General features: G+C 38.3%; 2 protein-coding genes across 2 annotated transcripts; both read right to left on the reverse strand.

Moving 5' to 3' along the window:
• Positions 1-41199: 41199 nt before the first annotated feature.
• LOC133881129 (uncharacterized) lies at positions 41200-41827 on the reverse strand. The gene is made up of 3 exons (XM_062320086.1): positions 41638-41827; positions 41354-41593; positions 41200-41285 (listed from the first exon to the last, which is right to left on the reverse strand). Exons 1-3 carry the CDS (start codon positions 41825-41827, stop codon positions 41200-41202), a joined length of 516 nt encoding a protein of 171 aa, XP_062176070.1.
• A 9943-nt stretch (positions 41828-51770) lies between these two features.
• LOC133882438 (vacuolar iron transporter homolog 1-like) lies at positions 51771-52726 on the reverse strand. The gene has a single exon (XM_062321619.1). It carries the CDS (start codon positions 52666-52668, stop codon positions 52033-52035), a length of 636 nt encoding a protein of 211 aa, XP_062177603.1. The 5' UTR covers positions 52669-52726; the 3' UTR covers positions 51771-52032.
• Positions 52727-72089: the final 19363 nt, after the last annotated feature.

The raw sequence follows: 72089 nt of genomic DNA on the forward strand, positions 1-72089 counted from the left end.
ACCTAACCTTGTTCTTTTCTCTTGTTTTAGTTTTTGTTATGAATTTTCTATTATACTCTGTTTACCCGTTGTCCTTTTGTGACAAAAAGGGGGAGTATTTTTTGTTTTGGACCGGGAATGTATTTCCAAACTGGTCAAATGTTTTTTGTCCCAAAATGGCCAAAGAGGGGAGTTTGTTAGTATTTTATGTTGGCTACATTCTGGATGACAAAAACACTTTATGTAATGGTTGCTATTTAAACAGGGTTATCGGTCTTATTCAGAATCTTCAAGTTTTATGGATAGTGTTTATTTCAAGCCATGTGCCTTGACACAAGTTTCTAGAAGATGTTCATGAAGATTCCATGCAAATTCCAAGTCAGCTAGCCAGTTCTTGTGCAACCGTCCGGACGGGCCTTTGAAGGCGTCCGGCTGCCTCGCAGTGTCTAGAAGCTTCAGCGTTGAAGACGTTCGGACGTTAGGGCAACACCGTCTGGATGCTAGGTCAAGCGTCTCCGATTTCTACTCGGACTTGGATTTAGTCGACACTTATTTGGGAAGTTTCTGCAAGACGAGTGTGGAAAGGAGTTACAACGAAGACCGTCCGGATGCTCGGCCAAGCCGTCTGGGCGTGGTCTTGTTTTGGGAAGAATCGCGCTATTCTAGAAAGATGGTCACAGAAGACCGTCCAGACGAGGCTATCTTCTGTCCGAACGCTCCACAGCCAGAGTCTGAATTTGTCTAGAATTAAGTTTTCTGAAGCCTATATAAAGAGGGCTCTAGGCTTGTTATTTGTAAGAATTCAGTGTAGAATTCCATAGTGCTTGGAGAGGGTGTTTAGGGAGAATTGTAGATCCGCTAGCTCTCTAGCCGTTGCCAGTGTGTGTTATCTTTGTTCGTGTGAAATCTATCTTAAGGGTCGACCCTAAGGTAAAGGAATTCATCAATGACCCCTTCAAGTAGGAGACTTGGTTGGGAAGCGTTCACGATGGGCTTCGTGTTATAGTTAAAGGTATTTCTATTGCAATAGTTTTTGTGGGTATGAGTGCTTTGTAACTTGCTTTGTCTTTGGATTGTGAATTTCTTGGGTTTGGCTGCCATAGAGTGTTTTTTCTCTTCACAGAGTTTCCACTTCGTCAACAAATATCTTGTCTCTTTTATTTTTTGCACTTTAGATATTTTGTTGCACGCGAACACACACTTGATTGTTTACAAGTCATAATTTAATTTCAATTGGTATCAGAGCTTGGTACACTTTGGTTAAGATTTATTTCTTGAGTGTGATCTCTTGACTTCTACTTCTTTTCTTTTTATTATTTTTATCATGTCTCAAATTCTTAATTTTGTTCTGCCCTTTGATGGGATCAACTATGGCTATTGGAAAGCCCCCATGCGCTTCTTTTTAAAATCAATTGACGTCTGGAAAATTGTTGAAACTGGTTGGATTAAACCAGAGGAAACAGACGAAATTACAATTAACCAAACAAACGCGCGACTTTCCAATGATAAAGCCCTCCATGCTCTATGTCAAGCACTTTCACTATCTGAATTGGCAAGAATTTCAAATTGTGAATTTGCTAAAGATGCATGACAAATTCTAGAAACAACATATGAAGGCACTAAACTGGTTAAATCTGCCAGGCTTCAAATGTTGATTTCTAAATTTGAAGAAATTAAGATGCTCGAAGAAGAGATCTTCGGAGAGTTTTACACCAAGATTAGTGACCTAAGAAACTCAATGGTGAATCTTGGGAAGTCAATCTCGGATGTAAAACTCATCCAAAAAATACTAAGATCTTTGCCTGAACGTTTCAGGATTAAGGTGACAATTTCATGCATTATTTATCTCATCGAAAATATTCCAAAATAATCTTTATATTGAAACAATTAAGAAACATTGAAAAGAATATAAAAGAGCTAATAAAGTACCTGGAATTGAGAGAAAAAGCAGAAAATGACAAAATAGGCTAAGAACTCGTGAGAAAGCACGAGAAAATGCAAGCAAAACCGTACAAAAAGGAAGAAAAAACACGGTGCATAGGAGAAAAAGATGTGGACTTAAACCTGTAGGGTATTCGTTCGAATGCATAACTTACCCGTCTGGACGGCTACTGCCGTACTGCACTTGACAAGACCGTGTGTGTCTAGACTTGTAACTGAACATTCTGGATGTCTGAGCCACACGTGTCCAGACACAAGAGTAGGTCCGTCCTGACGCTTCACACTGAAAAACTGAAACAAGAGGAAAATTTGCATAAAAAATATTTTTCCTAAAATTAGCTTTAGAACACGCATGTATAATCAACTAATAAAGCAGTGAAATAGCGTTTCAAAAAAATGCAAAGATATAATTGAGAGTTAAGTATTCAATAAGTACAAATTTCCTTGCAGATAGAAAATTTAAATAGATTACTCAACTCATGCAATACGTGTGTATGTGAAAGCTTTCTCAATAAGGTATGAAGTTTGCTGATATGATTTAAAGCAACTGAATTTTCTAAACAAGATAGAAAATTAATGATAGATGAGTCAAAAGTCAAACCTTATTTTGCTATGGCCTAGCCACCCTTATTTGATACACTCCCCATAAAATGCAACACTTTTCTTTTACGTTGTCCTTTACTGACCGTCTATTTCCGCAATGATTTGGTTACTGACTGTTTCTTTTGGGACAAGTTTAAGAACAGATTTATAGCACAATAAGTAGTGGATCTTTTCAAATATCCATATATACTAAAATTTAAATGTTTTTTATCACTTGGTGCTGTAGGTTCAACTAGCGAGTTGGTCAATTTGACCATCTTAGCAAAAAAATATCTCTCATCATAATTTCAAGAAGCTAAAAATCAGAGAGTAAAAAAAATGTACCTTAGGGAAGCTTTGGATAGTGCACAATTTTTTATCGCATGAGAAAAGTAACTATTTAACATTAAGATGCACAAAAAAACTTAGCAGATATTAGTCATAAACTCTTAATCATATATAAGCATATTCAATCAATGTACAATGAATTGAGATATCAGACAAAAATATATACAATATCTGAAAAGCTATCAAAAGAAAAATAAAAATTTTGCATCTTCACCCCCAATTTTTTTATTTTTTTTATTTTTGTAAAAACAATAAAAACATGCTTGACGGTAAAGAAATAGAAACTAAACCGAGCATGTGTGGTAAGATTAAACCTGTCCTCAAGAAGAGAGGTTCAGAATTACCAAGACAGAAAAGCAGCCGCCTGACGTACTTTTTCTGTCATCCCCAAATAGTACCTGCAAAAGTTTCTCAAGACAATACGAGAAAACGAATGGGGATAAAACAATGATGGTTCCTAGATTGCAAGGCAAAAATATGTCAGGGAGAAAACAATGCTATGCAATCAAACCTAATATGCTAGAAGGATGAGAAACCAAATCCTAGGCATTTGAAAGCTCACCATCTAGGTGAGTCCACTCCCCCTCAAGGGGTGAATGGCTTCATCCTTTCTAACCCATACCTACCTTCCTGGTGGTGGTTGTTGATAGGCCTTCACCTGGTTGTCCATCCATCTTATCATGCTCTGCATCAACATAGGCAACTTCTTATAAAATTGGTCTCTTTTAGGCTTCTGCGGCTTCTTCATGTAGTGCCTTGATTTGCTTGTCTTGGGTTTTTCATTCTGATTGGCAGGAACAAATCGCTGCTATTGCCGTTGATGTTGGGGAGCTTGATGCCATGGAGCTTGATGCCGGGCTAAAGGTCTAGTGCGGGATGTAGCTTGTCTTGGCAGCTCCTTCTTGAGCTTTGATCTCTAAGCTTTGAGAAGTGAACACTGAGGTTGGATGAGACCACTTAAACCACAGTGGTGGCATATATGAGGCCTTCTAATGGTGGGAGGCTTTTAAGTGGCCTTTGCAACCGCCGGAACATCTCCACCAATGACTTCCTTTCCTTTATCCACACAGTTGGTCAGAGGCTCGGGGACAGTGGGCTTGACAAACACTGTCTTGGAAGTAGAGGGGATAGCAGAGGTAGAAGCTACATACCTGAGTTCGGTCCTGTCATTTGGGCTCTTCTAGATTGATAGCATCTGGGTAAGCTTCTCATCAGTGACCCTCTCCAACTGTAGCTGTGTCTCCAACAACTTCTCCTTTAGGTCTTGAATTTTGAGCAGTAAGGAACTCTTCTCAGTTTGTAGATTGTTCAGCTTATGCACGTGTTGTTGGCGTGTCTCCCTCAACTTCAAGTACTCTACATAGAGGACTTTATAGGCCACTTTGAGTTCTTCCCCGTCTTCATCATTACGCTCAAAGTAGTAGGATTGGGAATCCTCCTGGTCTTCATGTGGAGCCACAAAGGCTAGAAATTTCTGATCTTGAGCTGGAGTTTCTTCTTCTTCTTCTTTTGACTCATCACTGAGAGTCGCATTGTAGGCCTTCCCTTTACCCTGCTTGAGATTCCCACAGTCAGCTTGAATATGCCCAAAGCCTGAGCATTCAAAACATCTAGGACCTTTTGGATCCTTCTTCTCAGCTTTTTCTGGCTCAGATTCTTTCGGGGCCTTCTTCAGTCTCTCGGTGAACTTCTTATTGAATTTATCATTCTTCATCAGTCTCCCGAAGTTCTTGGCTATAATTGCCACTGCATCTTCTTCATTATCAGAGTCTTCCTTAGATGAGACTCTTGCCATCTTCTTAGATGCCTTGAGGGCAATTGTCTTTGCCTTCTTGACTGGAGGCAGGGAATACTCGTAAGTTTGAAGAGATCCCACCAACTCTTCAATCTTCATCTCATCTAGATCCTTGCTTTCTTCAATGGTAGTTACTTTTATTCTGAAAAACTCAGGAAAAGATCTTAAAATTTTTGGATGAATTTTACATCCAAGATTGTCTTCCCGAGACTCACCATTGAGTTTCTCAGGTCGCTGATCTTAGTGTAAAACTCCCCGAATGTCTCTTCTTCAAGCATCTTAATTGCTTCAAATCTAGAAATCAACATCTGGGGCTTGGCAGATTTAACAAGTTTTGTGCTCTCATATGTTGTTTCTAAGATTTGCCATGCTTCTTGAGTGGATTCACAATTTGAAATTCTAGTGAATTCAAATGGTGAAAGGGCTTGACATAGAGCATGGAGGGCTTTATCGCTTGCAAGTCGTACGTTTTTTTGAGTAATCAATCCGGCAGTTGTAGCCTCTGGCTTGGTCCAACCAGATTCTACAATCCACCAAACATCATTGGAATTTAAAAAGAAACGCATACGAGCTTTCCAATAGCCATATGAAATTAATCTAAACAGAGTGTACCAAGCTCTGATATCAAATAAAAAAATAAAAGACTTGTAAATTATGGTGTGTGTGTGTGTGTGTGTGCGTGAATGTGTAACAAAATATTAAAAGTGCGGAATTTGAATGAGACAAATATTTTGTTAACGAGGTGGAAACTCAATTAAGAGAAAAACCACTCCAGGGGAGCCAAACCCAAGAACTCCACTATTTAGAAGACAAAGCTAGTCCAAAGACAGTAACACTCACATACCCTTATGCAGCGATCGTATCTTGCACTTTGACACATAACCCAAGGTGAATACCTCCCCACGAAGTCACCTACTTGAAGGGGTTTCAATGGATTCCTTTGCCTTAGGGATCCTCCCTAAGATAGACTTCACACAAAACAATAACAACACACCGGCAACAGCTTGAGAGCTAGCAGATCTTCACAATATCTCCCCAAACACCCTTTCTAAGCTATAGAGAATTCAATACCGAATTCTATAAAGACTTCATGGCTAGAGGCCTCTATTTATAGGCTAAGAAGTCCTAGAACGAGTGTCTCTGATTTCTCTAGGTGGCTTCCGAACAAAAACATAAAGCGTCCAAATGGTCAGCTGTGCAACGACCTTTGCGTAACGTGTTTCACGCGTTTCCATATTAAGGCCACATTCAAACGGTGTTGCCCTAGAGTCCGGATAGTTGCAACTTGTTTGCACGCAATTGCCTTATCAAGGACCGCGTCCGGACAATGTTGCCCTAGAGTCCAGACATTTGCAATATGTCTGCATGTATTTTCCTTATCAAGGACTTGGCGTCCGGACGGTGTTGCCTTGTTGTCAGGACGGATGCAGACTGTCTTCCCAATCCATGTCTACAAAGGAAGCTGGAATCTTCTCGAACTCTGAAGAGCGTTTGGACGTGTTGCCATAATGTCTAGACGGATGCAACCTTGAACTGTTCAGAAGGTTCTCGACACTGATGGGCATCCGGACCCATGACTGGGCTGTCTGGACAGAAACAAAGGATCTGACTTTTCTGAGTTGGAATCCGCACAGAATCTTCCTTGAACATTGAAATAGTCTTTTCTAAATACTTTGAAGATTCTGAAATATACGGCATCCCTAATTATGACAGCAGCATTACATGATAGTAATTTTGTCAACAGAATGCAGCCAACAAAACTAACACTATGAGTGGTGCAACCCCCTATTCTTTCTCTCATCACTACAATCTTTATTTTTATGTCTTTAGTTTAATGCATTTAACTTAGTTACCAAAAAAATCAAATCAAACTTGTTTTAATTAAGTTATATTTAATCTTGAAAAACTTGATAGCAATTCCTACACAGTCCTTGAGGTTCGACACCCTCAATATAGGTCTATCCTACAAGGATTCGTCCTATTGCGAGTGGTTTTTTTATTATTGATATATTTTGGTAAACAAAAGACCACATCAACAAGCATACAGGTACGTCTAAGCAGAAAATGAGTAGCATTTTAACCCAGCTATGCAGACATACGAGCATTTCCAAACCTTTAAGAAATACCTATATCTAAGCACAATTAAGCTCAATGCCATATAAAAAATCGTATCACTCTAGCCGTAACTATATACATATGTTCTGTTCCATTCAAATTCATAGGCATATTGGTATGTCTAGTATTGAAATTCCTTTTAAATCATCTATGCAATCTAGTTGTAACTATATACATATGTTATGTTCCATTCAAACTCATAGGCATACTAGTACATCTAGCTATGAAAGCATTATAGAACGTAAATCATGTCAGACATCATGAGCTTGCCATAACTATATACATATGTTTTCTTGGTTTTATGTTGCCGATGCCACGGGGCTTTATACCCACTGGTCTTACACTTGCACTAATTGCTATTTGTCGTTGGATTTGAACTCCCTGTCCTGTTTCTGATGTCGTGGGGCTTTATACCCACTGGTCTTATGCTTGCTATACCATGGTGATCTTTCAACCATGGTCTTACCATTCAGCGTTAATGATTTCATTTTATGCTCATGCTCACTCTTTCAAAATTGTCCAAGAAGGTAAAACACAGATTTACTAGGGGCAACGATTGAAGCCCTACATCGAAGGCATTGCACGGAACACCGGTGTGGAATCCATCGATTTAACGAATCCCCTATACTTGGACTTCATGAGTCTTTCTCACCATTTCCCCGTATTGTTTTTGATTTCTTGTTTCTCGGGCATGTCTGGCTGAAGACGTTAAACTTAGCACTCGTGGGAGGGAATCCATCTTGTAACATTTTTTTCTTGTAGTTTCTGGTTTCAGATTAGAGTTACTCGCTGGGCTCGAGCGCACCTTTATTTGAGCTCGAGAGCATCTAGCATAGGAACAGGGGATCGAGCTCACTTCCATATTAGCTCGAGCGCACCATTGAGCTTGAGCGCCTTTCCAATTGAGGATCGAGCATAGGAGTGAGCTTGAGCGCATTAACATTTAGGCTCGAGCGCATGTGTACGGAGCAGGGCACGTGGCTCTTTTTATAAGAGCATTCAGCCTTATTTTTTTCCAATTCATCTCAACCTGCTCGAATTCTCTCAGATGAATGTGGCAGCTCTTCTCCACTAAGCACTTCAAATCTGGCCCATTTCCACCTTGGTACCTCAGTCTTCAACCCTGGTAAGCTTCAGAATCTCTCCTTGGTGACATTTAGGGTTTGTCGTACTACAGTGGCCTAAGCCCAACAAGTGCTCAACAAATTGCCCCAGCCAAATTACAACATGCATACCACTCGGGCTTCCACCTCTTACTCCTCCAACAGTCGCAGCACCTTCACTAGTGGTGAGTGGTGACACCGGGTCCTCAATCTTAAGACCCACTTCATGATAAAGGAAGAATTCATGCAACTTGAAGCTATAAGGTGGGCTGTCCGAGAATTCAAGCGACGGGCCTTGACTTCATTGCTCCACCCGGCACCCAACATGGCTTACTAGTGCCACGTCAGATTATTCTACCAAAACTTGTCCTATGATTGTGAACGGACGAGTTTTCTCTCTACTTTCCTAGATGGGGTTGATATTAAGGTGACTCCAAGTGCAATTTCCCTTGCTCTTGTGTTCCCTCATGAATGTCTACCTGAATTGGTTAAATCGGATGGCACTCCTTGATATGGTAACACCCCTTCTGGCCTCACAATGCAAACCATAGTCGATGATATGTGTGTCGGCCGCTACACAAATGAGCATCGGAATTGCACGACCAAAACCATGTTGACACCGGACCTTTGGTTTGTGGATACAGTATTACAAAAAAATGTTTGTCCTTTGGGGCACAAAGCACAGAGACGCGGCTCCTTTGTGTGGCGTTGTATGCCATCCATAGCGGTTATTGGTTCTCCCCCCCCCCCCCCCCCCCCCCCAGCCTTCATCTAGGATCAAATCCATAATTGTTGGGAAGGGCTGATTGCCAAAAGAACAAAAGCTACAAAGACTTGGGCCCTACCATTCCCATTCCTTATCACTCCAACTCTTGCATGTAAAGAGGGTGGCATTCCTGGATGAAGATTTCACTATCATAGACTTTCTGAGGTTCGGCCTGCAGCAATGGAACCAAAGCACTTCACACATACTCCAACAAGCCCTCGCCGTAGAAAAGGCGAAAAATGTTGAGGAGATGGATTCTCCAAAGGTCACGGAGGAGGATTAACTTGGGGAAGATGTAACTCCTTCTAGGGAGGATGAACCTCAATATGAGGATGACACCGTTGCCAATTTGTACGAGCCCATCACACAAGCTGAGTATATACATCTTTGTGATGAGGTAGCTTGGTTACAAATCGAGATAGCCGATCATCGTTGTGAATACTAGGAAGATCAACTGAGGAATGAGCATGCAGATTCAGCGGCTGCTGCAATCTCTTCTAGAGAACTTTCCACCAACTCCATGATCCTTTGAGCGTTTTTGGCTCACACACCTCCAGGAATACTTTTGTGTTTATTTGTTTGCAATTTTGTTTAGATTTTTTTTCTTTCGGTTTTTCTGTTTTCTGTCTTTGTAATAGTCGGCTCGAGCAGCACACACTTTATTGAGCTCGAGAGCATCTTTTCTACAGAGAAGGGCTCGAGTGCATATTCTTTAAGGTTGAGCGCACCAAGTTTTTCTATCTTTGTGCTTTTCTTGTTTTCTGTTGTTTTTCTTAAAAAAATTAAAAATAAAAAATAAATAAATTTGCATCATGTTATTTTTTAAAACAAAGTTGAACTTGAACCTTGATTTACAATTCATTGGCAGGCTTAAAAATATGAACACATGATCATCTCAGTAGTACCCTAAGTCTTGGCATTTACCTTTGACAAATAAGATTTAACTTGTTTCAATTTGAAAAACTTACACAAGCACATTAGCATATGGTTGTGAGGTATGATATGAGAATCAATAGTGTTGGTTTTAAATATCTTGAAATAAAGTAGGTGACTTATTAGATAAATGACCTTGGCATGAGGGAAAAAAAAAGAAAATAAAGAAAAGAATTTTCATTGAGTAACTGGACTGTTAGTTTGTAATTGGCTTCATTCTGTTGGACAAAATCACTTCCTTGTAATGTTGCTTTTAAATAGGGATGCTGTTTATATTCAGAGTCTACATGTCAGTTATGTGCTTCAAGAAGATTCTATGCGGATTTCCAAACAGAGAAGTTGAATCCCTTGAATCCGTCTGGACGTCCCTGTCAACTGTCCGGACGCTCATCAGTCAAACAATATCCGTCCGGACGACGTGGTTATTCCGTCCGGACTCCCATCAGTGTCCAGAAGCTTCGAACTATTCAAGGTTGCATCCATTCGTACGTCTCAGCAACACGTCTAGATGCCATTCAGTGTTTGACAAGTAAAAGGATTTCCTTCGCAGACACAGATATTGAAAGACAATTATAACCGTCTCGACGACAGGTCTACACAGTCCAGACGTTATCCTTGAGAAGGCAAGATGTGGAGCAGATTTGCAAACGTATAGACGTCAAGGCAACACTGTCTGGATGCCAGCCCTTATTATGGAAATTGCATGCAATAGAAGTGCAGCCATTTGGACGCGGCCTTATTCAGGAAAGAATATCAGTGATTTTGGAAAGCCAATTGCACAATTGGCCGTTCGGACTCTCTCAGCTACCATCCGGACGCCACCTAGAGAAAATCATTCTAGACTCAATTTATGTATTCTGTAGCCTATATATAGAGGCCTCTGGGCATGTAATTTGCAAGAATTCGGTATTGAATTCCTTAGAGCTTAGAGAGTATATAGGAGTTCTGTAGCCTATATATAGGAGCTTGAATTCCTATGCTCGTGTTGAAGTAAATCTTAGGGAGGAGCCCTAAGGTAAAGGATTCCATTGAAGACCCCTCCAAGTAGGAGACTTGGTTGGGAGGCATTCGCGTTGGGTTATGCGATAGAGTTTGAGGTACGACCACTGCATCAGGGGTATGTGAGTGCTATTGCTTTGTAACTAGCTTTATCTTCTGAATAGTGGAAATCCAGGGTTTGGCTGCACCGGAGTGGTTTTTCTCTTAATTGAGTTTCCACTTCGTTAACAAAATATCTGTCTCATTTAAATTCCGCATTTTGATATTTTGTTACACGTTACACACACATAGAATTAAATTAGAAGTCTTTTTATTTTTAATGGACCTCTTGTCTCATTAAGTATTTAGTGTTCACGTCAAAAGATGTGAAATTTGGATTGCTTGATAAAAAGGCTAAGTTTAGCTTCGTAGCCTTTTTGCCTTGAGTTAGTAAGTCTTTACACCTAGTGACCTAAAACCATCTGGTTTGGGAGTCATTGACCTAACACTCGATACATGAGTCAATTAGAAATCTTAAGGAAGGTAAACATTGTACGGCCTGATAAATGAGAATAAAAAGTATCTTCATGCCTTGGTTAATTCATCTAATGGGGATCCTAATGAATTTTGAGGCATTAAGTCATGCACATTGAAATCAATTTGAAACCTCATAAATGTGTGTTAGTTCATTTCACACCAACTTGAACTTGGGTTATCTCTGCCATCCATTGGTAAATATAGACTTTTGAATTCTTAAATGATTTAAAGTTGATCTTTATCTTGCTAAGCTTGCTAATGAATAGAAAATCATTATTCTTATGACACTTCATTTTTAGGTAAAGCATCATCTTGCATAATGTTTGTTGGTATCATTCCTGTTAAACCCTCACGAGACTTCACTTGTAACGCCCCAAATTTGAACCAGCAAACTGGTAAGCAGAAACCTTCGATTTTCACATGACATTACTACAACAGAGATAAAACTCTCGCAGCGTAATATAGTTTTTTTCTAAAGCCTTAGGAATTGATAGCATAAAACATCAGAGCTGACTGAAATACCTCAAAACATATATTAGTTGTTACATAGTTTTTCAATACATGTTTATGCAACACTAGGTGCATCAAAATTAGTGTCACAGACTGCACATGCATACATAATAAAGCACACCAAATATAAACATCATTCTAAACATTTCACATACAATAAGGAAAATAAATACAAATAGATATAAATAAATACAACTAGCTATTTAAAGGCTAGCACATAATAGTCCGTAGATGGTATTAAAACCCATCAAAGCTAGCAAAGGGATCCATACCTTCATTTTCCTGATCTGCATCAATAACTATGCAAATATGATGTCATCATATTTTCTCTTAACTAAGTTTCCACTTCGTCAACAAAATATTTGTCTCCTTTAAATTTTTCATTTAATATTTTGTTGCGCACTATTCACTCACACACGGTTAATTAGAAGTCTCTTTATTTTTCAATTGGTATCAGAGCAGGTACACTTCGTTTTAAGGATTTAATTCTTGAGTGTGATCCTTATCTTTTTGTGACTTCTATTTTTGTTAACACCTTTTATCATGAATTTTTCTCAGTTATCTGAAGAGAATTCTAATATTGAGCTCGCTAAAGTTTTTGGTTTTAAAAAAGAGGAAAAATTCTAAAGTTTCTCATAAAGAGCTAAAAAAGGTGAAGCAAGAAAAAGAGTCATTGATTATTCAATTATCTGAATCACATGTTTTGATTGACTCTTTGAAATCTGAGAATACCATGTTGCTTAATACCAACGATGCACTTGAGAATAAATTGGAAAAATTCTCTAGTGATAATTTGAAAAGCATGCTTTATATTCATACAGATATTTCTAACCAGCCTGATTTAATTATTGATGATTTGAGTACTTCTACTTCACATGCTTCTGATTCTGAATTAGATTCTATTGTTATTAAGCCTGTGATAGTAGATACAGCTTGTTTAGAAAATTCTTGCTTAAATAATCATGATGCCAAACTCCAAGGAATCAGCAACACAAAGTAAGTTTGTTCTTACTTGTCATAATTGTGGAAAGATTGGTCATATTAGACCAAATTGTTATTTTTTGAAATCCCACAGGCCTTGGATTAAGCAGGATGCTCCGACGAAAGGTAACGTTGAAAATTCTTCCTCATCTAAATATGTCCCTCTGCATAGCTGACATATAAAAGGTAAGGGCAATATTATTTGTGAGAATGCTAACCTTAAAACTACAGAGACTGTCAAGAAGTATTCAAACAAAAGAAGCCTGCCTGCCTGTCATCACTGCGGCATCACCGGTCACATCCGACCCAAATGTCCACAACTCCAGGCTCAGAAGTCAAAGGTTCAGAGGGAGTTGCCAACAAGAGTCACATCTTAGCAAAAAAAAAAAATATCTCTCATTAGAATTTCCAGAAGCTAAAAAGTCAGAGAGAAAAAAAAAATGTATCTTAGGGGAGCCTTGGATAGCGCATAAAAACATCACATGAGAAAATCAACTATCTAGCACAAAGAGGCAACAGGAAAACTTAGCAAATCTCAGACTGATGATCTCAAACATATGTAAGCATAATTCATCAAAGCACAATGAACTGAGATATCAGGTTAAGAAACATGAGATAGCTAACAAACTTGTAAAAGGAACAACCTGCAATCTTACTCCCCAATTTTTATTTTTTATTTTTAATGAAAAACACAACATGCTTTTAGAGGAAAAGAGTTAGGAACACAAAGAAGTCTAATCCTAGCATGAAAATACATGTCTAGGACATGTCACAAACACCAATGGCTTTTCTAAGAAACTCAAACCTGCTTCCATCAAGAGGTTTGGTAAGATTGCCAGCAAATTGGTTGTCAGTGGGTTTAAAAGAAATAGATTACCTATGATTCCACAAGATCACAAATGAAGTAATGTCTAATGTCTATGTGCTTGGTACGAGAGTGCTGGATAGGATTCTTGGAAATGTTGATGGCACTTGTATTGTCACAGTTGATAATCATGGTATCCCGAGTGAATCCATAATCATATAATAGCTTCTTCACCCATAACAATTGAGTGCAACAGCTTCCAGCAGCAATGTATTCAGCCTTAGCAGTTGAGAGGGAAATCGAAGATTGTTTCCTACTCATCAAAGCCACAAGATTATTCCCCACATAAAAGCATCCTCCCAAGGTACTTTTTCAGTCATCCGCATTGCCAGCCCAATCTGCATCAGAGTATCCTGCAACCATAAGATTTGCTTCCCTAGAATACCAAATGCCATGAAGAAGAGTATCATTTACATACATGATGATACGCTTGACTGTAGTGAGGTGAGATTCTTTAAGATTTGCCTGAAATCGAGCACAAACTCCAACACTGAAAGCAATACCTAGTCGGCTAGCTGTGAGGTAGAGAAGACTCCTGATCATACTTCTGTAGAGAGTAGGATCAACATGCTTGCCTGTAAGATCATCACTTATCTTGACACTAGTGCTCATGGGAGTATGAGCATGACTCTTCCCATCTAGACCCAACTGCTTGACCAGATCTTTAGCATACTTGGTGAAAAATAATATGGACTTCTAAATTTAACAGTGTGTGTGAACAGTGTGCAACAAAATATTAAATGCGAAACTTAAAGGAGACAAATATTTTGTTGACGAAATGGAAACTCAATTAAGAGAAAAACCACTCCGGGGCAGCCAAACCCAGGATATCCACTATTCAGAAGACAAAGTTAGATACAAAGTAGTAACACTCACATACCCCTAATGTAGTGGTCGTACCTTGCTCTCTAACGTGTAACCCAACACGAACGCTTCTCAACCAGGTCTCCTACCTGAAGGGGTCTTCAATGGAATCCTTTACCTTAGGGCCAACCCCTAAGATAGACTTCACAGCTGATCAAATCACACACTTGGCAAGGCTTTAAAGGAAATATCACGACTCTAAGCATGCCTCAAGCCTTTTATTTATAGGCTTAGGAAACCCTATTCTGAGTCAAAAATAGATTCTGTGGTACGCGCGTCCGGACGGGAGTCAGGGCCGTCCGGACGGGTCAAGTTTTTCTTGTCCGGAAAGTAATTCTGGAATTTTCTGAAGGGTCATCCGGATGGGAAATATTTCCATCCGGACAGAGGCCGTCCGGACGTTTCTAGGATCCTTCCAGGGACTCAAATTACATTATTTTTTCTAAGCTTTCCAATGAAGCCAATTTCGTCCCAATCCGATATTTGAGTAAAAAGTTATGACCAAAATACTCGAGGGTGTCCGGACGGCTTGACCGAGCGTCCGGACGGTCAACTGCAATTGCCTCTCCAAGATAGCACTGAAAGCTTCCATAACAAGGCAGCGTCTGGACGGTGTTGCCCTAGCGTCTGGACGGTTGCACTTCGACTACAAGAAATTACCATAACAAGGCTAGGAGCGTCCGTACCTTGAAGGCTAACGTCCGGACGGTTGCACTGGTGCACGCAATTTCCATATATGAAGCTTGATCGTCCAGACCATGAAGGCTGACATCCGGACGGTTGAACTTGGTATACACGTTCTTACCTTATAGAGGACATCGTCCGGACGGTAGCAGCCATCTTCCCATAACTGTGTCTTGAGGCAGAAACCCTAATTCTTGTCAAACACTGAATGGCGTCCGGACAGTATAACCACGTCGTCCGGACGGATGCACTGAAACACTGGGATTTTCTTGAACTCTGAAGAGCGTCCGAACGATTTGCCATTATGTCCGGACGGATGCAATCTTGAACTGTTCGAAGCTTCTAGACACTGATGGGCGTCTGGACGGAAAGATCTTGTCGTCCGGACGGATGTTGCTGACTGATGAGCGTCTGGATGGAATACCACGTCTTCCGGACGGCTGACAGGGAATGAAATAAATCCTTGAAAACTTCACAGAATCTTCTCGAAGAACATAGCTGAAGAGTAGACTCTGGATAAAGCAGCATCACTATGAAAGCAGCAACATTACATAGAAGTGATTTTGTCCAACAGAATGCAGCCAACACAAAAACTAATAAACACTCCCTTTGGCCATTTTGGGACAAAATCATTTGACCGGTTAAAAATACATTCCCAGTCCAAATCAAAAATTACTCCCCCTTTTTGTCAAAAAGGGACAAAGGGTAAAACAGAGAAATGAGAAAAACCACACAACAATTACTCCCCCTCAATGTCTCAGAAGTACAAGGGTAAATAGAGTAATAATATCCACAGACAAAAACTTTCTAAAATCCAAAACAATAGGAGAATAGAGAAAAGTCTGCAAGTGGCCCAAAAGAGAGGAACAGAAATCCTCCAAGTATCAAATCCCAAGACTTTTGGAAATTGAACATCCGACTTCAACAATAGTCAGTTTTCCAAAGGATGCATCTGTCAAACATTGTGCTGGGTGCCGCTGGATGTCATATTCCTGAATCAAAACCAACCAGAAATACTTCCAAAAATACCATTAGATCCTGTTAGTTCCAAAAATAATGTGGCATTCAAGACGGCTGTCAAATGGATGCCAAAGAGAAATATAAGTAATGCAGCTATTCATAAGGCATAAAAGATCAGCCCAGCCCACAGACAGAAAAGGATTTTCATGCACAATATCTCAAGAAAATATCCCAACAAATATTCCAATATTCTAAAAGCACAAAGACTTAAAAGAATAACGGAAGACACAAAGAAGATCATGGGATGATAAGAGATGTGCAACAAATGCCAAAATCTCGGGAGAAACCCTGGAGAAAAACACACAACATGCCATGATAAATCAATAAAAATGCAAAGATGTGTGTATGGCAAAAAAAGAGACGCAAGTCTTAAACCTGTAGAGATCCTGTCCGAATGTGTCACTTAACCATCTGGATGACAACTGCTAGATCAGCATATGTTAAGACTGTGCTCGTCCGGATGTAAGAGTAGGTCCATCCGGACGCTTCACACTGAAAATCTGAAACTGGGGAAAAATTTGTAGAAAAATATTTTTCTCAAAAGTTAGCTTCAGAACATGCATGTATAATCAACTGATAAAACAGTCAAATAGCATTGCAGAAATATGCAAAGATATAAATGAGAGTTAAGTATTCAATAAGCACAAATTTCCCTGCAGATAGAAATTTTAAATAGATTACTCAACTCATGCAATGCGTGTGTGTGTGAAGACTTTCTCAATAAGGTATGAAATTCACTGATATGACAAAAAGCAACCAGATTTTCCAAACAAGAGAGAAAATCAATGAAAGATCAGCCAAAAGTCAAACTTTATCTTACTAGGGCCTAGCCACCCTCATCTGATACACTCCCCCTAAGATGCAGCACCTAATTGTTTTACTTGTACCATGAAGGACAAAGTAAAATTTTTACTTGCACGTAGAGGGCAAGGCATATAGCAAACTCAGCACATAAGCAGTGAATATACAATTTTAAAAGCGCATAATGCATATGATTTACTGCTTGATTCTTATGGTGCTGCAATCCTAGAGAGTGCCAGAATTTTTAGGCTCTAGGTTCAACTAGCATGTGGTCAATTTGACCATCTTAATCAAAGACCTCTTCTCTTATCTAGAATTTCTAGAAGCAAAAATTCAGAGAAGGAAAATATGTACCTTAGGGGAGTCTTAGATAGTACACATTTTCATCGCATGAGGAAAGTAACTATCTATCATTAAGATGCAATAGGAAAACTTAGCAGATATCATGCATAAACTCTTAATCATATATAAGCATATTTAATCAATGCACAATGAACTGAGATATCAGGCAAAAATACATGCAAAATCTGAAAAGCTATCAAAAGAAAGAAATAAAGTTCCGCATCTTCTCCCTAATTTTTTTTTTTTTTGTTGAAAAACAATAAACAGAAAAACAACAAAGACATGCTTATGGAAAAGGAAATGACATCTAATCCCAGCATGTAAGGTAAACCAAACCTGTCCTCATGGAGAGAGGTTTAAGAAATACCAATACAGAAAAGCAGCCGCCCGACGTGCTTCAACTGTCATCCCTAAAAGAAAATATCTGCAGATGTTTTTCAAGACAACAAGAGAAAATATGGGGATAAAATAAACGGTTCCTCAAATAGAATGCAAGGAATGAGTACGATATGACAAGATAAACAATGCAATGCAAACATACTTGACATGCAATAGGATTTAGGAACCAAAATCCTAGGCATGGGAGACCTCACCTACTAGGTGAGTCCACTCCCCCTTAAGGGGTGAATTGTCTCATCCTTCCTTACCCATACCTTCTTTACCTGTTAGGCAAGGGTGTGAGCCATGTCCCAATTGATCAGTCTGACTAGGACATTCTTCATCATGTTGACGAGCCCTTCATTAGTCTGATTCTTCTTGGGCTTGTGAGGCTTCACTTTGAAGCATTCTGCTTTGATGTGGCCATACTTACCACAATGATAGCATGAGGGAGAACCCCTTTGAGGATAATGCCGTTGTTGACAAAAAACATGATGAGGCTTAGAAGTTTTAGAGCTAGACTTACCTGTCTTTTGCTCTGTTTTCCTGATCCGAGGCTGCTGATGTCGGATTTTAGGACAGTGTGGCCTGATGTGTCCAGAGACACCACAATGATAGCAGGTAGGCTGACTTCGTTTACTGAAATGGTTCTTGATGGGCTCTGCAAATTTAAGATTAGCATTTTCACAAACAACAAAATCCTTACCTCTTTGAGATATATGCCTCCTATGGGGCGGGACATATATATCTGAAGAGGTTTTCTTAATAACACCCTTTTTGGAGTCCTCCTGCTTCTTCCAAGGTTTGTGAGATTTTAACACAACACAATTTGGTCTAATATGACCAATTTTTCCACAATATGACAAATAGGAACAAACTTACCTTGTGTTCCTGAATCCTTGGAGTTAGGCATCACACATTTATCTAAGCAAGAATTTTTAGAACAAGCTGCATCTACTATCACATGCTTAATACCAACAGAGTCTAATTCAGAATCAGAAGCATGTGAAGTAGAAGTATTTAAATCAGCAGTCAAATCAGGCTTGTTTGAAATATCTGAATGAATACACAGCATGCTTTTCAAATTATCACTTGAGAATTTTTTCAAGAGATCTTCAGATTCTTTTAATTTATTCTCAAGTGTATCAATAATGTCAAACAACATGGTATTCTCAGATCTCAAAGAGTCAATCAAAGCATGAGATTCAGATAACTGAACAATCAAGGACTCTTTTTCTTGCTTCACCTTTTTAAGCTCTTTAGAATGTTGAGCATTCTTCAATTTATTAAAAACCTTAAAGAGCTTAATATCAGAATCTTCATTAGAAAACTGAGAAGAATTCATGATAAAAGGTGTAATAAAAAAAATAGAAGTCACAAGAGATGAGGATCACACTCAAGAAATAAATCCTAAACAGAGTGTACCTGCTCTGATGCCAATTGAAAAATAATATGGACTTCTAAATTTAACAGTGTGTGTGAACAGTATGCAACAAACTATTAAATGAAAAATTTAAAGGAGACAAATATTTTGTTGACAAAGTGGAAACTCAATTAAGAGAAAAACCACTCCGGGGCAGCCAAACCCAGGATATCCACTATTCAGAAGACAAAGCTAGATACAAAGCAGTAACACTCACATACCTCTGATGCAGTGGTCGTACCTTACTCTCTAACGTGTAACCCAACACGAACGCTTTCCAACCAGGTCTCCTACCTGAAGGGGTCTTCAATGGAATCCTTTACCTTAGGGCCAATCCCTAAGATAGACTTCACAGCTGATCAAATCACACACTTGACAAGGCTTTAGAGGAAATATCACGTCTCTAAGTTGTAGAGAATTCACCACCGAATTCTATGTTGAAAGCATGCCTCAAGCCTCTTATTTATAGGCTTAGGAAACCCTATTTTGAGTCAAAAACGGATTCTGTGGCACGCGCGTCCTGACGGGAGCCAGGGCCATCCGGACGGGTCAAGTTTTTCTTGTACGGAAAGTAATTCTGGAATTTTCTGAAGGGCCTTCTGGATGCTTCTAGGGTCTGTCCGGACATTCAAATTACAGCATTTTTTCTAAGCTTTCCAATGAAGCTGATTTCGTCTCAATCCGATATTTGAGTAAAAAGTAATGACCAAAATACCAGAGGGTGTCTGGACGGCTTAACCGAGCGTCCGGACGGTCAACTGCAACCGCCTCTCCAAGATAGTGCTGAAAGCTTCCATGACAAGGCCGCGTCCGGACGGTGTTGCCCTAGCGTCCTGACGGTTGCACTTCGGCTGCACGAAATTACCATAATAAGGCTTGGAGCGTCTGGACCTTGACGGCTAACGTCCGGACAGTTGAACTGGTGCACGCAATTTCCATATATGAAGCTTGATCGTCCGGACCATGAAGGCTGACGTCCGGATGGTTGACCTTGGTATACACGTTCTTGCCTTATAGAGGATATCGTCCGGACAGTAGCAGCCATCTTCCCATAACTATGTCTTGAGGCAAAAACCCTAATTCTTGTCAAACACTGAATGGCGTCCGGACGGTATAACCACGTCGTCCGGACGGATGCACTGAAACACTGGGATTTTCTCGAACTCTGAAGAGCGTCCGGACGATTTGCAATTACGTTCGGACGGATGCAATCTTGAACTGCTCGAAGCTTCTAGACTCTGATGGGCGTCTGGACGGAAAGATCTCGTCGTCTGGACGGATGTTGCTGACTAATGAGCATCTGGATGGAATACCACGTTGTCCGGACGGCTGACATGGGACCAAAATAAATCCTTGAAAACTTCACAGAATCTTCTCGAAGAACATAGCTGAAGAGTAGACTCTGGATAAAGCAGCATCCCTGTGAAAGCAGCAACATTATATAGAAGTGATTTTGTCCAACAGAATGCAGCCAACACAAAAACTAACACTTGGATTGAGAGATGAATATTCCTTCAGATGTTTGCTTGACTTAAAGCCCCAGAAAGTAGTTCAAGTCACCAATCATGCTCATCTCAAACTCTTGCTTCAGCTCAGAAAAATGATGGGCTTGGGAATCTAGAGTTGCTCCAAATATGATATCATCAACATAAATTTGAGCAATAAGTTTTTGATTACCTTGATTTCTAATGAAGAGAGTCCGATCAGCTTGTCCCCTAGTAAACCCTTTAGCCAAAAGGTAAGTAGTCAGTCACTCATACCATGCTCGGGGAGCTTGCTTGAGGCCATATAGTGCTTTCTTCAGCTTGTAGACATGTTGAGGATGATAAGGATCTTGAAATCCTTTTAGCTGTTCTACATTCACTTCTTCCTGAAGTATGCCACTTAGAAAGGCACTTTTAACATCCATCTAATATAACTTGAAACCAAAATGACAGGAAATGAAGAGTAGAATTTTGATGGATTCTAAACGGGCAACTGGAACAAAAGTTTCATCAAAATCTACCCCTTCAATCTGAGTGTACCCCTGAGCAACAAGATGAGCCTTGTTTCTAATCACTGTACCATGTTCATCTGATTTATTCTTGAAAATCCACTTGGTGCCAATGACATTGTGATCAATAGGTCTGGGAATAAGGGTCCATACATCGTTTCTGATAAAATGATGTAATTCTTCATGCATGGCAGCGACTGAGCTATCATCCTGTAGAGTTTCATCAACCTTCTTCGGCTCAGTCTGTGCAACATAGCAGCTATAGGATACTTGATTTGCGACTTCACTTGAGGGCTCTATCACTCTGTTTCTCAACCGACGTCCTTCTTCAAGATTCCCAATAAGCTGCTGGGAGGGATGATTAAGCTTGAACCATGAGCATTTAGGAGGATTCGTGGGTTCATCATTATCTTCAAATGCACCAGTAGAAGTCACAATAACAGGAGGATCTGGAAGAGACTTCGCAGCTAAAGGAATGACATGAGTTTCTTGAGTTAGGGAAAAAGGCTTGATCATGTCAGTTGAAGAAATAGGCAGCTTTTTAGGAATGGGCTGGATTTCTTCCCTCTTGCTAGATGCCCCAACTTCACCATCAATTACCACATTGATAGACTCTATCATAGTTTCTGTTCTTTTATTAAACACCCTGTAAGCATGACTGTTGGTGGAGTGGCCCAAGAATATCCCTTCATCACTTTTGGGATCAAATTTTCCCAGATTCTCCCTTTCTCGAAGATTATAACATTTACTTCCAAAGATCCGGAAGTACTTGACTGTGGGCTTCTTTCCTCATCAAATCTCATAGGGAATCTTGCTAGTTTCTGGCCTTAGGTAGACTCTATTGATGATGTGGCAAGCAGTGTTGATAGCTTGATGAGTACCAAATATTGTATATTTGGACCCCTTAATTTGCATTTGTTAAACCTTTATTGTTTGTTTGTAGTTGGCCAAACTCTGTTGGACACATTCTGTTGGACAAAATCACTTCTTTGTAAAGATGCTTTTTAACAGGGATTCTGCTATTCAGAGAGCTTCTAGAAGATTCTGTACAGTTTACAAGTCAGAAAATTTGGTTCCTTGCCAGCCGTCCGGACGACGTGATATACCGTCCGGACGCCCAACTGTCCAACGCATCATCATTCCAGACGACGAGAACTTTCCGACCGGACCTTCCTCTGTGTCGAGAAGCTTCGAACTGCTCCAACTTGCATCTATCTGGATGTTTCAGCAGTACGTTCGGACGACTCTCAGTGTTCGACATGCTTTAGGATTTCTTTCCAAAACACAATTATGGGAAGTTCGCTCATTCGAAAGGCAAGTATCGCATTCAAATCTAGACGTCCGGACGGCAGTCCTCTTGGTCCGGACGCGCGTGCATCAGATATTGAAATTGCGTGCATCAGATCAACCATCCGGACGACCACTCCCTTGGTCCGGACAACAGGGCACCACCGTCAGGACACGACTCAAATCAGGAAAGAATTTCAGCAAAATTTTTGGAAAACCGATCGCACAGTTGTCCGTCCGGACGCCCTATGACTATTGTCCGGACGGAGCCTAGGTTTTATCAAGCCAGACGCTCATTTGAACCTGCAGCCTATAAATAGAGGTCCCTAGGCTTGAGAACAGCAAGAATTCGGTATTGAATTCCCTTAGCGCTTAGAGAGTTATAATGTGAGATTATTGAGCTGAGTTGTCTCTCTAAAGCCATTATTGTGTGTGCTGTTGCTGCGCTTATTTGAAGTCTATCTTAGGGGTTGACCCTAAGGTAAAGGATTCCATTGAAGACCCCTTCAGGTAGGAGACCTGGTTGGGAGGCGTTCGTGTTGGGTTACACGTTAGAGTTCAAGGTACGACCACTGCATCAGGGGTATGTGAGTGCTACTACTTTGTAACTAGTCTTGTCTTCTAAATAGTGGATATCATGGGTTTGGCTGCCCCGGAGTGGTTTTTCTCATATTGAGTTTTTCACTTCGTTAACAAAAATTCTTGTATCTTTTAAATTCCACATTGATATTTTGTTAACACTTTGTGCACACACACACACACACTTACTTTGTGTTAGAAGTCATTTTAATTTTTCAATTGGTATCAGAGCTTGGTACACTCTGTTGAGATTCAATTCTTAAGTGTTATTTTTTGACTTCTATCTAAAATGTCTCAAACTCTTAATACTGTTCCTGCCTTTGACAGTACGAACTATGGGTATGCGGTTCTTTTTAAAATCTATTGACTGTTGGAGTATTGTTGAAACTGGTTGGACTAAACCAGAGGATGCAGCACTCGAACTAGTCCCTCAAAAAAACGCACGGCTTTCTAATGATAAAGCCCTCCATGCTCTATGTCAAGCACTTTCACCGTCTGAATTTGCAAAAATTTCAAACTGTGAATCTGCTCAAGAAGCGTGGCAAATCTTGGAAACAACATATGAAGGCACCATACTTGTAAAATCTGCCAAACTTCAAATGTTGATTTCAAGATTTGAAGAAATTAAGATGTTGGAAGAAGAGACAATTGGAGAGTTTTACTCTGAAATGAGTGACCTAATAAACTCCATGGTGAGTCTTGGGAAACCCATCTCGGATGTAAAACTCATCTGAAAAATTCTAAGATCTTTGCTTGAGCATTTCAAGATCAAGGTGACTACAATTGAAGAGAGCAAAGATCTGGAAGAAATGAAGATTGAAGAGTTGTTGGGATCTCTTCAAACTTATGAATTGTGCCTGCCCCCGGTCAAAAAACTGAAGACCATTGCCTTGAAAGCTTCCAAGAAAAAGGTAGAAGCCTCATCTGAAGATTACTCTAAGGAGGAAGAAAAAGTTGTGGCTATGTTGGCCAAAAATTTCAAAAGACTAATGAGAGATGACCGAATCAAAAAGAAGTTTTTTGAAAAGATGAAGAATGCTCCCAGAGAAGTTGAACCTAAGGAAGTAGAGAAGAAAGATCCCAGAGGTCCGAAATGTTTTGAGTGCTCAGGATTTGGGCATATACGAGCTGATTGTGGGAACCTCAAGAAGGGCAAAGGGAAGGCATACAATGTGACTCTTAGTGATGAGTCAGAAGAAGAAGAAGCTCCTGAGCCAAAAAAATTTCTAGCCTTTGTGGCACCACTTGTAGAAGAGGAGGATTCTATTACTCCGAGCATAGTGATAATGGGGACGAACTCAAAGAGGGGTACAAAACTCTCTATGTAGAGTATGAAAAACTGAGGGAAGGACGTAAGCAACACATTCATGATCTGAACAGTTTGCAGACTAAGAAAAGTTCTTTGATGCGGAAAATACAAGAGCTAGAGGAGAAGTTACTAGAGACACATCTCCAATTAGAGTGAGTATCAGGCTCCATGGCATTAGGATCATTACCAAGCTCCATGGAGGCAAGCACCAAGGCATCAGGCTCCTCAATATCAAGCTCCTTGGTCTTATGCCCGTTGGCACCAGGCATCACAGCATCAGCGGCCTCAGCAGCGATTTGTACCTGCCAATCATAGTGGCAAATCCAAGATCAAATCCAAGCACTCTAAAAGGTCGTAGAAGGTGGAAGATGATCAATACTACAGGGAGCCACCTATTTGGATGCAAAGCATGATGGACTTGATGGGTCAAAAGATGAAGTCCTGCCAGTAACCACCCACAGGAAGGCAGGCTTGGGTCAAGAAAAAGAAAGACATTCACCCCATGAGGGGGAATGGACGCACCTAGTATGAGAAGGTGTACATACCTAGGATTTGGTTCCTAATCCTAAGGCATTAGGTTTGATTGCTTGACTTTTACTTGCTATATTTTGTGTGCAATCTAGGAACCAGTTTTGTTTTGCCCCCTATTTCTCTTGAGAGAATATTGCAGGTACTATTTGGGGAAGACAGAAAAAGCAGGTCGAGCAATTATTTTTCTGTATTGGCAACATCGAGCTTACACAGGTTTGATCATGCCTTGTATGCTATATGATGTCATTTCCATATAGCATTTTGTTTAATTAAAAAAAAAAAAAAAAATTGGGGAGAAATTGCAGGAAATTTTTTTTCTTGGTATATCAGATATTGCATGTGTTTTCACCTGATATCTCAATTCTTTATGCATTAATCTACATTGCTTAGATATGATTGAGAGTTTATGACTATATCTGCCAAGTCTTTTCCAGTATATGCAAAAGTTGGATAGCTTCTTTCCTCATGCGATGAAAATGTACACTGTCCAAGACTCCCCTAAAGGTACATCTTTTCTTCTCTGACTTTTTACTTCTAGAAATTCTGGATAAGAGAAGAGGTTTTTGATAAGGTGGCCAAATTGATCAAATGCTAGTTGAACCTAGAACCTAAAAATTCTGGCATTTTCTCTAGGTTGCAACATCAAAAGAATCAAGCAGTTACTCTTATGAATTTTGCGCTATATATGTATATTTTCTGCTTATGTGCTAAAATATGCCTTGTGCTTCATGGTGCAAGTAAAATATTTACCTTGTCCTTCATGGTACAAGTAAAACAATTGGATGCAGCATCTTAGGGGGAGTGTATCAGATGAGGGTGACTGGCCCTAGTAACTTATAAGGTTTGACTTTTAACTAATCTTTCACAGATTATCTCTCTTGTCTAGAAAATCTGGTTGCCTTTTGTCATATCAGTGAAAGTCATACCTTTTGGAAAAAGTCTTCACACACACACGCATTGTATGAGTTGAGTAATCTATCTAAATTTTCTATCTACAGGAAAATCCTTTTGCTGATTGAACTCTCAACACTCTTTTATATCCTTGCATAGTTTTGAGATGCTATCTGATTGCTTTATCAGTTGATTATACATGCATGTCCAGAGGCTGATATTAGGATAAATATTTTCTGCTAATTTTTCCCTCAGTTTCTTCCTTTTCAGTGTAAAGCGTCCAGACGACCTCTCTTTGCGTCCAGATGGGTGTGGCTCAGTCGGCCGGACGGTTATGTTACACATTCGAACGCGCACGGCTCCGACAGCCGGATGGTAAGGTTACATATCCGGATGCGCGCGACCTGTCTGCATGTTTATGAGGCAACGCGCGTCCGGAGGGGTTAATGAGCCGTTCGGACGGGGACACCACCGGTTTTATAAACCCTGGCCGCCGCATTTCTGAAGCAACCCCGTTCATTTTCTCACTCTCTTTTGGCTTCTAGTGAGTAACTTCCCAAGAGTTTTTACATTTTCTCACACTCTTTTGTGCTTTTGTGCATTACTCCCCACATTCCAGGTCTTTTTTCTAGTTCACTTTATTCTTTTCAGTTTCTTTTTAAACTGTTAGAATAGTGATAATTTTGGGAATGTTATTTAGTTTCTTTTGAGAATGTTAGAATATCCTTTTGTGTATATTTGAGATATCTGATGTGTTGGGATTATCTGGTTCGGTATTATTGTGGACTGTATTGTGATATTTTCTGTTTGTAATTTTTGGAAAAGTCTCTTTTACTGCCGTTATAATGCCGGATTTTCTATGTGCACTAACAAGAATATTTTTTTTGGATTATTCTTGGCAAACCTTGTTGGTTTCTTTTGCAGAATCATGTCTGTAGGTAGTCCATAGCGCAAAGTTCGACATAGGACAGATGGAGATAGGGCAGCCCTTAGAGCTAAGATTATGGACCGACCAGTCATTGCTGAGAGGAATGTTGTTCTGTCAGACATCATGGTGGCTCCTTTGGACAGTATCCACGACACTATCCAAACCTATCATTGGGGGTATCTACACACCTGTGCCTGTGTTGTGTACACCAGGCTGGTCAAGCTATTCTATGCCAACCTTGAGGTGGTTCAGGATGATGACCGCGGGTTGGTGCTTCAGTCTATTGTAGACGGGCATACTATCATTGTTGATCCCCAGATCATCAGTCAGTTCATAGGAGTACCTGTTCTGCAGATTCCTGGCAGCCCTTATAATGAGGTGGTAATCCTTCCTTCTTTGGATGATCTCAGAGAGTTCTTTCATGATGTTCCCCAAGGAGAGGAGCTTGCCACCACCATTAGGATCGGTGCCTTATCTGCCCCACACCGCATGCTAGCGAAGATTGTCAGCACAACCTTTGGCCTGTTGTTAGGCGCAGTGACCTGATTTTGACGAGGGCCCATTGCGTGTATGCTATCAGTCTTCGTTTGCCTTTCTGCTTGTGCAAGCATATTTTGGGCGTTATTCTGGAGGCCCGTGATGAGGGCAATACCGGTCTCCCATTTGGCTACTTACTCACACAGATTATTCTTCAGTCAGGCATCAGTATTACTAGCAAGCCGAAGATGAAGATCCAGGATCCTATCAGCAAGCAGACTCTAATGAAGTCTAATGCACAGCTGCGGAGGGATGATCAAGATGATGATGTGCCCCCGCCTCCTCCTATTCCTGTAGGCATACTGGATGTGGTGTCTTCTTCTTAGACTGTTCTGCCATCTCAGCAGGATGCCAGCTATTCTCAGATTATGGAGGCATTGGTCTCTATTTAGGGGGCGAGTTCTATGCAGCTCTCCAAGTCATCCATGCAGCAGTCCATCTCGGCCATGCAGCAGGAGGTTCACTCAATTAACCTCCGTGTGGAGCAAAATCAGATTGATCTCCGGGAGTGTCTCAAGTTCCACCACCCATCCAGCAGTGATTTGTTTTGAGACATTTGTGTTATCTTTTTGATACTTTGCTACATTTGTTTAAACTCCTAGATATTTTATTACTCTGTTTACCCTGGTCCTTCTGAGACCGTTAGGGGGAGTAATTTTTGTGTGGTTTCTATCATTACTCTGTTTTACCCTTTGTCCCTTTGTGATAAAAAGGGGTAGTAATTTTTTAATTGGACCGGGATTGTATTTTTAACTGGTCAAGTGATTTTTGTCCCAGAATGGCCAAAAGGGGAGTTTGTTAGTTTGTAGTTGGCCACATTCTGTTGGACAAAATCACTTCATTGTAAAGATGCTTTTTAAGAGGGATTCCACTATTCAAAGTGCTTCCAAAAGATTCTGCACAATTTACAAGTTAGAAAATTTGGTTCCCTGCCAGCTGTCTGGACGACGTGATATATCGTCTGGACGCCCAACTGTCCAATGCATCATCCGTCTGGACGATGAGAACTTTTCGTCCGGACCGTCCTCTGTGTCAAGAAGCTTCGAACTGCTCCAACTTGCATCCGTCCGAACGTTTCAGCAGCACTTCCAAACGACTCTTAGTGTTCGACAAGCTTCAGATTTCTTTCCAGAACACAGTTATGGGAAGTTCGCTGCAACTGTCCGGACGACGTGGATTCCCTTCTGGACACGCTCATTCATAAGGCAAGTATCGCATTCAAATCCAAACGTCCGGATGGCAGTCCTCTTGGTTCGGACACGTGTGCATCAGATATGGAAATTGCGTGCATCAGATCAACCATCCTGACGACTACTCCTTTGGTCCGGACACGCGAAGCCTTGGTATGGAAATAACTTGCAGCGGAAGTGCGACCGTCCGGACGACAGGGCACCACCGTCCGGACGCAGCTCAAATCTGGAAAGAATTTCAGCGAAATTTTTGAAAAGCCGATCTCACAGTTGCTCTTCCGGACGCCCTATGACTACTGTTCGGATGGCGCCTAGGTTTTATCAAGCCAGACGCTCATTTGAACCTACAGCCTATAAATAGGGGTCCCTAGGCTTGAGAACAGCAAGAATTCGGTATTGAATTCCCTTAGTGCTTAGAGAGTTATATAGTGAGATTATTGAGCTGAGTTGTCTCTTTAAAGCCATTATTGTGTGTGCTGTTGCTGCGCTTATTTGAAGTCTATCTTAGGGGTTGGCCCTAAGGTAAAGGATTCCATTGAAGCCCCCTTCTGGTAGGAGACCTGGTTGGGAGGCGTTCGTGTTGGGTTACACGTTAGAGTTCAAGGTACGACCACTGCATCAAGGGTATGTGAGTTTTACTACTTTGTAACTAGTCTTGTCTTCTGAATAGTGGATATCCTGGGTTTGGCTGCCCCGGAGTGGTTTTTTTCATATTCAGTTTTCCACTTCGTTAACAAAAATTCTTGTGTCTTTTAAATTCCGCATTGATATTTTGTTAACACTCTGTGCACACACACACTTACTTTGTGTTAGAAATCATTTTAATTTTTCATTTAGCTTTGTTATTTTCTAATATTTTTGGTTAGTTTTGGTGTTCTAGGATTTTTGCAGGTCATTGATAGAAAATGGCAGTATTCTTATGGAATTGCAATAAAAAAAAAAGCGACAATTTAATTGCTTGAGACCGAATAGACGAGCTGAACACATATGTGGAAGCACTGAATTGGAGGACCGAACATGAGATGTGAACGTGTGGAGGTGCAAGTGCTTAGCTGTGCACTGTTGTCTTGAGCTTCTACATGTACACACTTCTTGCCAAATTGGTCCCACCAAACACACAAGGCAGCAAATAATTACTTTCCAAAGCAACACACATATCTTTTCCTCCATGAACAGAGAGACCCAGCCACGATTTCCACATATACACGATTAAATTCCAAAAGGTAGCACCGACTCGTGGAGGAAATTCTGGAGTAATTCTCCTTAGTCAACATGTAGCACCAACGTGTAGTAATTTCTTTCCATGCACACGGGTCTCTAGATAATCAAGGCAAGCACCAAGATGATTTATTTCCATTCTAGGCAGCACATCTTCTCTCCAAAAAGCAACACTGAATCATGTCTTCTGCACCAAGATATGCATAAATTCTTTCCAAAAGCTGGACTGCACCGCACAGAAAATACATGAGGCACTGAATAGGATCACGAGTTCTTTCCAAATACTGGTAGTAGACACGCGTCTTCATCTAGGAAATCAAGCTCCACGATAGACCGAACCACATGCACGTCATTAATCCTCTTGAGCTGGGAGCAAAAGGAGAGAATTAAACCAAGGTCTTTCCATAGAAAAAGGGCAGCACATTATTTCCTTAATATGGATAATGGCCGAACAGATTGTTCTTTTGTGAATCAGAGGTGTACGCTGCAAGTTGTAGAGAAATCACGGGGGTAGTGGCGTTAGTTAGAGATTTGTTTTTAAACCCTAGGATTTGCTCTATTTATATGCCTTCCTTTCTCTTGTAAAAGTGTGTGGGGGGGGGGGGGGGGGGGGTGGAGGCCTGAGCCTCTTTTGTACATAAGCAGTAGACGGCAACTTCCATTTTCTTGTAACATTTTCTTTTGTAAGTCTTTTATTTTTTTGTTGCTAATAAAAGTTAAGTATTTTCCTTTTTTAGTCATGAGAGGCTAATTCTTCAACTAAGGTTGAAGATGAAGCCTCACAGTTGATTAGATTTTGTATTTTCATGCTTTGTTTGTATAATCTGAATGTGTGTTCATTTCAATTCAATTAAAGAATTAAAACTCTTTTAATTGATTGTTTCTATTAGTATATGTGCAAACGTTGGATATTCAATGTGGTTCATCCAACGGATACATTGAATCTTTTGATTTAATTTAGATATCCATTGTGATTTGTTAATCAAACGGATACATTGGATGGTTTTCAATTAAATTGGATATTCATTGTGATTTGTAGAAATGATGGATTCATGGAATCTTTCAATAGACAATTTTATGAAAATTAGAACATGCATAGGATTTTATTGTAAACATGAGAATATGTGCTTTGATTTGGTGAGGTGGATTCTGAAAACCTTAGTGTTTTTTTTTTAAAAATTCAGTTTCATTTAGTTTATTATTTTAAAAAATCCCAAAAATTCGGAACTAGCTTAAAATATGATTAGTCTAAATAGAAATTAATTTTCTCAACACAATTCCTTGTGGATTCGACCTCGCACTTGCACATACACTATATTGCAAACGATTTGTGCGCTTGCGAGTACTTTTAAAACTCACAACACAGCTTCTTGCCAAAAGTGTTGAGCTAGATTCTTTGAGTGGATCTTCACTCGAGCCATCTCATGAATAACCATGTTCTTCCGCTCTACAACCACATTCTGTTGAGGAGTAATGGGGGAAGAAAACTCTTGCTTAATGCCATATGAGTGGCAGAATTCTTCAATTTGACATTCTCAGATTCTCTACCATGATCAGTGCGGATTCTCATTATGGAGCAGTTTTGCTCAATCTGAATTTTTTTGAATAATTGTTAAGCTGCATCAAAAGCATCAAACTTTTCCCATAGAACAATAGCCCATGTGAACTGGGAATAGTCATCCACAAGCACTAAAATGTACCTTCTTCCACCTAGACTAGCAGTTCTAGTGGGACCCATGAGATCCATATGCAGTAATTCTAAGTTTCTAGAAGTGAGAATACCTGAAGTTTTCTTGTGAGCTGCTCGAGTCTGCTTTCCCAGCTGGCATGACCCACACACTCCTTTCCCAGTTCTCTTCATCTTGGGTAGATCTTTGACAATCTCCTTGCTGGCAATTTTGAGCATATCTGTAAAGTTTAAGTGTCCCAACCTTTGATGCCATAACTCACTATCATGAATGGTTGCCTTGTTACAGATGATCTGAGGATCTGAAGTGAGACCTAGGAGGCCATAGCGGTTGTCAACAGTTCTTTCTCCTCCCATTAGCCACTTCCTAGTGCTGTCAAAAATATTATATTCCTTCTTGGAGAATTGAACAACTAAGTCATTGTCACAGAATTAACTGATGCTGAGGAGATTTGCCTTGAGTCCTTCCAAATATAAAGCTTCTTGAGATGCTCCAAGTCCTGGAATGTCGATAAGCCCTTTTCCAATGACCTTGGATTGACTTCCATTTCCATAGGTGATTCTTCCTCCTCTTCCCATTTGAACTTCCTTTGGAAGTGTCTTATCATCTGTCATATGTTTAGAGCATCCACTATCCAAATACCACAAACAAGTATCAAGTATTTTTAGGGCAGTATGGGCTGCTAGACACAAGTTGTCCTCTTTCTTAATCCAGACCTGTTTAGAGGTATTCTTCTTTTTATTAATCAAGACAGATTTCTTTTCATTAGGAATAAAGCTTCCTAGCTTTTCACTAATGAGTTTAACCAGATCACTCAAATTCTTAACTTAGTTCTCAATACCTGGTTCATCTTTCCAAGGCACATGCACTTTATCCCAAGGTTTCTAAGAATGTATCTGAAAGAAATTAGGGCAGATATGACCACTAACGCCACAGTGATGACAAGTAGGGATAGAAGAGAATTTTTTATGCCTAGTGCCTTTAGTACTTTTCCCTTTATCCCCACAAGTAGAATGAGTATGATGTTGAGACATGCTAGGTTTAACAAACATAGTTCTATAAGCAAGCATAGCATGTGAAACAGAGGCAACACTATCAATACTCACACTAGAATCAGAAGGTTGTTCCAAAGGAGGTTTTGATTTCATTAGAGCATCTTCCAAAGACTTAATTTTTTCCAATAAGAGCATCTTTCTCAATTTCAAAATTTTTAAGTCTTTGTAGATGATCAATGTTAGAATTTTTAAAATCTTCAAATTGATTAAACAATTTGACACACATCCTTTGGAGTTCACCTTTTTTCCACCAAATCAAATTGAAAGACATGATAAAAAAAAATTAGAAGCCAAACAAAATCACACTAAAAAATTTAATCTTCTTAGAGTGTACCAAGCTCTGATTCTAATTGAAAATAGATGACTTCTAATTTAACCATGTATGTGTGTAACGAGTAACAAAATAATGTCAATGCGGAATTTAAATGACTTAATTATCTGGTTAACGAAGTGAAAACTCAATTAAGAGAAAAACCACTCTAAGGCAGCCAATCCCAGGAAATCTACTATCAGAAGACAAAGCTAGTACGTAAATAGTAACACTCACATACCCGATGTAGCGATTGTATCTAGAATTTTGACACGTAACCCAACGTGAAAGCCTCCCAACCAAGTCTCCTACTTGAAGGGGTCTTCTATAGATTCCTTTACCTTTGGGCTCCTCCCTAAGATAGACTTCAATAAACGAGCACAACAACAGCACAACGGCAACGGCTTGAGAGCTAATGAATTAGCACAATATCTCCCTAAAATATACTCTCTAAACTCTAAATAATTCAATACTGAATTCTGTGAATAATACATTTCTAGAGACCTCTATTTATAGGCTCAGCAGACCTAAATCGAGTCTTTAACGGATTTCTCTAGGCGGTGTCCGGATGATAGCTGAGAGCGTCTGGACAGACAACTATGCAATTGGCTTTCCATAACGCGCTTCACCCAATACCATATCAGGGTCACATCCAGACGATGTTGTCCTAGCATCCAGACGGTTGCACTTCTGCTGAACGCAATTTTCATAATAAGGAGTGTCGTCCGGACGCTGTTGCTCTGACGTCCAGACGATTGCAATTCTTCTCCTCGTCTTACCTTGTCAAGGATAGCGTTTGGACGGTGTAGACTTGACGTCCAAACGTATACAGCTGTCTTCCCATATATTTGCCTGCGAAGGAAATCCTTTTACATGTCGAACACTGACTGGCGACCGGAAGGCATTGCCACTTTGTCCGGACGGATGCACTTGAACGCTGGATTCTTCTTAAACTCTGAAGAGCGCCCGAACGCGTTGCTGCAAACGTCCGGACAGATGTAAGCTTGAATAGTTTGAATCTTCTAGACACTGAAGGGTATCCAAACGCATGAATGGGCCATCTGGTCGGAAGCTTGGGATCCGACTTTTCTGACTAGGAATCTGCACAAAATCTTCTTTGAATTTCTGGAAGCACATTTCTGAAATGAAGACTCTGAAATGACCGACATCCTTGATTACGTAGCAACATTACATAAAAGTGTTTTTGCCAAACAGAATGCAGCCAATCACAAACTAACATCCTTAAATGGGTTTCGGTCTTGATAGCTTTAGTCGGTGTTCTTGAAGTTTGATGTTTGAATTTAGGTCCTTTTATGGGTGTTAGTTGCTGAAATCGTATGGGCATGTGATTAAATGATTTTTGGTGGTTTGGATATATAAATTTAGTGTTGATGTTAATTGAAATTAAAACTAGTTATTGTGGATTTCGGTGCAGTTTTTATGGGGTGGATTTGTAGAGTTTTGGGGGTTGTACATTGTTTATGGCTATTTGCATTTGGGCCGGTTGTATGTGTGGGTCGCCAGTGTTTATGGTGGTGTTTTTTGTTGATGTTTAAGGTTATGAGTTGGAGCTTTGATGGGTATTTTGGTGGAAATCTAAATATATATGGTTTGTACTCATAAATGGGATGATTATGTTAGTTAAAATTCTGATTTGGCTAATTGTTGACATTGATGTTAAATGGTTGAATTTATTTAGATTGGTTGAGTGTGGGTGTTAGCTATGAGAGTTGATTTTCATAGAAAATTGCTTGGGTGAAAATTGGATAATGAAGTATAATGGATTTTGAAAGTGAATGGTGATTTAATGATGATAATTGCTATGAGGTTTTGGGTAGAAGATATGGATTATTCCCACTTGAGATAGAAGTTGGCCTTGATATGTAAATGAGGATTTTGAGTATATGTTGGATAAGGTTGAATTGACTAAAGTTGGATTCTTTGTTATGGTTCATTTAGATGTTTAGGGAATGTGTTGTCAATCATTGATTAAAGTCATCATCTTGGTACTAGGTGGGAATGAGAAATGAGATAACGAAAGTAAGTAATTAAATAGCAAATGTGTTTAGATCCTTTAGTGTAAACATCTAATGCGGTTGAAATAGAGAATGGAATGTTATCTAGGTGTATTTGGTTATGTCTAAGAGCTTTGGTTGGTTTTGATTTTAGAAAAGGCATGAGAATGAATTAATGTATAAAGAGTAATAGAACAATATGAAATACCTAAGTGTGTTGGAGTTGTGCTTAACTTAGTAAGCAAGAAGCTAAGTTAGTAAATAATGCTAAGTTAGTAAATAAGCAATAAGCTATAAAAAGGATTAACTATGATGATGTGACTTAATAACAATAAGTAGGCAAATAAAATAGTAAATACATCTTATTATTAAGCGGAATAAAATATGAACCAAGAACCAATGGTAAACCTAATAATAGCTTAACGTGCTTAGTTAGCTTTAGAAGCGAGTAATGCGACGTGTGAACATGCAGGTAGTTTATGTGTCATAGAGTATAGAGTTCAATAGCATAGTCTGACATCATAATTATTTGCAGGCATGTGTCATGAGTGGAGACTTCAACGTGTTCTCCAATATAGAGTTCAAGTAACTACAACATGGGGGAATATTCGAGTTGTGTGTCCAAGCAACCAAAGTGAGTATTCTACTCACTGAGAAACCTTAGGAACTTAGATTTAAATTTTGATAATATTTGGTTGTATATATTTGATTATGGAAACTGTTGATAAAGTATATGTGATTGAGTTGAGAAATATTGAATTGAGAATTATGATGATAAGTGGATATTGATAATATTTTATTGTATTTATGAGTATGGAAATTGTTGGTAAAAATATATGTGATTGTGTTGTGAGATATTGGTTGGAGAATTCATGATGATAAGATGATGTTGATGATATTTGGTTGTATATATTTGATTATGGAAATTGTTGATAATGTATATGTGATTGAGTTGAGAAATATTGAATTGAGAATTGTGATGATAAGTGGATATTGATAATATTTTATTGCATTTATGAATATGGAAATTGTTGGTAAAAATATATGTGATTGTATTGTGAGATATTGGTTTGAGAATTTGTGATGATAAGATGATGTTGATGATATTTGGTTGTATATATTTGACTATCGAAATTGTTGATAAAGTATATGTGATTGAGTTGAGAAATACTTAATTGAGAATTGTGATGATAAACTTATATTGATATGCTTGAAATTGCTTGGGGTTGAATAATATGATGTTGGATGGATGATTTGAGTAGCATGAGATTATATTATAAATGTGATTGTGTTGTGGAGTGTGATATTGTTGAAAGAAAGATGTTTGGGAATACATATGCGATAATATGTATATAGTGTGGATACCTTGGTATTATGAGAACCCGGTAGTTGATAGATGGTAAGTCCAGTGTTGTAGCATCTGGCACAGTGGTAGACCATAGGGTCGTGGCTCTTCGTTGAGTGGTGTGCCCTGCAGGTTGTAGTCTTATGGGTGTGACAAGGTAAGTCTAGGGTTGTTGCTCCTAGCACTTGTGAGTTGGTAGGCGAAAGGTTTGTAGGTCTTGGCTGAGATGTGTGCCCTACAAGTCGTAGCTTTACCGGCGGTATTGAGGTAAGTCTAGAGTCGTAGCTCTAGCACTTGTGAGATGTGTGCCCTACAGGTTGTAGCTTTACGGGCAATATTGAGGTAAGTCTAGAGTAGTAGCTTTAGCACTCGAGAGATGTGTGCTCTACGGGTTGTAGCTTTACGGGCAATGTTCATGGTAAGCCTAGAGTCGTAGCTCTAGCACATGTGAGTCATATTCTTGAGTTCGATGCGTAAGCCTAGGGTTGTTGCTCCTAGCTACAAAGTTGGTATGTCCAGAGTATTGCTTATGGCACGTGTGGTACATTGTTATTGGAAACTGTGATAATATACAAGAAAGTAATGAATGGTATGATTTGTATTGGATGATGTGTTGTGTGTGGACTTATGATTTGAGAATAACATTATCGTATCTTGCATGTATGTATGTTTGTGTACATTGTTTACTAAGTGAGTCTTATACCATTGAGGCCTCAGTACTTCTTATTGAGGTGGTGAACTCACACTTTCAACTATACGGATGTGGCTACCACCACAACCATATAGATGGAGCTTCTTTGGATGCAGGTATTAGTGATGCGGAGGATGACTCCATTGCAAACTATTTGGAGTACTATGACTAAAGCATGTCGCTTGAGTCGTAAGGGTGCCAGACTTGGATAGTCTCTTCTGTTGTATATTTTGTATAAGGCGTGGGAGTTGTAACACTTAGATGATAGCCATTCTTTTGTTATGTATAATTTATGCTTAAGCCTTAAACAAATAGACATTAATTGGCTCTTTTGTGTAATGGACAGTTTATATTTATGATGTTGACTTCCGCAGTTAGATTTTGTATTCCGCTGCATGAATTCTATTACTCTGATATATCTAGTACATGTTAAGGAATGTGTACTGAGTTGGCTCAGTGACGCGTAGTCATGCATATGATGACTCATTTGTATGTTTTCAAAAAAAAAAATGGGTCGTCACAGAACCAAAACTATCCCACTGGTGAAGATCCTATGGTGGAATCACAGTGTTGAGGAAGCATCATGGGAGCTTGAGTAGCAGATGTGGGATCAATATCCCCACTTGTTCAAGTAAACCCAGATATGATCAATTGATTCATACCATTTCCATATTTTCTTTGAGTAAAATGCATGCTTGTACGTGTATAAAACTTTTTAGAGTTTAAATTTCGAGGATAAAATTTTTATGAGGGAGAGATGTAATGTTTAAGACATTATTTGAATGTTTAAAATATGAATTAGATTTGCTAAATGATTAATTAGGTAAAGTGTGAAGAAAACACCAAGAAAATGCTTAAAAAACACGCGAAAATTGAGTTTCTGAGGTTCGGGTCCAGACGGATGTTGCAGGGAATGAAAATTCATTCCCTGCAGAATGTAAATTCTGTGATTCCTACACGCGTGTCCAGTCCGCCTCTTAATCTGTCCGGACAACATGCGATAGAAACTGAAAATGAGCAGCTTTTTCAGCTCCTTTTCGATTTTTCTCCTCCCCTCTCATGGTTTCTCTTTGGTTTCTCACCAAAAACACTAGATTCTTGAAGACCTAAGCCTCTAAACTCAAATCCAACATCGGGAACATGGTCTACGTGAAGAGATCTACGTTTTCACTAATTGGTTTGAGGTACTTTTGAAAACTCATATCTCTCTAGATTTTGGTTTGATTCTTGAGAGATTGAGCTTGATCTTCTAACTTTCATTAGGTTTTGGACGTTTTGGAGCTTTCTAAACAATCCCTATGCTCCGGGTTGCATTTTGGTGATTTTTTTGGAAAGATTTCCAAAACCCTAATGATGTGCAAATTTATTTAACTCGCAAGCACATAAATCGTATGTAGCGTAGTACATGCAAATGCGAGGTCGAATCCGTAGTGAAGTGTTTGTGAAGAATAAAAATCAAAGTCTATTTAAATTAACTTTATTTTAACCTAGAGCCAAATATTTGAAAGATTTATCAAGCAAAATAACAAACAAAAATAAAATTGAATAAGAACAATTTATATAAAAAAAAAAAAAAAAAAAAAAAAAAAAAAAAAAAACACTAATGTATCGGAATTCACCAAATCAAATCAAACACCCTACTCTTGCATTTTATTCATAAATTCAATTCAATAAGCTCGATATTCAAATTCTTAAGTAACAAAGCATGAAAATATTTGAAGAATTCAACTCAAACAAATCACAATGATTATCCATTTTTAGTCGAAATCATCTATTGTATCCGGAAATCACAATAGATACCCCAATCTCAAAGAAATCAATCGATGTATCCATCAATTGAATTACAACAAACATCAAATAAAAATCATCAATTTAAAGAATATGATTCAATAAATTGACATAAAATTTGAATATACATAAGAATTGAATATATGAATATCATGACAAGAGCATAAGTGTTATCATTGATGAGGTTTCATCCTCAACCTTAATTGAGGATTTTAGCCTCTCATGACTAAAAACACAAAAAACTCTTGAAATGAAAACATAAAATAACAAAAGCGGAGAAGAGAAAGAAGAACATAAATTTAATAAAAGTGAAAGAAAACAGTAGATTGAAATTATAAGAAAGAAAGGAATAACAAAAACTAAATAACAATAAACAAACAAAAAGTAAGCAACAAATAAAATTGAAAAGAAAGAAGAACAACTGAAAATCAAATAACTTTAAATTAAAGCAATTACTTAAATAGAAAAAGAAAATAAAGAGGAATGGAAAATTGAATAACTTTAAATTAAAAGGAATAAGAACAAAGTAACAACTTACAAAAGAAAAGACAAGAGCTAAGACAAGTGCTCTGAAGAGAAAAAGTGATACTTTAAGTGGTGCCTAGCATGGGGTATTTATAGCAGAAGATTAGGTTAAACCTAAATTTTACAAAATGGCACATCTACCTCTCTAAACCCTAATAGGAGAAAAGAACACTAGATTTTAGGGCCATATTTTCAAAATGACACCTCAACCCTTCAAAAACCCTAATAAGAGAAAAAAATGCTAGGGTTTGGAGTGTCTGCAGCTGCCAGGAGCAAGGAAATTCACGTTCTGATATTGCGGGGCACTTATGATTTAGGAAAATCCTAAATCATATTAGGAAAATCCTATTTCATAATGATTTATAGCATTTTGAATTATCTTTTCAACGCCGCTGATTTCACTTTAATCTGATACTTGAGCTGAAAGTTATGGTCAAAATACTATGACTTATGCAGAACCTAAAATTTAATCCAATCCGATTTTGACTTCCAAACTTTGCATTTTTCACTTTAAAACTATCATTTTCTCTTCATGATCTGCAAAATACCAAAAACATTAAAAAATAACAAAGCCAAAGATTTAACAAATGTGAATTAAGGGGTCCAAATATACAATATTTGGCACTCATCAAATACCCCCAAACTTACATTTTGCTAGTCCCTTAGCAAAACAAAATGAAAAATAAAATCAAAGAAAGAAACATAAACCCTCTTTCGTGGGAGAGACGATTGCATTTAGCGTAAGCATCAAGCCTTTTAAACCCCTAGGACTCTCTAGAGGACGAGTGAAGTCTTTTGAGGGTTTGCCAGAAATGATACCTACAAAAATTTTAAAGCATTATGTTGTTGTTAAAACAAAAACTTCCATACAAACACATGGTTATTATATCATGAGTAGGCTTAACAAGGTGAACATCACAACCACATCAGACATCACGAATCAATTAACTCATAGCTGGGAAATTGAGACAACACATGCTCCAATAAGTGCAAAGTAAGATTTAACATAGACTCATGAGGTTTCAATTTTTCTCAAAGTTTGTGTACCCCAAAATTCATAGGAATTTTATTAGATGAAAATAACCAAGGCTTAAATTAAAATGTTTTTTTTTTTTTTTGTAGGCTGTGCAATGCTTGACTCCCTTAATGTAACGACCCACCCCCAATGACATAATATTGTCCGCTTTTGGCTCCCCAAATCAGATTTCCCAGGAGGTCACCCATCCTAGGATTGCTCTCGCAGCGGCTCGCTTAACTGCGGAGTTCTGATAGGTTCATTGCCATCACGGCTTTAAAACGCGTTGTTGTGGTATCAGAGCACGCCGCAGCCATGGTGACCCACCCACAATATTGTCCTCTTTGGTATCTTGGGACTACTCGAACCCTCAACCTCAAGGCTTTGTTCCTTACACCCAACCATCTAGGCTCCAGACGCGTTGTGTCATAAAGGGTGCATTTATACATATAAGCACATCCTCATTCCCAAGCGATGTGGGACGTCACACTTAAGCTTTCTAATTAACCTATGTAACGAGTGTTGGGCTAGTAACTCCCAAACCAGACGGTTTTAGGGCACTAGATGTAGAAACATCTTTAAGGGCTTAATTACTCAAGTCAAAAAGGCTACGAAGCCAAACTAGTCATACAATCACTCAAATTTAAATTCCGCATCTTTTTATGCGAACACTCAATGCTTAGTGGGGCAAGAAGCCCGGTTACTCAATAAGAACTCAAACTGATAATTTTTTTTTCTTTTTTTTAATTTTTTAATGGACACCCAAGGTTTCATCAACAAATCATCCTACAAATCTTATGATACACATTCCTCAATTCAAATTTCCTACCCCACAGAAACAATGCAAAAATGCTTGTAAATTTCAATTAAAACAAGTAAGGTCTCTCTAATCCAGCAGATGAGTCAACAAATTCAAATTTCTAATGATATGCAACGTTCAGAATGTTAAGCAAACCAATGATATGCAAACCATAGTAAGATTTAATCATGCTCAATCAACAATATAGCAATTTTTTTTTTTTTTAACACACAAGCAACAAAATAACAAAATAACAGACATAAACAAAAATGTCTACCCCACCCCCAAACTAAAATGACAAATTGTCCCCAATGTGACCAAAAATACAATACGAATTGGGTGACGCAAGTCGAATGTAACGTAGCAGAATGTTCCCCCAAACTTGAATGGTAGACACTTATCCTGAAAAACATAATAAAAACAAAACAAACAAACAATCAAGTGACAAGGAAAATAATGAGGGTTGCCTCCCACAAGCGCTAAGTTTTAAGTCTTCAGCTAGACTTTCCTCTAAAGACAATAGCTATTCGGAATAGCTCGGGTCTTCCAAAGGAGTCGTCTCAATCTCCGGACTCTTCAACTCCAGGAATGGTTTCAGCCTTGGTCCACTGACCTTGAAAGTCGTACCATTTGTAGGATCCTCGATCTAAATGGCCCCATAAGAACAAATAGAGCGAACAATAAATGGGCCCGTCCATCTAGATCGGAGTTTACCTGGGAAGAGATGCAACCGTGAATTGTAGAGAAGGACTTTCTGACTAGGCTCAAAAGATTGTCTTAGAACATTTTGGTCATGGGCCCTCTTCATTCGTTCCTTGTAAGACCTGGCACAGTCATAAGCATCATTCCTCAATTCCTCCAATTCATTGAGTTGGAGCTTCCTCTGTGAGCCAACCTTCGTGAGATCAAAGTTCAATTGCTTGTTGGCCCAATAAGCCAGATGCTCCAGCTCCACTGCTTGTTCGGCTTACCATAGATAAGCCGATATGGGGACATGCCAATCGGGGTCTTGAAGGCTGTGTGGTATGCCCATAGTGCATCATTCAAGCGCAGAGACCAATCTTTCCGTAAAGGATTTACCGTCTTGTACAAAATTCTTTTGATCTCCCTATTAGATACCTCCACTTGTCCACTGGTCTGAGGGTGATATGGGGCTACAACCTTGTGGGTGGTGAAGTATTTCTTCATCAACTTCTCAAAGATCTTGTTGCAAAAATGCTTACCACCATCACTATGATTGCTCGGGGGGTACCAAAACGAGCAAAGATATTATCCTTCAAAAACTAAACCACTACTCTGTGGTCATTGGTCTAGCAAGCAGCATCTTCCACCCATTTGGACACATAGTCCACATCAGCAAGGATATAAAGATAGCCATAGGAGTTTGGGAATGTTCCCATAAAATCGATGCCCCACACATCATAAATTCTTTGCATATTTTTGCAATGCTATTTGACTGTTTTATTAGTTGATTATACATGCGTGTTCTGAAGCTAACTTTAGGAAAAGATATTATTCTGCAAATTTTTCTCCAGTTTCAGATTTTCAATGTGAAGCATCCGGACGGACCTTTTCTTACGTCTTGACGAGAGCAGTCTTGCCATATGCTGACCTAGCAGTTGCCATCCGAACGGTTAAGTGACATGTCCAAATGGGATCTCTACAGGTTTAAGACTTGCATTTTTTTTTCCTGCCATACACACATCTTTGCATTTTTATTGATTTAACATGGCATGTTGTGTGTTTTTCTCATGGATTTCTCCCGAGATTTTGGCATTCTTTGCACATCTCTTCTCATCCCATGATCTTCATTGTGTCTTCCATTATTCTTTTAAGTTTTTATGCTTTTAGAATATTGGAATATTTGTTGGGATATTTTCTTGAGATAGTGTGCATGAAAATCCTATTATGTCTGTGTGTTGGGTTGATATTGATATATCTGGTCATTTGGATTGCAATCTTTGTTTTTGTAATTCTTTGGCATCCATTTTACAGCCGTCTTAAATACCACATTATTTTTGGAACTAACAGGATCTAATGGTATTTTTGGAGACATTTCTGATTGGTTTTGGTTCAGGAATAAGACATCCAGTGGCTCCCAGCACAATGTTTGACAGATGCATCCTTTGGAAAATTAATTTTGGTTAAGGTCATATATTCAAAATTTCCAAGGGTCTCAGGATTTAAGATGAGCTTTTTTCCCCCAGCTCATGTAGAGCCTTCCGTAGCATTCCCTCATATCTGCATCAGTCAGAGGTTCAATGGTGAATCTCCTCAGTTATCTTCCAGATCAGTTGCTTAGAGGATGTCAATCTGCGGATAACCAGGTTCAGGCCATGCAAAAACAAGCGGCTGAAGGTTTTTCAATCCATCGTTCCCGGCTTCCGGAGCTAGAAGCCGAAGTAGTACAAATCCAGCTTTTACGGATTTCTCTCCGTTACTTGATTTTAGTGGATTAGCAGGATTTGGTACTTGGAGGATTTCTATTCCTCTCTTTTGGGCCACTTGCAGACTTTTCTCTATTTTCCTATTGTTTTGGATTTTAGAAAGTTTTTGTCTGTGGATTTTATTACTCTGTTTATCCTTGTACTTCTGAGACATTAAGGGGGAGTAATTGTTGTGTGGTTTTTCTTATTACTATGTTTTACCCTTTGTCCCTTTGTGACAAAAAGGGGGAGTAATTTTTTATTTGGACCGGCATTGTATTTTTAACCGGTCAAGTGATTTTTGTCCCAGAATGGCCAAAGGGGGAGTTTGTTAGTTTTTGATTGGCCTTATTCTGTTTGGACAAAATCACTTGTATGTAAAGATGCTGTTTAACAGGGATTCCGCTATTCAGAAGTGTTTCAGAAGATTCTGCAAGTCAGAAAAGTCGGTTCCCTGCCAGTCGTCCGGAAGACATGTCATCCCATCCCGACACTCATCTGTCCACAGTTCCAGCCGTCCAGACGACGTGCCATACCGTCTGGACGCCCAAACAGACCAAGCATCATTCGTCCGAACGACGTGAATTTCTGTCCGGACCCTTCACTGTATCGAGAAGCTTCTGTTCCAGCTTCCATCCGTTCGGACGTCTCAACAACCCGTCCGGAAGACTTCCAGTGATCGATCAGCTTCAGATTTTCTTTCCAAGTTCAAATAAGGGAAGATTGATACAAATGTCCGGACGAAGTGGATTCCCGTCTGGACGCACTCATACATAAGGCAAGAATCACAATTCAAATACAACTGTCCAGACGTTAGTCAGCTTGGTCCGGACGCGCGTTCAACAGATATGGAAATTGCGTATTCAACTTCAACTGTCCGGACGCCTGCCTTTCATGGTTCAGACGCACGCACATCTGATATGGAAATTACGTGTTGAAGATAAAACGTCTGGATGGCCATCCCCCTTGGTCCGGACGCGCGAAAGCCGTATATGAAAATTACTTGCAGCGGACGTGCGACCGTCCGGACGACAGTGCCTCACCTTCCGAACGCGACTCTCAAACAGGAAAGATTTTCAGCGAAAATCTTATAAATTCTGTCGCACAGTTGTCCGTCCGGACAACTTAGGTTCACCGTCCGGACGACGTCCGTATATATCACTGCAATTGCCCATTTGAACCCTCAGCCTATAAATAGAGGCCCCTGGGCATTGAGAACTACAAGAATTCGGTATTGAATTCCTTCAGAGCTTAGAGAGTTATTTTGTGAAGTTATTGGAGCTGATTGTTCTCTCTCAAGCCATTGCAAGTGTGCTGTTGCTGCGCTACAACTGAAGTCTATCTTAGGGGTTGGCCCTAAGATAAAGGATTCCATTGAAGACCCCTTCAGGTAGGAGACCTGGTTGGGAGACATTCGTGTTGGATTACACGTTACAGAGCAAGGTACGACCATTGCATCAGGGGTATGTCAGTGTTACTACTTTGTATCCAGTCTTGTCTTCTAAATAGTGGATATCCTGGGTTTGGCTACCCCGGAGTGGTTTTTCTCTTAATTGAGTTTCCACTTCGTTAATAAAAACTCTTGTGTTGTTTATTTTCCGCATTGTTTATTTTTGTTAACACTTTGTGCACACACTTGCTATTTATTTTAGAAGTCAATTTCATTTTTCATTCTTCTTCACTATTCTCAGAGTAGTAGGACTGAGAATCCTCCTTATCTTCATGTGGGGCCACGATGGCCAAGAATTTTTCTTCTTCAAGAGTTTCTTCTTCCTTTTCAGACTCATCGTTGAGAGTTGCATTAAAGGCTTTCCCTTTTTGTTTCTTTAGATTTGCACATTCAGTCCTGATGTGCCCAAAGCCTGAACATTCGAAGCACTGGGGACCCCTCGGATCTTTCTTCTCTACTTCTTCTGTATCAGCTATGTAGGTAGCCTTTCTTAGTCTGTCAGAAAACTTCTTCTTGAATTTATTATTCTTCATAAAATGCTTGAAGTTCTTGGCTAACATTGCCACTGCATCTTCATCAATATTGGAGTCTTCGTCAGATGAGACTCTGGATTTCTTCTTGGATGCCTTAGATGCCTTGAGGGCAATTGTTTTTACCTTTCTGACTGGAGGTAAGGAGTATTCATATGTCGAAAGAGATCCTACCAACTCTTCAAGCTTCATCTCCTTCAGATCTTTGCTTTCTTCTATAGTTGTCACATTAATCTTGAAACGCTCAGGCAAAGATCTTAGTATCTTTCGGATGAGTTTTATATCCGAGATTTGCTTCCCGAGACTCACCATCGAGTTTCTTAGGTCGCTAATCTTAGTGTAGAACTCTCCAAAGGTCTCTTCTTCTAGCATATTAATTTCTTCAAATTTAGAAATCAACATTTGAAGTTTGACAGATTTTACCAGTTTTGTGCCTTCATATGTTGTTTCTAGAATTTGCCATGCATCTTTAGCAATTTAACAATTTGAAATTCTTGTGAATTCAAATGGTAAAAGTGCTTGACATAGTGCATGGAGGGCTTCATCATTGGAAAGTCGTGCGCTTGTTTGAATAATAGTAATTTCGTCTGCTTCTTCTGGTTTAATCCAACCAGTTTCAACAATTTTCCAGACGTCAATTGATTTTAAAAAGAAACGCATGCGGGCTTTCTAATAGCCATAGTTCGTCCCATCAAAGGGTGGAACTGAATTAAGATTTTGAGACATAATAATAAAAAACAGAAGTCAAAAGGATACACTCAAAAAATAAATCTAAAACAGAGTGTACCAAGCTCTAATACCAATTGAAAATAAAATATTGACTTCTAATTTAACCAATTGTGTGTGTTTGTATGCAACAAAATATATTAGATGCATAATTTAAATAAGACAAGATATTTGTTATGAAGTGGAAACTCTGTGAAGAGAAAAACCACTCTGGGGCAACCAAACCCGGGAAATCCACTATCCAAAAACAAAGCTAGTTACAAGACACTCATACTCATATACCCTTATGTAGTAGTCATACCTTTAACTCTGACACGAAGCCCATCGTGAAAGTTTTCCAACCAGATTTTCTACCTGAAGGGGTTTTTGATGGATTCCTTTACTTTAGGACCGACCCCTAAGATAGACTTCACACAAACAACGACCACACACCAGCAATGGCTTGAGAGCTAGCAGATCTTCGATTCTCCCTAAACACCCTCTCAAAGTACTATGGAATTCACTGTTGAATTCTGTACATAATACAAGCCTAGGGCCCTCTATTTATAGGCTTACAGGAAGCCTAAAATTGCAGAGATTCAGGCTCTGGCTGTCAAGCGTCCGGACTGAAGTTAGCTTTGGACGGTTTTCTGAGATATCCTTTTAGAAATAGCGTAATTCTATCTTTATCAGGTTCACGTCCGGATGGCTTGACCGAGAGCGTCCGGATGATCTTCACTAAAATCCTTTCCTCGTTCAAACGAAACTCTGGAGTATTTTGAAATACTGGACATCATCCAGACATGTTGCCACGTCTTCCGGACGGCTTGCAGAGACTTCCCAAACAGTGTCGACTTCTGAAATCCAACTCCGAGTTGAACAATGATTGGCCTAGCGTTCGGACGGTGTTGCTTTGACGTCCGGATGTCTTCATCGTTATCTGTAAGACACTGCGGGGCGTCCGAACGCCTTCAAAGGCTCGTCCGGACGGTTGCACAGGAACCGGTTGTTTTGCCTTGGAATTTGCAAGGACTCTTCATGAATATCTTCAAGACGCTTGTGATCAGTCACATGCTTTGATTTGTACATTGTCTGAATACATGAAGATTCTGAATTTGAGAACCGACCCTCCTTTTAAATCGCAACCATTACATAAAGTGTTTTTGTTTATCCAGAATGTAGCCAATATAAAATACTAACAGTCCAGATTTTAATTCAAAAGCAGTAGTAACATCTAAAGTAGGGAATGTTATGCATAAAGGTTGTTGATTCAAATCAGGGGCGGCAAGCTCTTTCAAAGTTCGATTTCCATGCATGATTTCCTCCTCTTCTAAATTTGAATCGCTAGCAAATAGGAAGTCAAGAGCCAGATCATTATCTTCAGAGTTTCTCCGAGCTTCCCTCCTTAACCTGCACAAAGTTCTCTCTATTTCTGGATCGTATAGAAAATTACCTTGATTAGAAGATCGAGTTACAATCATAAAAAATCAAGGAAACTCTAATAAACCATGAAAAACAATTCAGGAAAAGTCTAGAGTAATGAAAATAGATAAAAATAACTATCAAAAACTAACAAATTTTTTTTTTTCACTCGAAAATTTCAAGAACGAAATAAGGATCACAAAAAGCACAAAAATTAACTAAAAACCTCCCTGGCAACGGTGCCAAAATTTGGTGTGCTATCACAGACAACCAAAAATAAAACCTTTACTTCTAAAAGTACATGTAGTAGTCCAAGTAAGGGTCGATCCCACTAAGAGTATTTAGCCTAGTTTTATGCTACATTAACAAGGATGGGGGGAGGGGGGGGGGGGGGGGGGGGGGGGGTTGGGGTTGAGTATAACGAAAACAATTTTAAGAAGAACAATTCAAATTGAAGTATAAATCAAAAGAACAAACATTAGTCTAAGGCAACATCCACCATCGGAATTTTACAACTAATCATCGATGCAACTATATATCAATTCATGTTTTGCATATTCACCGTTGGAACTATTTTCCTATCTCTCATTAGTCGCAGTTTATTAGAAGACAAGCGATCTAATTAACCTTAATTACTAAACAACCCAAGAAAAGCGCTAAAGGTTTAATCTAGTAGCAGCCTTAAGAGTTAGAGAGATCGATGAAGCGAAACAACACAAGCACAAGCGGTTGCATTTAATTTCGTCGAGTGTTCTTCCTAAGATCTAATAATTTCTGACACAGTAAATCATTAAATCTTAGTTACTTCACAAATTAGAGGGATCAAAAAATTACGGATTTGATATCTAACCCAACAGTAGATTGCAACGAATAATAAACTAGTAAGTCTACTAGTAATTACACGAGACAATCATAAAAATAGGCACAGAAGAACATCCGATACTCAAAGCATAAATTGAATAATAAAAACAAATTAGATCTCACCGTTTTATTGATTCTGAGTCTTCCATTTCCTTCAACCAATTATGAAAGTTTAGCCACGCAGGGCCATGATTAAAACTCAAAGGAGAAGTTAGAGAAGAGGGAAGAGGATATTTTTTTCTAGTCTGATGATTCCCCCCTTTATACACGTTCATCGATCCCCCATATTAGAAGCCTACAAAATCTCCTAGAAATATTCTAAATCTTATCTCCTAAAAATATTCTAAATCTTACCCTAAAAATATTCTAAATCTTATCCTAGAATAACAATATCCAGATCTGACTAATTAAGGAAAATATTAAAAATAAAATAAAGTCCTAATATAACTAGGAATATGGTATTTTCAGCTGGACTTTCGTGCACCAGATCTGAAAACTTCCGCAAATAAACTGCGTATTAGATTTTCATGCTAAGGAACGTTCTAGAACGTCAATAGTGTACGTGCAGCAACTTCAAGCCCGATTTTGACCTTAATGCATTCAGTATCTCTCAAAACATGAACGTTGTAGAGCTTTTTCTTGGTGTTCCATAGCATCTTGAATCATCTCAATCAAAGCTCGGATGAGAGAGTTATGCCCAGATTACGAGGCGATGTCGAAACTGTCCAAAATCACCCAATTAGCTTTGTTTTGAATTCAACACCTCTATTTGCATCCTAAATCAAAATAAAAAGAATAATGAGTACATTTAGGCACCAAATAAGTATAAAAGGCTAAATATTAAAGGAGAAAAATATGACATTTTGCATTCTCATCACAAGCATTTGTAGAAAAAATTCTACATCCTGCTTGATGCACCAATAGAAGCGATCAAACAGATAGCATTCATGGACATGGGAATAAAGCGAAAAAAATCACAAGTGTAGGGTGAATAGAGGTCTTCATATACAGGCCGATGATACCCGCGAATCAATTCTACAATCGATGCCAAACATCGAGATTTTCGATGCTGAGGACATATAAACAACCATCGACACATTGTTGACTGCGAAAGATCAGGTAATTATATCAACAAATGTCATGTACAACATATCGCATGTCTTTAAACTTTCAACAATGCATGATATCGTATTTGTTTATAACAAAAATTGTGTAGGCAATGTTGAAAAGAACAGGCAATGCGAAACAAGTCACAAGATCTTTCACACATTTGGCTCGAAGAGCTACGCCAGAGTTGTGAAAGAGCTTGTATGTTGCTTTCATTCATAAGAACATATATATATTTATTTAGTTTCTAACATTCATGACTAACTTTGATCAATTTATATTGTTTGTATTCATAGGAAATACTAAAATGGGCACCACCTACCCGTGCTGAAGTTTTTGTGGCAAACCACATAAGAAGAGATTGGACGGCCAGCATGCACTCACTAGTCTTCAGAGACAATTATATATGCTTAACTTAATGATTTAGCTTGTGTGATGTTGAATTTACCATATATATTGAAATCGTTTAAGTATTTATTGAGGCAAATAGATGTTTAATAATTAACACATTTAATATATGTTAGGACAAGCTTAAGGAGCTCATGGTCGAGGACAGTGCAAGAAGAAACCCGGTATCTCCACAGGGTTTAATACTATGGGCCAAGGACGATGCATATGCAAGGGCAATGGGTAGGCCAGAATACTCGGGCTATGTTCGTGGAACGGGGCTTGGGCCACTACCAGTTAGATCCACGTGTCCCTCATCTACATCAGTGTCACGCATGTCCCAGGGCCTTGCATATTTCTGTGAAATGAGTTCAATGAAGGCACAGCTGCATGAATTGCAAGAAGAGAAGAGAATCAACACTCATGAACGGATGGCAGCACTGGATCAGATGATAGCAGATTTGAAAAGGATTATCGAAAGTGTTGCCTCCAATGCAGCAACGGGCAACAATTTGGTTGCGCAAGACACTGAGTCACCTGTTGTCGTGAGGACGAGATCTTCAGTAGCCAGTCGACCAGGTTAGCTCCCAACATGATTAACTAATTAACAAAGTGGTTTTTTTTTTCATTATACAGTTGAAAATGTTACGTATATCGTTACTAGTTGCGTAATACATTTCATCCGAATCACTAATGTAGGTGCCACACCCTCGTCCCAGGACGAGGTCCGCATGAGTGACTATGTACATAGGATATGAAGTTATGTTGGCAGTCGTGACAGACCGTATTAGTATTCTTTTGAATGTAGGTGGGATATCGAAATTTGTAAATGATGTAAATACTATTCATATGGTTTGATCGTTTTGTAATTGTAGGTAACTTATATATAATATTGAAATTACTTTGAACGTTTTGAGGTTTGTATTATATATGTTTGGAGTTGAGTGACATTATATTGATACGTTGTCTTATTTGTTATTGTTTTGTTGATGGTTTGATGCACATCAAGCCATAGTAATCGTTTATGAGTGTATGGAGTTCGGATTATGAGTGTAAATGATCGTTTATGAGTGTATGAATATGTAAACATTATTCTTGCTATATTAGGTTTTGCCAGAAGAAAAAAAAATTAATTAATGAAATAATTTTTTTTTTATTTGGAGTCATTTTTCATATAAAACGACTCTAACAATTAGAGTGGTTTTATCCCTAAAACAACTCCAACTGTTAGAGTCATTTTGTACTGAAAACGACTCGAATCTGTTGGAGTTGTTTTCGATCTAAAATGACTGCACACTTTTGGAGTCGTTTTTCATATAAAGGACTCTAATTATAAAAGACTCTAAAACGACTCCAATTGTTAGAGTCGTTTTGTAATGAAAAGGACTCCAACTTAAAACGACTTCAAACGTTTTGTGTTGTTTTGGTAAAAATGACTCTAATTGAAGTCGTTTGAACAGTAGAACGATTCTAACCTAGAGTCTAAAAGCTATATGTTAAGTCGTTTCTAACCGACTTAAAAAAAAAAAAAAAAAAAAAAAAAGGATTCAAAATACACGATTTTTTGTAGTAAATGGTATATAAAGCATGCATGCATATTGTCAGGGGCGGAGGCAGGTTTTGAACTTTGGGGGGGCCAAATTGAAAAGAAAAAATTTTGGGGGGGCCAAAACTAAGAAAATAAAAAAATTAAGGGGTAAAATTTTAAATTTTAAATTTTTTTTTTAAGATTTTTTTTTTTTTTTTTTGGGGGGGAGACCCTTTGGCTTGGGGGGGCCCAAGCCCCCCAACCCAAAGAGTAGCTCCGCCCCTGCATATTGTGCTCCATCGCGTCGAGAATATTCATCAACAAATGAAAGACAGAAAAATTGTTGCCGATAACTCTTATGAGCGACAGTCGATATATACGTTAACATAGCAATGAGTCAATATTTTATTTTTATTAGATTAAATAGAAACTCCTCTAATCAAATAAATTAATGTGAGTGGATGGAATAATATTGCTTAAAATAGTGATCATTCGCATGGGTCATTCGTGGTGATCGATGTTAATTAGTATACCTCTGGCGGCCGGGCCCCTTGTTCTTCTACCAATTAAATTAATTAATTAATGGGAGCGTGAGTATAATAAGAAAGCAAAGCTGAGTTTACTTTTACCGAAGTATGAGTATATGAAAACAAGCAGTTTGTAGTTTGCTTGTTTTCTATTTTTAAGATAATTAAATATACTAACAAACAGGATAAAAATACAAAAAGCAGTTTTCATCTTATGACTTTTTCTTTTCCTTTTTCAAAACGAGCTAAGAGAAGAAACAAACTTGAGAAAGATTCTCTTAATTTGCCCCATCAACCGGTACTGCAAGATCTGAAAGACGTACGAGCGTATTATACGTAGGGAAGAAATAAATGAAAAAGTAAACAAGAGGAAAACTTGAAGACTAGAGATCGATCACTGCGGCCTGCGGGCTATGGCCATTGGCCAGTATATATATATGGTGATGATGATTAGAGTCCAGTTGACCCAACGAGCTTGGTTAAGCCAAAAGTAACTCCCATGGCGAGCCATCCCCCAACCAACACCCTCAAAGACGCCTTCACCGCAGGTGCCTGCCCGAGCACTGCACCTAACCATCCAAACCCTAACAAGGCAAAGCTTACAACCCCTATCACCACCCCGACCCTCACAACATAATCCTTCACAAACGCAGCCCCGAGCAGCGGTACTAATGCCCCCACCGAAAATGCAAGGGCTGACGCTCCGGCTGCCTGCCACGGGTTCGGCAATTTCTCCTTCTCAGCTTCTAGCTCCTCGGCTCCCATGCTTTCAGTCCTACCCTCTCTCTTCATTTGAGCCATTTCTATATCGTACTGCGAGTAAACGGAGACGAGCTCCCCGATGGCCATACTACATGCTCCGGCGACCAAGCCGGCGATACCCGTGAGGATCATGGTCTTAACGTCCTTTTTAATGGCTCCAACTCCCATCATTAGGGATGTAGTGGAAAGCAACCCATCATTGGCGCCCAATACGGCAGCTCTAAGCCACTGTGCTCTTTTGGCATAATCGAAAACCTTTATTTCCTCTTCTACCTCTTGGACTTGTCCCTCAACGTCGAAAGCTTTGGCTTGATTGGCCGCCATGGAAGAACTGAAAGCGAAGAAAGTAGCTAGGAGTAGGAGTAGGAGTAATCAGAAAGTAGTGGGGGATTAGATATGGAGGAGTGTGGAAGGCACACGCCCCTATTTATATAGGTAGCAAGGATTCGTATAGTTTGGATGTGGTGCTGTCCACTTGCGACACAGGTGGTAAGTGGGGTAGTTGATCTCTTTGGAACCTAATGCGTTCACACCTCAAAGTCCTTTTTTTTTTGGGTGAGCGCCTTTGCAAAGTTGAATTTGTGTTTATTATATAATCATTTTTCTGCCAGCATTCACCTGCAGGTTATAAAATTGCTTAGATGGATAACAAAATTTTTAAATATTAAAATTCACATGCAGACTCAAATATCAATACCGACTCTGATATATATATATATATGTTAACAAAGCATCATTTTACGTCAAAGTTTTTTATTTTCCATTTGGAAGAGTCATCCTGAGAAGAAGGTAGATTAATAAGGTGAATATATTTCATTTTCTTTATCTAAAATCACTACATCACTTATGAAATGTATTCTAAATTTTTTAAAGTTGAGTTATTAGTCCAATGAACAATGAAATCAGTATAAAGATATTACAATTAATCATATATATCTCAAAAAAATACAAAGAAGAACTTGAATATATTTTTCCCCACGTACGTACCCTAAAACATGTACAAGTATTACAAATAACATTTTCATAATTAGAAGGAATCATATCACACTGCATAAGGAAAGACAGTTAAGTTGTACATAATTGACTTGTCTAGCTTGTATAGCATGATTGAGCTTTCCATCTCAAGATGATATTCTTTTCTTTTACAAATTAATTGTTTTCTTTGTACTGTAAATACTCCAGCTTGCATATCTTACAGCAAATCTTCAGATTTAATGATATGCTCAATCTTGTCTGGAGTGGAGCTAGACCAAAATGCTCCGCTGGAAGTTTAACGGATGAATTGCTCAAATTTTAATTAATTGAAAATTTCATAAATTTACAATACCTTAAGACGAAAAAATGCAATTTAATTGTCTAACTGTCCAACAAAAAGAACAAAAACACAAACATGAAGAACACTCGTACTGAACTCAATTGAGCTCATTTCTTTTCCTTTCAAACTGTGCATGGGGAAGGGGGACTGATTATAATTAAGTTCAACTGCTGATTCTTTATCAAGAAAATGTCAGGCTAAAACGTATTTTGTTCGGGTTCAAAATGATACATATGCTGGAGATATTTTGACAGATAAAATCTTCGTGCAAAATCTCATTGTAGGAGATATTATGACAGAGAAAATCTTCATGCAAAATCTCATTGCTGTTGAAATTATAATCTGTTCAACAGCAATGACACAACTCTTTTTTTTTTTTTTTTTTACTGTTTTCTTGTCAACCGTTCACAGTTTAATTAGAAGGAGGTCATCATCAATCAAAGGTAACATTGAAAGAGACAAATATGTTTTTTTTTTTTCCCTTCTTCTTATATACGGTAGAAAAACCCTTTATATATCCTAAAACTTTTTGTATCAATAATTCATCTAAACATTGACTTTAACTTCACTTTTATAAGAAAGAAAAATACCGTCAAGATCCAGTAATGCTATAAGTTATTCTTTTATTACTTTTGTATTTTTCTAAAAATTATATCGCGCAAGATTAAATGTGAGTCTGTACATTAAGAGGACTAGCAACAACTTGTCTAAATTCCATCATTTTTTTACATGTAAGAAAAATTCTTAAAAAACTCATTGAATCAAATTATTCCCTTCTTGTTACATAAATTAAGGAAACACTAAGAGAACTAAAAGTTGTATCATAAATTTAGGGAAGCAAAAATAATTTTCTTAATATTAAAAAAAATTTCGTTTATTCTCTCATTCCTCTAGTATTTATTTAAAACAATATTTAAATGACTTATTTTTCCTTTCTCTTTCTCCTAACATTTAATTTAAATATTATTAAATGGTATTAAAAACATTAAAAAAATAACAATAATAATAAAAAATAATGGAAGCTATTGTAGAATATATTTAAATGGAGAAGCAAAAAATTGTTTAGTTTCTTAAATTAAAAAAAAAAAAAAAAAAGAAGAAAGAAAAACTGCTAATAATACTTTAATAGGTTAGCATATAAAAGACACAAAAAAATAAAAATAAAAATTAGTTGCAACCGAAAGCAAAATAAAAAAACTTGTATATGTATACACGCGCGGCGGCTGCAGTTAAATAGTTGAGTGTGAACAGGCATCAGATTCTATAAAGACAACACTTACTTTCCACCTGTCCCGGTCACATGCATGGCCATCATCAAATCTCTACTCTAGAACTTCCCAAAGGCGTGTGCCCTCCACACTCTGGATATAATAATGTGTTTTCGTGTTGCTTTCGCCTTTCGTTTGGTTTTAATTTATTATTCCACGGCAGCCAATTAAGCTCACGACCAACAACCATTCAAGGAAGCAAGCCAGATGCTTGGATGTTCAGGTTGAGATCCATGACAGAAATTTCACATGCACTCATGCTCTTCCAAACATTTTACATGCTATCAGTGTTGTTTGTCTATAGGTATTCAACCTTAATAAGGTTTATTGCACCCAAAAAAATAAAAAAAATTCACATATTCCAACGGATCTGGAACAGTATATATGAACTTTATATTTATTAAAGGTTTTTTCCGTTTACAATTTTATACAATTTTAAAAAGCGAAATTTAAAACGTGTTATTAAAAATTTGATTTTAAAAATACATTTAAGTGTTTAGCATTTAAAATCGCAGTTTTGTTAAAATTGTACTACTCTTTATTTGTGATTTGCAAATGCAATTTTTTTTTTTCATTTTCAATTTGTATTTTTTTTTTTAAATATAATTCTAAGCGATTCATTTTTTACACCTTACTTTAAAATTAAATTTTTTATGTATAAAATCGCAAGGACAACTCACTCTAAATCTAGTAGAATTTGGTATTGACCATATCGTCCTCCAAATAAAAAAATCCTTAGATTCCAAACTTCGTCCATGATTCCAAAGTAAGGCTCTTTCGGGAAAAGAGATTGGGAACATGAGACGACAATATCTTTATATCTCTTTTTCTTCGTTAGTAAAATAAGTAAAGTGTACATAATATACGCTCGGGCTTTCCACTTCCTACTCTTGCGTGCCCGAGCGTGAGAGAGAGAGTAATGAACTTAGTTGATTTAGAAGTAAAGAAGATAGCTTTTGACACTTAAAGAGGTTAATCCCTCCTTTTACTCTTAACACTCGATTAAGAGGAACTACTTTGAATAGGAACTACTTTAAATAATAATCTGGATAATCTCATTCATAGAAACTATCAGACTTTAAATACAAATAATAATGAACAGCCCATGACATGGGCTACTGACCCACTAAGGAAGTGCTGTAAATAACATGGCCCACTAACTCAGCCCATGTCTAACCACTACCCATTAATCTAGAAAGCACTAACATAATGTAGAAAGGACTAACATAATCTAGCTATCAGCTAATTACTGCTCCCATTTCCCACAATGGCATTACTGCTATGCCACATGTCCACCTCTCCTTTTCTTGAGATCCACTTGCACTTCTTACCTAGCACTAGGGGTGGGTATCGGGGGAATCGGGAACGGTAGGGGGTTTTCAGCCTACCGTCCCGAGGAAGTCGGTGAAGTCGGTAATTTCACCGACTTCCTTCCGACGAGATTTATTTCGACCGTTACCGTCACCGGTAACCGGTCGGTAATCGGTTAGAGGTTTACTTTGTTGTTACTGTTAGTTTGTTTTTACAAAAAAAACAAATGAGAGACGAAATATAAACAATCTTTGGCAAGAATCTCATGCCTGTGGTTTCGATGCCGTGCGCACCAGAAGATTCAGGTGAGAATGAGAGAGAATCTAAAAAATGGTAAAAACCCATAAACCAAAATTCAGATCCAAAGGAAACCGGTGTAAAAAAAGAAAGAAAAAAAATGAGAGAAAACCCACCTACGTGGATTGAAGAAAATAAAGATGAAAACCTAAAAGAGATTTTTATTGTTGCAGCCCGAATCAGTTGCAAAAGCCTCTCAACGCTTCTTTGTTTTTGTTTTTCTTAGAAAAAGATGAAGGAAAGAAGACGACATGAAGAAGAAAAGAAGACCCCTCAGCCCTCGGTACTATGCCACCTACTTTTTAGTTGGTGGCATGTTCTATTCTCACGGCTTAGATTGTAAGAAAGAATCTAAGAAAGAAGACCTACATGATAAGAAAGAAGACCTACAATCCTACACTCACTGTATGGTTGTTGAACTTATTGGTTGCAAGCAGGCACACTGCTCCAAGGACAGAGGCACACTACTCAACGGTCGACTTGTGGTGCTTTAAATTTGTGTCAAACAAAGAGCAATTTAAAAGCAACAAATAAATAATATACTTTAATGCTTATATCATTATTCACTAAAATAATTAAACAAAAAGCAATTTAAAAGTTCACAAAAAAATTAAAATTTACTAAAGAAAACTAACACAAATTAAATAATAAATAGCATCCTTTAATATGATCTTATCAATAATCAAATTAAACTCAACAACTTGATTTTATTCCTTCCATGTGATACCTGCAATAATCAAATAAATCAAAACATAAGAACAGTAAATTTTACAAACTAAATATTATGTAAAAATAATAATAATATGCATAAAAATACCTCGAACTAACAAAAAGACATCTTTCAACAAAGTACATCCTTCAAGCCTTAATCCGCATCATATGTGATGGAATTGGATATTATTTCTACCAAAATAAATTTTTTAAAGAATTAATAATATCAATGAATAATTTGAACAATTAACAAAATATGAAATTTATTTTGCTACCATTACCTGAGTCAAGCTTGTAGCTTTCTTCATCTTCAACGTTAGACAAGTATGACTCATGTGCACTAATGGGAGAAGATCTTAACCAATTTTGAGTACATACAAGAGCCTCAACTGTTTTTGGAGCCAAAGAACTTCGATAAGGATCTATCACGCGACCACTAGTGCTAAATGCTGATTCAGAAGCAACTGTGGTAATTGGAATTGCCAATACATCTTGCGCTATCTCAGCGAGGATTGGAAACTTTGTCGAATTTACCTTCCACCACATTAAAATATCAAAGTTTTCACTAGGTGTCTCAACATCCTCCAAAAAATATTGTTCTATTTCTGTCTTACATTGCATCAAATTTGGAGACGCTCGAAATGAATGAAAATTTTGTAAAAAAGTATTTCTAGACCTAGAACTACCAACTAATGTTGTATCACTCCGCACTTCATCATTTGATAACATAGGCCCACTTCCAATATTTTTAGAACCACTGGCGTAGTGCTCATATAACCGGCCCAATACTCACTTCAGTTGAGAATCAATTCTTTCCGCTTTCTCAGCCCCAAAACTAAGCCGAAACCAATATTCCAAACCAGCCATCTTGTAACGTGGATCAAGCAAACTAGCTACAAACAACAACGGGTTAATCTTCTCAATATCTCCTCAATACTTATCATATTTTACTTTCATTCTGTTCGCTATGGTATTCAACAACAGATCACTACTTTCAGAATATTCTGTCAAACATGAATAAACAGAACAAAGTACATCGAAATATAAGTTGGAAGTTGAATGCAAGGAACCAGATATTTGCATTGTGACATCATAAAACACTTGCAAGAACTTAATAAAGTGACGGATATTATACCAATCATCATCAGTCGGAGAACCCAACCCCCTTTTTCCCACATCATCCTCGTACAAATAGTTTAAAAAATGTCCATCTTCATCTATCATAAGTTCAAATGCCCTTTGGTACTTCTCTGCCACCTCCAACATCATATAAGTAGAGTTCCATCTAGTGGGAACATCAAGTGTCAAGGAAGCATTGCACTCAACGTTTTTTTCTTTCTGCACATGACTTAAAGAGGGCCAATCTTTGGGGGGAAGACTTCACATACTTCACCATGTTTCGGATCTTTATGATTGAATCGTCACATTTTTCAAACCCTCATGCACAATTAGATTAAGAATATGTGCAGAACACCTCACATGAATAAACTCATGACGACAAACAACTTCTTTATTGGCCACAGTTCTTTTTTTAAACCAATCAATTGCAGTATCATTAGCACTTGCATTGTCAACTGATATTGTCAATATCCTATGAATCCCCCATTCAACCAAACACTCTTCTAATTCCCTTGCAATTGTTTGCCCCTTATGATCTGACACTTGACGAAATGCTAATATCCTTTTGTGGTATGTCCAATTAGTATCAATGAAATGTCCAGTGATACACATATAATTCATATTCTGAATTGAAGTCCATGTGTCAGTGGTTAAGCAAACCCTTTGGCCAGTCATAAAAAACGTGTTCTTCAGTATGTTTTTATCCCTCATATACAGTTTGACACAATCCATCACCACTATATATCGAGAAGGAACCTTAAATCGAGGCTCAAGAACCCTGAGTAGTTTCTGAAATCCTTTTCCCTCCATGGTCATAAAAGGCATTTCATCAACAATAATCATTTCGCAAAGTGCCTCCCTAATAACCTTCTCAGAATACTTGGCAATCATGAGGTTGGTACCACCACCACTCTGCCCGGCCCCAAAAGTGAATTTAGATTGAGACATATCCTGTTTAGATTTTAGGCTCTTGTACTTTTGACATGAGTTCACATGATACAACATAGATGAGGTACCATTGATTTTTGGGTGACATTTATAGGAAGTCCCACAGTAATTGCAATGTGCCACAGGATCATCATCAGGGGTACTTTTATCTCTAGTAAAATGCTCCCATGCTGCAGATTTATTTGAAACATTTCTTTTGTTCCTAGGGAGTGGTGGTTGTCCACCACGACCAAGACCACTAGCTGGCATAGATCTATCAGCAGATGTTTCTACGTCATCAATCTCTATGGGGGTCACTAAAGTGTCCTCAATCTCTATTGGAGTCATTGGAGTGTTCAGAGGAGAAGACAGATGACAAGAAGCACTACCCAATGTTGGGCCTAGAGGTGAATCCATCTATAATGAAAGAAAGCTAAAAATTAATATTATTCCTTATTAATTATTATCGTAAACCAACACGATGCACTATGGTGATTTCATTATTTAAGTCATCAAAATGAATTTTTTTTTTTCTAGCAAATAATCATATAACCTATATATATATATATATATATATATATATATATATATATAACAATTGTCCAATAATAATGATATGATACTCCCAATTAATTATTAGTTTAATTATATTTTTTTAAAAAAATAGAATAATGATTTCTAAAAAATATGTTAAAAGGACAAAAGTTTTTAACTAATAGTCTAATAAAGGGTGGGTCAATTTGAATTCAAAAATAAATAAATAAATAGATGGTCGATTTGAATTAGTGTTTGGTGTTCTATATAAATTCTATAATTTTTTTAAGAAAAACTTATCAGTAGTGAAATTATCATTAAAGAAAAGGAAAAAAAAAAACTACATTAAAAGTGATTGAGATTGACACACACTGTTGCAAGTTAACCCTGTGTCTTAGTTTGATTGAGACAAACTGTGTTTCAAATTTATAATTTTTTTAAAAGTAACCGATCACAACTAGAATTATTGTAAAAGAAAAAGAGGATTTTTTTTTTTTTTAAAAAAAAAGTTACAGATAATTTCACTGCAGATTGCACGTCTTGGACTTTGGACAATGCAGATGGAGCAAGCTTGTAAATTGGTATATGGGCATCGGTATATGGGAGACAGCTATAGCCTCTAGTGTCATCTGTGATAACAGTGTTGTATTGTCCTTTTAATTATTTTTAATGCATGTCATGGACTGGCGCATGTCTAAGACATCTTAGAGATGTGAAAAGTGAAAAGCTCCCTTTTCCTACTACTATGTCTAGATGCACTGCACACTGCTCAAGTTCAAAGTTCAACATTCTAGATAGGCTAGCCTAAAGCCTAAAACTAAAAACAAAAAAAATATAAGGCATAAAAGTTAAAAGAAGAAAGAAGAAAGAATGAATAAAATAACAAGTTTTAGACTAAAAAAAAAATATAAGGCATAAAAGTTAGAAGAAGAAAGAAGAAAGAATGAATAAAAGAACAAGTTTTAGACTTTTAGTTGTTTACCTTTCAAAACAAGTTACTGCACGGTCGATTCAGCAAGAGATTGAGTTTCAAAATTTAGACTTTAGAGTTTGACGATGGCGACGATGGCAACAGCAAGAGGGAAAGAGCGAATCAGCAGGTGAAGTTAGGTTTTTGAGTTATTTCATTGTGATGAATATATAGGATGAAAGAAGTTGAACGAAGAAGGCGTCTCCGACTCTTAGTCTGTTTCTAACTTTCTGTTGTGACAAAACGGCGTAGTTTTTTGCTTTTTGTTGTTTTTTGTTTTATTATGGAAATATCGGTTCGGGTCGGTGTGAAAATCGATTTGGTGAAACTTATTTCGCCTACCGACCGTACCGACGTCGGTAGGAGAAATTCGTACCGCCTACCGGCCGCCTGTTGTCGGTGGCGGCGAGGGGTCGGCGCGGTGACTGTCGGTGGGCGGCAGGTGGCCGATCTGCACAGTGCTACCTAGCACGCACACAACCTACGCACAACCTATGACCTCTCCACTTCTCACATCTTCATACGTCTTCAACCATTCCACATACTTCGCATATCTGCATTCCACTTCTCCTTCTTTTCTGTGTTCTGCCTTGCCCCTTACTTCCCTTGGTCGGATCTCCGACCAAGGCCATAACAGAGAGAGAGAGAGAGAGAGAGAGATGGGTCGGAGCGAGAGGCATGCTAAATGAAATCGGGAAATGTTAGTGATATTATAAGTTTTAGAAAACTATATATACCCTCCGACTACCATCTTACTATTAATGTCTTTTAATGACAAAAATACTTTTAAAAAAATAATAAAATTAGAACAAAAAACTAAAAACTATAAAAAAATTTAAAAGTGAAAATAAAAATAAAAAATCTAAAAATTCCAAAAAATAACTAAATATATAAATAACCAAGATAACTATTTTTTAAAAAATTTTCTTTTTAAAACAATTCATTTTAAAAATAAATCATTTTTAATTTTTTTTAGTTTTTATTTTTAAAACAATTCATTTTTATGTTTTGATTTTTTTTTCTTTTATTTTTTAATTTTCCAAATTTCAAGGATATTTTTGGCTTTTTGTTAGTCTTGAGGGGGGCATTGACACTGTTTTGGTAATTTATGGGAGAAATTGATACAAATGATAGTTTTGGAATGTGATGATAGTTTGAGGAGGGGTATGTGTACTTTTCTCTATAAGTTTTAAGGAAAAATACATATATCATTTTCAAACTACCACTTAATTGTCGATATCTTCCCAAACTACTAAAATGCGTCATTTTAATAATTAATTTTATGAGCAGAATTATAAAAAGACAACAAAAAAATGAGGCAAAAGAGGAAAGGTCTTACACAAATGATTAATAAATAAATTGGGATCTTCTTTATGGAATCCACTGCGTCTTCACTTCCTTATGGAATCTAATGCGTTCACACTAGGAAGATTGAATTGGACTCCAAGTTTAATTCGTTAAAACATTTCCGTCTCTTTCGGTAAGGGATTTTCTACGCTTAGTTCGTCAGTTGTCACCTTCTCAACCTGACAAAGCCCAAGCCAAGGGTCAAATAACAACCGTGCCTTCACTTCACAAAGACGCAACACTCAATAAAAACAACCGCTTAAATTTTTGGGTTAAATACTTTTTTAATACTTGAGTTTTAACAATTTTATTTTTTAGTACTTGAGTTTCAATTCATATCACAGATGATACTTGGGTTTCAAAAAATGACTTAATACTTCTATCTATCTTTCTGTTTAATATTTAACGGTCCGCCACGTGTCAATGGCTAAGGTTGACACGTGGCACTATATAAAAAAAATCTTTAAATAATAAAAAAGAAAAGATCAGAAAAGAACAAAAAAAGAAAATTGAAAAAAAAAGGGGGGTGGCTCATGGCTTGGCCGGTCTAGGGTTCCCATGGGGGTGGTTCGGCCACCCCGAAGGGCCAAAAAAAAAAAAAAAAAAAAAATCGAACCACCCCCAAAGGCCAAGACCCATCAATTTTTTTTTTTTTTTTTTCCTGCCATGGGGTTGCCGAGAGCCACCCCATGGGGGTTTGAGCCAAGGGGGTGGCCGGCCACCCCCATGGTGGCCAAGGGGGGTGGCTCCTTTTTTTGTTTTAATTTTTTTTTAAAGTTTTAAATATATTTATTTTTTTAAAAAGTTTTATTAATTTTAATTTTTAATTAATTTTTAAAGATTTTTTTTATTTTTTATTTTTTATTTTTTTTATATTGTGCCACGTGTCAACCCTTAGGGGTTAGGGGTTGACACATGGCAACCGTTAAATATTGGACGAAAAAATAGACGGAGGTACCAAGTCTGTCTTTTTCCAAAACCTAGGTACCATCTGCGATACAAATTGAAACTCAGATACCAAAAAATAAAGTTGTCAAAACTCAGGTAGTAAAAGGGTATTTAACCCTAAATTTTATTGCTAGTAAAATTAGAACAACACTAGAGAAGCCTACGCTCCAATATCGTTCAAAATTTGGTTGTCACGTGATTAATTTCACAAACACCCAATGGGATAATTTAATAGATTCTAAGGGAATCTAAACTTTAGATTTTGGGAGAATCTATACTTTTTCAAATACAAGATTTGTAATTAATTCTACTTACTTTTTAGTAATTGATAACCCATTAAATAAGAGACTACACAGACTATATGAATTAAACTAAAAGACATGGAGATAAACTCCTACTATAACTTGGATATAAACTTCTACAAGGAATCACTACAAAAAATTCCAATATTAATGGTGTGTCTACAGTAGTCACTTTTACGACACGCCACTAATTAGTGATCATGAGATGACAAGTTATAACAGGCCACTATTTATTTTAGTGACGTTTATGTTTTGCCACTTCACTAATTAGTGGCGTGTCATCCTGACATGCCATTAATTTAGTGCCACTAAATTGTAAAAATTTCACATAAACCCGTGCGCGGCAATTAATTTTCAGTCCATATCTATTTACTGGAAAATCAGTGGCGTGTTATATAGTTAGTGACGTGTCTATACTACACGCCACTATTTAGTGGCGTTTTTAGATGACAGGCCACTATTTAGTGGCGTGCTTTTGTCCACACGCCACTAATTGTTTCTAGAACAACGAGCGTAGTTCTAAACATTTAGTGGCGTGTCTGTAAAGACACGCCACAAAATAGTGGCCTGTTGCTATAGAAAGGCCACTACTAATGCAGATTAGATATATCTGCAGACTTAGCTTGCCAAACACGCTTGTTATCTTATATCTCTAGCTCTCTCTCTACATCGATCTCTCACTCTCTCTCTCTCTCACCGCCAACCACCTTCCTCCGCCCTTTGGCCACCGAAGTTGAACATTGAACGCCGCCCTCCAGTCACCAACGTTTCATCCGCCCTCTCGTCTCTCTCCCGTTTTAGGTATATAAATTTATTTATTTTAATTTTTTTTTTTCCCCGATTGCTAGCACCATGCATTTTGGTTGTTAATGCATGTAGTTGATTTTTGTCATGTTTGGTGATTTAATTTAATTTTGTGATAAATGAATTTCATGTTTTTAAACCTTGGGCCTTGGCTTAGGTTTTAGGTTCAAATTTTATCAATTTAATACATATGTATTTAGGTTTTTCGATATATATATATATATATATATATATATATATATCGGTTTATTTATTTATTATTTTTAATTATGTTATTAATAGTTTAAATTATGGAATGTTTGTTTAAACTATACTATGAAAAAAATGTGAAATCTTGCCACTGGTTGGCTGAAAATTCAGAACTCTCTCTCTGAATTGCCTAGACAAGTAGACAACAGCAAATGCTCTCATCACTAGTTATGGTCTGGTGCTACATCACAGATACACAATACCTATAAAGTTTTTGATCAACTAATGAACCAAGAAAAAAAATGAAAATGTGGACAACAATTGGTTTCTGGTAGACTCAATTTCTACTTTTGATTTTTCATCCTTTTTCCTTCAAAAGCTTGTCCACAACAATGTTGAAGCACATACATCATGTACAATTATTTTATAAGATCACAAACTAGGAAGCTAGGGCCCAAATGGATATTGTGCTACTCAACATGCACCACAAAAAAAGTTGCTATTCGCCACGTGGCTACAGTAGCGGTTACTGTAGCACCGTGGCCAGATAGCCACGTGTCTTACTGACAACGTGGTGGGATGCAGCTGGAAGACATTCGGACACGTGTATTTATTACACATGGCTGCGCGTAAATAATCCACCCGGCCATGTGGGCACGTGTAATAAATACACGTGTCCGAACGGCCACATGTATTAATACACGTTTCCGAACGGCCACGTGGATTTATGCACGTGGCCATGTGGCCATGTGGATTAATACATATGGCCGTTCGGACACGTGTATTTATTACACGTGCCCACATGGCCACGTGGATTATTTACATGCGGCCATGTGGCCACTTGTTCCAATGTGTGTGGCCATTTGGAACTTGGACACATGGCCATATGTGCGCCACGTGTCAATATGCCACGTGGCCAACTGTTTTTTTTTTTCCAAATTGAAAAAAAAAACAAATATAGTTAGGATTTTGTAAACTATGCATAATAATATTACTATATATATGCATAATGACTCGTTTTGCACACTATGCATATAATTTCTTGTATTTAATTTTTTTTAAAAAAAAAAAAAAAAAAAAATCTTATTATTATTACTGTATACATGATTAATGACTCGTATATATCCTAACTGAAAAATTGAAATGACTTCTAAAAGTAATGTGTGTGCAACAAGTGTCAACAAAAATTAAAGCACAGTGGAAAATAAATGACATAGAGATTTTTGTTGACGAAGTGGAAGCTCAGTTAAGAGAAAAACCACTCCTGGGTAGTAAAACCCAGGAATTCCACTATTCAAAAGACAAAGCTAGATACAAGATAGTAACACTCACATGTACCGATGCAGTGGTCGTACATTGATCTCTGACGTGTAACCCAACACGAACGCTTCCCAACCAGGTTCACCTCCCTGAGGGGGTCTTCAATGGAACTCTTTACCTTAGGGCCGACCTCTAAGATAGACTTCGGTTAACAGCACAACACACTTGAAAAACGGCTTCAGAGGAGATATCACATCTCTGAGCTCTAATGGAATTCACACCAAATTCTTGCAGCTCTAAGTGCCCAAGGACCCCTATTTATAGGCTGGGGGTCAGAATGGGCGTTAGGCAAAATTTTCCTGGGAACTGTCCGGACGGTGGACCATGGCCGTCCTGACGGACAACTGTGCAACAGGATTTTTTGAAATTTTCGCGGAGAAATCTTTCCTGTATAAGAACATCGTCCGGACAGGATGGCTCGATCGTCCGGACGGATGCACGTACGCTGCAAGTAATTTCCATAACAGGCTTCGCGCATCCGGACCATGGGGGAGGAGCGTCCGGACGGCTAAACTTCAACACGCAATTTCCATATCTGATGTGCATGCGTCCGGACCATGAGAGGGAGACGTCCGGACGGTTGAAGTTGAATCGGCAGTTACCATATAAGATGCACCAGCGTCCGGACCACAGCTGTCAGATGTCCAGACGGTTCATTTTGAACTGCGATTCTTGCCTTACGGAGATACGCATTCGGACGGGATACCACATCGTCCGGACGGTTGATTGATCTTCCCTTTCTTGAACTTGGAAAGAATCAGTGAACTGTTCGAGAACTGATAGGCGTCCGAACGTGCTGCTGAAACGTCTGGACGGAGTAAGTTTGCACAGAAGCTTCTCGATACGATGTATGTGTCCGAACGGAGAAAACACGTCGTCCGGACATATGATGCTTGTCTGTCTGATGTCCAGACGGAATGACACGTCGTCCGGACGGATGGATCAGTAGACAGATGGGTGTCCGGACGGGATGACACATCGTCCAGATGGTTGACAAGGAACTTGAAATTCTTCTGACTTGCAGGCAGAATCTTCTGATATCACTCTGAAAGTGGAATCCCTATTAACCGCATCATTACACATAAGTGATTTTGTCCAAATACAAAATAAGGCCAAAATACTAACACTAACCTTAGATTTGTGCTATATATAGTATGTGTGTGTGTGTATACATATATATATAGTTAGGGTTTATGGCTATATATAGTATATACACTTAGGGTTATGGTTTATGGTTATATATAGTATATACACTTAGGGTTAGGGTTTATGGCTATATATAGTTTATACACATAGGGTTAGGTTTTAAAGCTATGTGCTATATGTAAATAGTATGCTTAGGGTTTACGTGTTGAGTTCCTTACATATGGTATACTTATAAGTAAACCCTAACTCTAATTAGGGTTAGCGTTTACATTTGTGGACGTACTACAAATAAATTTTGCTTTATTTTATACTTTAACAATTTAGTACTAATTTATTTCAACTCTCCTCATTTAGTCAAATCTCGTATAAGTCCTTGTATATTATATATATATATGTAGCACCCAATTAGTTTTAGTTCTGTACACTATCGCCTTAACAATCCTTGTATAAAGGAAAAATATACAAAAAAATACAAAACCTATAATTAATACTATACACATGCATAATTCACGTAAGCGGTTTAAAAACCATATACATGCATTATGACTCGTATATACCCTAACCTTAGATTTGTGTAGTATATATATATATAGTTAGGGTTTATGGCTATATATAGTATATACACTTAGGGTTAGGTTTTAGGGCTATGTGCTATATGTAAATAGTATACTTAGGGTTTAAGGGTTGAGTTCCTTATATATGGCAAACCCTAACCCTAACCCTTATTAGGGTTAGTGTTTACATTTGTGGACATACTACAAATAAATTTTGCTTTATTTATTACTTTAACAATTTAGTACTAACTGAATTCAACTCTCCTCATTTAGTCAAATCTCGTATAAATCCTTGTATATTATATATATACATACAAGTGTTAATGGTATATTTTACTAATAGAACCCTAACCCTAGTTTAGTGCTATATGCATATTGTACAAAACTAAACCCTAATTTGGTGTTATATATGTACTATATATTGCTATATATGTATACCCTAACTATATATATATAGCACCCAATTAGTTTTAGTTTTGTACACTATTGACTTAACAATCCTTGTATAAAGGAAAAATATATAAAAAAAAAAATACAAAACCTATAATTAATACTATATACATGCATAATTCATGTAAGCGGTTTAAAAACCATATACATGCATAATGACTCGTATATACCCTAACCTTAGATTTGTGCAGTATATATAGATATAGTTAGGGTTTATGGCTATATATAGTATATACACTTAGGGTTAGGTTTTAGGGCTATGTGCTATATGTAAATAGTATACTCAGGGTTTACGGGTTGAGTTCCTTGTATATGGTATACTTATAAGTAAACCCTAACCATTATTAGGGTTAGTGTTTACATTTGTGGACGTACTACAAATAAATTTTGCTTTATTTTATACTTTAACAATTTAGTACTAACTGAATTCAGCTGTCCTCATTTAGTCAAATCTCGTATAAGTCCTTGTATATTATATATATATATATATATAATATAGAGAAGTGTTAATGGTATATTTTACTAATAGAACCCTAACCCTAGTTTAGTACTATATTCATATTGTACAAAACTAAATGTTAGTTTGTGATTGGCTACATTCTGATTGGACAAAATCACTTATATGTAAAGATGCTTTTTAATAGGGATTCCACTATTCAGAAGTGCTTCAGAAGATTCTGCACTGTTTGCGAGTCAGAGATTTCGGTTCCCTGCCAGCCATCTAGACGACGTGTCATCCCGTCTGGACGCTCATCTGTTCATAGTTCCCAGTTGTCCGGACGACGTGTCATACTGTCCGGACGTCCTTCAGACTAAACCATCTCCGTCCGGACGATGTGGTTTTCCATCTGGACCCTCCTCTGTATCGAGAAGCTTCTGTTCCAGCTTGCATCCGTCCGGACGACTCAGCAGCCCGTCCGGACAACTCTCAGTGTTCGATCAAGCTTCAGATTTTCTTTCCAAAAGCAAATATGGGAAGATTCCTACAACCGTCCGGACGACGTGGATTCCCGTCCTGACGCGCTACTCCTTAAGGCAAGTTCGCAATTCAAACTAAACCGTCCGGACGCTGGTTTACCATGGTCCAGACGCGCATACAACAAATATGGAAATTGCGTGTAGAAGATCAACCTCCCGGACGGCCATCCTCATGTTCCGGACGCGATGCCTTAGTAAGGAAATTACTTGTAGCGGACATGCGACCGTCCAAACGACAGTGCCTCACCGTCCGGACGCAGCTCTCAAACAGGAAATATTTTCAGCGAAAATCTCAAAATTTTGGTCACACAGTTGTCCGTCTTGATAGCCCATGACCACCGTCCGGACAGCACCCAGCTTTATCAAGCCAGACGCTCATTTGAGTCCTCAGCCTATAAATAGAGGCCCATGTGTTTGAGAACTGCAAGAATTCGGTATTGAATTCCACTAGAGCTTAGAGAGTTATTTTGTGAGGTTATTGAGCTGATTTGTTCTCTCTAGAGCCGTTGCTGTGTGTACTGTTGCTGCGCTTAAATTGAAGTCTATCTTAGGGGTCGGCCTTAAGGTAAAGGATTCCATTGAAGACCCCTTCAGGTAGGAGACCTGGTTGGGAGGCGTTCGTGTTGGGTTACACGTTAGAGAGCAAGGTACGACCACTGCATCAGGGTTATGTGAGTGTTACTATCTTGTATCTAGTCTTGTCTTCTGAATAGTGGATATTCTGGATTTGGCTGCCCCAGAGTGGTTTTTCTCATCTCGAGTTTCCACTTCGTTAACAAAAATTCTTGTGTTATTTATTTTCCATATTATTTTGTTAACACATTAGGCACACACACACTTGCCTTTATTTTAGAAGTCAATTTCATTTTTCAATTGGTATCAGAGCTTGGTACACTCTGAAAAGATTTATTTCTTGAGTGTTATTTTTTTTTACTTTTAAATTTTGATATGTCTCAAACTCTTAATTCTGTTCCTACCTTTGATGGCTCAAACTATGGCTATTGGAAAGCTTGCATGCGGTTCTTTCTAAAATCTATTGACTGTTGGAGTATTGTTGAAACTGGTTGGACTAAACTAGAGGATACAACACTTGAACTAGTCCATCAGAAAAACGCACCACTTTCTAATGACAAAGCCCTCCATGCTCTGTGTCAAGCACTTTCACCGTCTGAATTTGCAAAAAATTCAAACTGTGAATCTGCTCAAGAAGCGTGGCAAATTTTGGAAACAAGATACGAAGGCACTAAGCTTGTAAAATTTGCCAAACTTCAAATGTTGATTTCGAAATTTGAAGAAATTAAGATGTTGGAAGAAGAGACATTTGGAAAGTTTTACTCCAAGATAAGTGACCTAAGAAACTCCATGGTAAGTCTTGGGAAGCCTGTCTCGGATGTAAAACTCATCCGAAAGATTCTAAGATCTTTTCCTGAGCGTTTCAGGATCAAGGTGACCACCATTGAAGAAAGCAAAGATCTAGAAGAAATGAAGATTGAAGAGTTGGTGGGATCTCTTCAAACTTATGAGCTGTCTCTGCCCCTGGTCAAGAAGCTAAAGACCATTGCCCTAAAAGCGTCTAAGAAACGGGTTGAAGCCTCATCTGAAGAGGACTCTGTGGAGGAAGAAAAAGATGTGGCTCTGTTAGCCAAGAAATTCAGAAGACTGATGAGAGACAACCGATTCAAGAATAAGTTTTCTGAAAAAGTGAAGAAAGCTCCTAGAGAAGCTGACCCTAAGGAAGAAGAAAAGAAGGATCCCAGAGGGCCCAGATGTTTTGAATGCTCAGGTTTTGGGCATATCCGAGCCGATTGCGGGAATCTTAAGAAGGGCAAAGGGAAGGCGTACAATGTGACTCTCAGTGATGAGTCAGAAGAAGAAGCTCCAGAGTCTGAGAAATTTCTGGCCTTTGTAGCCCCAGACGTTGAGGAGGAAGACTCTTATTATTCAGAGCATATTGATAATGGGGAAAAGCTCAAGGAGGCTTACAAGACACTCTACATAGAGTATAAGAAGCTGAGGGAAGGTCGTAAGCAGCACCTTTATGATTTGAATAGTTTGCAGGTTGAGAAGAGTTCATTGCAGCTCAGAATACAAGAGCTCGAGGAGAAGCTGCTAGAGACTCAGCTCCAGTTAGAAAGAGTCACTGATGAGAATGACTCGTATGCTATCTATTCAGAAGAGTCCAACTGACAAGACCGGTCTCAGGTATGTAGCTCCCTCTTCTGATGCTCCCTCTACCCCAAAGACTGTATTTGTGAAACCTATAGTCCCAGAGCCTCCTCCCACTACTGAAGATAAAGGGAAGGACAAGGTTAATGATGTTGTTCTAGGCACTCAGAAGCCTCATTCCATCAGAAGATCTCCCATATGCCATCACTGCGGTCTAAGTGGGCATGTTCGTCCTCGGTGCTCCCTCTTGAAAGCTCAGAAAGCCAAGGCCAAGAAAGAAGTGCCCCGAAAGGCTAATCATGGCACTAGACCAGCGGCCCAGTATCAGACTCCATGATATCAGGACCCTTATCATTCAGCACGAAGATATCAAGCTCGGTCTCATGTACCACGGTACCAGGCATCTCAGCATCAGAGGCCTCAGCAGCGATTTGTACCAGCCAATCATAGTGGCACCTCAAAGATCAAATCTAAGCAGTTTAGAAGGCCTTAGAAGGTGGAAGAAGATCTATACCACAGTGAGCCACCTATCTGGACGCAAAGCATGATGGAGTGGATGATGAAGTCCTGCCAGCAACCACCCACAAGAAGGCAGGCTTGGGTCAAGAAGGACAGTCACCCCATGAGGGGGAACAGATGCACCTAGCAGGTTCAGGTGTTCATGCCTAGAATTTGGTTCCTAATCCTATGGCATCGAGTTTGATTGCTTATCTTACTTGCTATATTTTGTATGCAATCTAGGAACCAGTTGTGTTTTGCCCCCAATTTCTCTTGAGAGAATTTTGCAGGTACTTGTTGGGGAAGACAGAAAAAGCAGGTCGAGCGACTGTTTTTCTGTATTGGCATCATCGAGCTTACACAGGTTTGATATTGCTTTGGATATGATGTTATTTCCATATTGCATTTTATTAATAATAATAAAAAAAATTTGGGAGAATTTGCGGGATATTTCTTTTCTCTTGGCATATCAGATAATTGCATGTATTTTCACCTGATATCTCAAATCTTTGGGTATTAATTTACTTTGCTTAGATATAATTGAGAGTTTATGACTATAATTTGCCAAGTGTTTTCCTGTATATGTAAAAG

This window comes from Alnus glutinosa, chromosome 11, assembly GCF_958979055.1.
Source record: "Alnus glutinosa chromosome 11, dhAlnGlut1.1, whole genome shotgun sequence".
Classification (NCBI taxonomy): domain Eukaryota; kingdom Viridiplantae; phylum Streptophyta; class Magnoliopsida; order Fagales; family Betulaceae; genus Alnus; species Alnus glutinosa.

Excerpts from the sequence above, each read along its gene's own strand:
- LOC133881129 (XM_062320086.1), bottom strand. The coding sequence starts at position 41,827 with ATGAAGAAATACTTCACCACCCACAAGGTTGTAGCCCCATATCACCCT. Across the intron at positions 41,594-41,637 it reads AGCCTTCAAGACCCCGATTG|TGGAGCTGGAGCATCTGGCT; the intron begins GCATGTCCCCAT and ends CCGAACAAGCAG. Across the intron at positions 41,286-41,353 it reads ACGGTTGCATCTCTTCCCAG|ATCGAGGATCCTACAAATGG; the intron begins GTAAACTCCGAT and ends GGGGCCATTTAG.
- LOC133882438 (XM_062321619.1), bottom strand. The coding sequence starts at position 52,668 with ATGGCGGCCAATCAAGCCAAAGCTTTCGACGTTGAGGGACAAGTCCAA.